The 61,901-nt window shown below is 53.2% G+C and overlaps 3 protein-coding genes across 3 annotated transcripts; 2 read left to right on the top strand and 1 right to left on the bottom strand.

The window, feature by feature from the left end:
* Nucleotides 1-7,570: 7,570 nt before the first annotated feature.
* On the top strand, nt 7,571-8,624 carry LOC306951470 (G-protein coupled receptor 12-like; the record flags this gene model as incomplete). The annotated part of the gene is given in 2 exon segments (XM_079541973.1): nt 7,571-7,693; nt 7,695-8,624. Coding segments are annotated over 2 exon segments (1,053 nt in total).
* A 10,933-nt stretch (nt 8,625-19,557) lies between these two features.
* On the bottom strand, nt 19,558-25,120 carry LOC306951257 (actin-binding protein WASF3-like; the record flags this gene model as incomplete). The annotated part of the gene is made up of 8 exons (XM_079541716.1): nt 19,558-19,715; nt 21,313-21,704; nt 21,789-22,046; nt 22,444-22,619; nt 22,727-22,844; nt 23,639-23,792; nt 23,891-24,025; nt 24,988-25,120. The coding sequence occupies 8 exons, from the start codon at nt 25,118-25,120 to the stop codon at nt 19,558-19,560; spliced, it is 1,524 nt and encodes a 507-aa protein (XP_079397842.1).
* A 9,673-nt stretch (nt 25,121-34,793) lies between these two features.
* On the top strand, nt 34,794-54,960 carry SLC16A2 (solute carrier family 16 member 2; the record flags this gene model as incomplete). The annotated part of the gene is made up of 6 exons (XM_079542052.1): nt 34,794-35,121; nt 49,682-49,826; nt 52,755-53,217; nt 53,558-53,701; nt 54,033-54,261; nt 54,740-54,960. 6 exons carry the CDS (start codon nt 34,794-34,796, stop codon nt 54,958-54,960), a joined length of 1,530 nt encoding a protein of 509 aa, XP_079398178.1.
* Nucleotides 54,961-61,901: the final 6,941 nt, after the last annotated feature.

Below are 61,901 nucleotides of genomic sequence, written 5' to 3'. Positions count from 1 at the left end.
TGTTCAACATTTCATTCAATACGTAGTAAACTGATGCAACTAGCATTTTGAATCTATGCTAATACTCTGAAATAGTGCTAATTGGGAAGGGTTAACCAAGGGAAACATTATTTACTAAACTAATCCAGTTGTTCTTAGTCTTCAAGACAATGAACGTGTAAGAAGGAGAACAAACCAACCAACCCAGACATTACCTTGCTAAGTGCTCCTCATCTGTTGGTAAGGTTTGTACCAAGCTGGGAATCATAACCCACCCCCAATCCCCCTCAAAAAAAAGCTTCTGATTGTCTTACCTCTATAGGCCTTGCTTAACAGGGGAAATTGTTAGTCTTCTGAAGACTGAAATTAAGTAATTATTCATGACATGTGTATATATACTATAATCTCAAGGATAACAAGAAAGAAAAGACTTATGAGAGTTTGTAAGAAATATCTGAAAATGAGAAGTAGTTTTATTTTTCAAAAGTCCTGTTACTGTGCCAAAGCTTATTGCAGCTGGCTCTGAACTACCAGTGGAAATGGGTGTTTCTTCATCTTGGTAGATGACACAGGAGCTGTTGTCCGTGTGGCCGTTCCCTGCACCGCCGCTCATCGTGTGTTCCACTGCTGTTGTTCCTGAGGACGTGTAACTTATGCAATTGTGTGGTTTGTACAGGATCTGAGATATGTACCAAAATCTTGTCCTCAGGAAAACAGCATCTCACAAACACTGTCTTGTGTCGGGTGCATGTTTTTGTTTCCCTTACTGTGACCAGAATCATACCATTAATTGTTAATTTCCCTTCCGAGTGCAAATTACTCGTAACCGTTGTATTCCAGCTGAGTACAGGTTCCATTCTCATGGCACATCTCCTTCTTCAGAGGATAAGTGTGGACATCTTTTAAATTATTTTTACTGTATGGAGTACATGTTCAGTAACAATGAACCTCCTTATCATCTTGTCCTGTTGTGTGAAAATTGTTCCTGGCTAAGAGTGCTCTCCCCTTCTTCTCACACGAGCTGTGAGTCCTCTCCTGGTGGCACTACCAGAAGCCTGTCATCAGTAAGTCTTGCAAAAAACAGTAAAAAAAACAAAAACAGCACTGAGTTTAAAGTAATCTAAACAGTAAATACAAAAATCAGTGTAGTACACTAGACATGTATTTTGTATATCTGGTGGTACATTTTTACAAATACTTGATCGAGAGATAATATTGAAAGATATATACTATAGATTAAAAGCTGTTAAAAGTGCACTTTTGCTACAGATTTATAAGGAAACTAAAAGGAATTAAATTGGAAGAGAACAGTGTGATGTTACTTCTGTATAATAAATGACCCCACCTGTCTCCAATAAAGGTCATGTATGATCAAACACACATGACACCAATGCTTTTCCTTGAATTGCAACCCAAGGCAGAAACAAAAGTAATTGCTTAGTCACTCTCTCCTTAGCTTCTCTCTCTGCTGGCAGGCTGGCTTATCCTGGCCGCTGTGTTTTCATGCATGAAACCTCTGTGGAAGCAATTTCAGGTAAGAGAAAGGAATAATTCAGCATTTTAGGTTACAACTGCTGTGCTGGTAAACCAAAGAGAGGTTACCCAGAGCCGCCTCCCAACAGCCATCCTGCTGCTATTTCCTACTGTGTTTTTCATCACCTGTAGTAACTCTGCCGTTGCCTTTCCCTCTGATTTCCCTTTTCTTTCTCTGTCCTCCATCCCTTGCTATTGGACTCCATAAGACTTTGTTCCAGATCAGTCAGATAGTATTTGCAGCAAAGACATTTTCAAAGCAAAAATAGTACTGCATGCTCAGAGCTGCTCCGGTTCATTGCAGGACAGGTCTTTCTGTGTCATTCACTTCTACGTGGGGAAAACTTGATTAAAGGTTGCTGCTTTGAGTGGGAATTTGTGGCACTGAGAGTTCAGTAGAGGCAGGTAAGATTTGAAAGTGACAGTGCTCAGCAAAAGCACATTTCAGGATTCTGTCTGGTCCTTGTCCTGCTGGGTCACACATTAGAAATAAATAAACAGGGCTATTTTTTTTACTCTTGTGAATGTGAGCTTGATTTCCAGTGACTTGAGAAAGCTTTGCCCAGAACTGGTTTTATTTGAGGATAGCCAGCCAAAACCTGAGAGTGATGTGAGTTTAGCTCTGAGCAGTAAAGGCAGGATTGATATTGGAGCGCTGGTTCTTGCCCATCACTGATGAATAGTTGGGTTTGTCCTCTGGCTGCAGACTTCCCCCAGAACATAGCCTTGCAGTGCAGGCAGAACCATCCCATGCCTGTTGCCACCACTGATAAGCAGCAGCAGAACAAATTGTGCCTGGCTTTGCTGTTCTGCTTCCAGGTCAGCATATCCAGCTGTGTGCTTGGGGAGAGGTTCTGCCCTAAAGACTTCAGGAGCAGAGACTGTCTGTGAATTGGTGCTTGTGCTTGGCATGTTCGAGTTACCGGCAGGAGCTTTTGAAGTCACCATGCCAGCTCTGTTTAGGATATGTTTAAAACAAATCGTATTTGATTGGTACAAGAAAGAAAATAGACTAACAAAAGCCCCGAGACAAATAAAACCTTCCCATTGTAGTCCTCAGCATTCATCAAAAGGAAATAATCCCCTGAAACGTAATTAATTTGCAATATGTAGAGTCCTGCTAGCGTTTGCTGTTGTTGCACTCATTAACCTTCCTGCATCCCTCCCCCCGGTGCCATCAGGCCTCGCTGCAGGCAGCCTGCATTGCCTGTCCTGAAAGCAGAGGCCGAATCATAGAATCGTTTGGGTTGAAAGGGACTTTTAAAGGCCATCACTCTGACTCCTCTGCAGTGAACAGGGATGTGTACAACTCGATCAGATGGCTCAGAGTCCGGCCCAAAAGGAGGTCAGATGCCTACAAGTGATAAATCAGAGTACAAAACATTAACAGTGAAGCGGTGTTGGAGGGAATAACACTTAAATCCTCTATTTTTCTTCTGAAGAAAAGAACACACTTCGCAGAGGGAGACAATTCTGTCCTTTCTGCCATCTGGCTGTTGGCTTTAACCAAGTTGTCTTTGTGTGTTTGGAGGGGATGTGCTTGAGGTCTGTCACACGTGGAACTGCTCTTGTGTCAAAGCAGATGCAAACGGCCCCAGTCTCAGGTGAGCATTGCACTGCCAGCAGCTGTGTGAGTTGGGTTTGTAGCAGCAGTAGGTTTATCTTCCAGCACCAGCCATTCAGCTCCTGCACAAACAGGCAGCAGCCTGCAAGCAGTGCCTGCTTGCCCTGGCACACAAGTGCAATTCTTTCTGCATTACAGGAAGCCATCTCTGCACCCCAGTGAGGTGATGGACCTCCTGGGTGCCCCATGCTGTGCTGGTGGTTGGTGTCACCTCAGTGCTGGTGCAGGGACAGACTGCACTGTAGGTCCCACTTGGCCGATGTCTCCTTTTGTCTGTACCAAGATTAGTCAAAGCCTTAAAATATCAGATCCCAACAGGTATTACTCCAGATACATTGGCCCAAATTAATTGAGGGCAGAGTCTGTTGATGCCACACCACTGAGAAGTGTCCTCTCCACGTGAATCCAGCTGTAGGCAGCAGGGGCATGGATTGCACCAAGATTTGTGTATGAGCTCAGTCCCTGTTGGTGTTCCTTAGGGATTCCCAAGGCTTCAGGGCCTGCAGGGGAAGGACGAGCTCCTGGACTTCAGCCTGCAGCCAGCGCAGACCTCGTGGTGCTCCTGAGCACCAGAGCGTGGCCAGGATGAGAGCAAGGTCACGGCTGGAGACATTGCTTCTCTCTGACACAAAGGCAAGTAGCAAGCAGTCTTCAGTAGGAGCTGAGTAACTTTATCAGTAATTAAGTGTCCTAATTACTACACTATTAGTGCATTTGTTTCCTTCAGCATAAAGCAGCTTGCATGTACTGCAACAAGGCGAGGAGCCAGCAGCTCTGGAAAGTAGAGAGCAGGGGCTGCGTTGTGCTGAGCATCCTGCAGCCTGGGAACATGGGATGGGATGGGATGGGATGGGATGGGATGGGATGGGATGGGATGGGATGGGATGGGATGGGATGGGATGGGATGGGATGCACAGGAAAGCCACCTCTGGAAGTTCTGCACCAGGGAACAGCTGTGTCAGAGCAGCTCAGCACAGAGCTGTGCTCTTGGAATTAAAATCCCAAGGTGAAATGTGCCATTGCTCAAATGCTGCTCTGCTACCCTGCTCCTCCAGGCCCCATTGCTTACGGCTTCGCACCAGTGAACCCTCAGCTCCTCCTCACCACCTCCTCAGCAAAGCTATGGGGGTGGCAGGGAGGTGTTATTCTTGGCAACACTCCCCACTCCCCTTCTCTTTTTGATGTTGAACTGCTCATTTCAGATTTTGAGTCACAATATTTCTCCAAGCAAAAAGAGTACAAGTTTGGAAAAAATCCAGCTTAGTCCTTCAAACTTCTTTGTGGTCTCTCCAGTTCACAGCAGAAGAAGCTCCAACTGCTACTGGCACTGGGGCACACGATGACACCGATTCACACGGTCCCACCCTGACCATGGAGTGTGTGTGGAGCAGGAGGGAGTGAAGGGCTTGCGAGAAGCGAGCAGCGGGAGCAGAGCAGAAACCCCATCCCTACACTGTGGGTGTGTGGGGTTCATAGAGCTGTTAAGGTTGGAAATGACCTCTTAGGTCATTAAGTCCAACTGCCGAGCCCTGCCCATGTGCCCACCAGCCATGTCTCTCAGTGCCACATATCCACATTTCTTGGACACCTCCGGGGATGGACGGCTTGTCATGGATGGAATGAAAGGGAATATAAATGTAATTTAGACTCTTTGAGTGTTTTGATTCCATACACAGCAGGAAGCAGAGCTCCACATCACTCTCAGCTTGGGGAATTCCCATTTGCCCCCGACTGGATGTGGCCAGGTGCTGGACCTGGGCAGTGCCTTGCTGGGTGCTGTCTCTCTGCAGCCCAAACCGTGCTCCAAGCAGCTGAACAGGGGACAGGAGAATTCCTGCAAGAGCTGTGAACTGCACTACCTTTTTTTTTTCCCCGACTAAAAATACTTCCAACAAAGCATCAAAGCTCCTTGAAATAGTCCATCTCCAGCAGCAGGATCCAACTTTGGGCTCCCGGCAGCCACGTGTTCCCCTTAAAGGGCAGCAGTTAGAGTGAGGCGGCTCTGGGAGCCAGAGGGAGGAGGGGTGGGCCTGAAGGACCCCGCTGTGCTCAAAGGAACGCTGCCCCAGGGGAGGTCCAGCAGTGCCCAGTGCCCCCAGCACCTGCTCTGAGCATCCTCATAGGCAGCGCTGTGGGTGCCTGAGCTCCTCCTGCTCTCTGAGGCTGCACAGAGCATCGTGAAAGCTTTCTTTTCTCTTCGTATTCGCTCCCCCCCCCCCCCCTTTCCCCAAGCGCGTTTAATCATTCACAGGTTAGTCATATTCCTAAGAAAAGAAAACGCAGTGTGACGGTGAGCGACAGCTCCTGGAGAACTGCTGCTAATTATAGCCTGGCCCCAAAAGAATACCACAGGGTTTGGGGGGGTCCACATTTGGTTGGGATCCCCGCATCCTGCATTGGTGAGCAGAGCCCTTCTGCTCATAGGAGACCCCTTAAAAACTCAGAAATCCTCCCTCACTGCTGTGCTGCATGCACTTGTTGGGTTGGTGCTAATCATCAGTTATCACTATTAATTTCCTTAATGGTTTGCCTCTCTCCCTGCACGGCCCCAGAGCTCCCTATCACTTGGTGCACCGTGGTGAAGTTGCAGCAGTTGCTGATGGGATGGCACAGCACAAGAGGAGGGGGAAAATCGTGCAAAAGCCTTTTTTTCCTAGGAAAACAGTTTTGCCCCTTGTGCATGGCTGTCCCTGTGCATGTACCACAGGCAGAGCGCTCTGGGGGCTGCAGGTGGCCACCAAGCACCATCCCAAAGGCAGAGGGGTTTTCCCATCTCCTGGGACTGACAGCACTATAGGGTGAGGAGCCTTCTGCAGTGCTGCCAATGGGAACTCATCTGCTGCGGGGGACAGCAAACGCCCGTGGGACACAAAGGCTGCATGGCTGGGATCCCAGCGGTGCCGCCAGATGGATCGTGCCCTCCTATGGCTGGGGTGGCTGCATCCTCCCTTGGGAGCACAGCTGGCGTCCCCAGATAGGACCATGTACGTAAGCACAGGATGTGTCCCCACATAGGACCATGTATGCGATGCATCCCCATGTAGGGCCACAAGGGCTGCAACCCCAGGTAGGGCTGCACATGTGATGCGCTCCTAAGCAGGACCACGTGTGGGATGTGACACCGTGCATGCGGGGTGTCCCCGGATAGGGCCACACACAGGCTATGTCCCCAAGTAGAACCACGCACTTGATGTGCCCCCAGGGAAGCTTCGGGCTGGCTCAGGACCCGAAGGACACCGCGGGGCTGGTGCCTGCCCAGAGACCCACCTGCACGGGGTGATCTCTGCAGGTGAGAGTGCAGGAGGAGCTGACAGAGGGACCAGGAGGCCGCGTCCGAGCGCTGCGGGGTTTGGGGTGAGATTCCTGCCCGCTGCGGGGCTGCTCGAGGCCCCCCACCCGGCCCTCACCAGACCCGCACCGCGTGCTCCCCGCGGAGTCCCCCAGCCCCGGCCTCGCCCCGCACCCCGCGGATCCGGTCCGGTCTGCAGCTGAGTTTGCGGGCCGGGGGCTTTACGAAACCGGCACGGAGTGCTTGGCTGGGGGGCAGAGGCCTCCGAGACTCCCCCGCATGCGGGAGAGCGGAGTCCGCGTTCGGGAGATCCGCATCCCTTTGTGAATGACGGAGCCGGAACAACCGCGGTGCCTTTGGGATTTCTGTCCCTACGGGAGGGCACGGACCGCACCGCGCCGGCTCAGCCCCCACCCCAAAAGCTCCGGCGGCACAAACGGCGGCGGCGGCCCCGACCTTGTGCCGGGGGAGGGGGTCGGGGAGGGGGGGGCGGATGCGGAGCCCCCGCGCCGCGTGCTCTGCGGAGCGGCCCGGCCTCGTTGTTATTCCGAGCACAGCGGCTCTGATTCACAGCGCTGGATCATGAATATAAGTGAAGACTTTGACGTCAGAGTTGAGATTTATCAGCAGATCCAATGGGGCAGGAATATTAAGTGCCGGTGGATGCCAGCGAGCCGCCACCGCCGCTATTGGCGACGTTCGCCGAGGAATGAGGCGTAGCACCGCGGGCTGCGGGCACCGGGAGGGGAAAACCTGAAAACGGGGGCGAGCGGCCGCTCCCCGGGCACGGAGAGAGGTACGGGCGGGGGGCGCGGGCGGGGGGGAGGGGGGAGCAGCGGGCATCGCCCTGCGGCAGTGCGGGGAGGAGAGGGAAAAGTTGGGGCGGCCGTACCCCGCGTTGCCACGCCGCATCCCCGCGGGGGCGACCGAAAATAACGACCCGAGGGCTGCGGGGAGCGGGGGGGGGCAGGGGCGGTTCTGTGCTCGGAACGGGCGGCAGAAGGTGGCCGTGCCGCGGGGGGGCTGCGGGGCGGCGGCGGGTGCGGGGCCGAGGGGCTGCGGCGAAGGGGGAGGGGGAAGGGTTCGGTTCTGCGCCCCGTCCCGCACCGCTCGCTCAGCGCTCCCCTCTCGCTCTCTCCCCAGCGATGCTGCACGGCCCCGCCGCCATGGGAGAGCCCTGGCAGCCGCAGTCCCAGCAGCAGCGGCTCCCGGCTCTCGGCAACGCCTCGGCCCCCAGCGCCCGGCCCTCGGCGGCGGCGGAGGAGGGGGGGGGGCCCCGCGGGCACGGCGGCCCCGGGCGGCGGAGGCCCGGCGGCAGCGGTCAGCCCTTGGGACATCGCTCTGTGCGCCACGGGGACGGCGGTGGCCGGCGAGAACGCGCTGGTGCTGGCGGTGCTGTTCTACACGCCCAGCCTGCGGGCGCCCAGCTTCGTGCTGATCGGCAGCCTGGCGCTGGCCGACCTGCTGGCCGGACTGGGGCTGGTGGGCAACTTCGCCGTGCGCTACCTGCTGCGGCCGCCCAGCGAGGCGGCGGAGCTGGGGGCGGCGGGGCTGCTGCTGGCCGCCTTCTCGGCTTCGGTGTGCAGCCTGCTGGCCATCACGGTGGACCGCTACCTGTCGCTGTACAACGCGCTGACGTACCACAGCGAGCGCACGCTGGGCTTCACGTGCGGCGCGGTGCTGCTGATGTGGCTGCTGTGCCTGGGCGTGGGGCTGCTGCCTCCTCTGGGCTGGCATTGCCTGCGGGACCAGAGCGCCTGCAGCGTGCTGCGGCCCGTCACCAAGGACAACGCGGCCGTGCTGGCCGTCACCTTCCTGCTGCTCTTCGCCCTCATGATGCAGCTCTACCTGCAGATCTGCAAGATCGCCTTCCGGCACGCGCAGCAGATCGCCGTGCAGCACCAGTTCATCGCCACGGCACAGGCCACCTCCACCCGCAAAGGGCTCTCCACGCTGTCCCTCATCCTCGGCACCTTCGCTCTCTGCTGGATCCCCTTCGCCATCTACTCGCTGGTGGCCGACTCCAGCTACCCCGCCGTGTACACGTACTCCCTGGCGCTGCCCGCCGCCTGCAACTCCCTCATCAACCCCATCATCTACGCCTTCCGCAACCCCGACATCCAGAAGTCGCTTTGGTTGGCGTGCTGCGGTTGCGGCCCCGCGCTCTCCTCCCGCCCGCGGACATCCAGCGACGTGTGAGAGCCTCCTCCTCTCTCCTCTTCCTCGTCCATCTTCCCGCGCTCCTCTCCCCTCCGCCGTCCGCGTTTCCCACCTGGAGGATCCCCCCGCCCCGGGAGAGCCAATGGGCAAAGGGGAAAATAGGGAAAAAAATAGAAAAAATAAGGGGGTGGGGGGACTTGGGGGGAGGAGAAGAGAGAGAAAGGAATGCCGATGGTTTCCTTAGAAATGTTATTTTCGTACACATTTTATTTTTTATTTAAAAACACAAAACGCCAAAAAAAAAAAAAAAGGGGGGGGGGGGAAGGGGAGTGGGAGAAGGAAAGGACGGGAGGTCGGGCACTGCGATTGTCCCATCCCGGTGTAAGGGAGGCTGACCCCGAGTACGGGGTCTCGGGGCGGGGGCCCACGGTCAGGTGATGCTCTGCTATGCAATAACGGGGGCGACTCCGGAGAAGCACAGGGAGCCGGGGGAGTGGGGCAGATTGGGCGGGGTGGGACAAAAGAACTTTAGGGAACGGCCGTTCGTTTCATAGGGGTGCTGACTGGGGAATCGTCCACTCCTTCCCCCCCCCCCCCGCCCCATAAAAAGGTGGGCTGTAGGGAGGGGCTGCCTTTTTCCCGTACACGGGGAGTATCGCACCCCGAAGGGATCCGGGCTGTCTGAGACCCCGCAGGGCGGCCCGCACCGCCTCCGCACAGCTCCGGCCGCTCCCGACGGCGCTGCGGCGCCCGCACGCAATGCCGCATCGCGCGGCGGCGGCGCGGAGCCGTGACCGGGCGTCCCTCGGCAGCTTCGGGCCGGGGGGGGCACGGCGCACCGCTCCGCCGCCGCCACGGATCCGCGCCGCTCCGCTGAGTGCGGAGCCCCGGGGCTGTGCGTGGGGCTCCGTTCTCAGGGCCGCGTGCGCGAAAGCTGCGGGGGTGCGGGGTGGGGAAAGCTGCGGACGCTTGAGCTCGTTTGCTGCCTTTTGAAAGTGGCCGATCTCCGTTCTTCATTTCCTTTTTTCAAAACCTCTGGCAACGGGCAGTCGGCACAACGTTGAATGAGCGTACACAGAGAAGTGAATATATATATTTATATAGAGATATATCGAAGTCATCTATACATGCGGACACCTTTCCCTGCTCATTGTCCCCTCCCCCAGTTGCTGTGACGGCAGCCGGGTCCCTGCAGTGTCACACCTCCCGGCACAGTCAGGTTCGGCCATTTTTGAAGCATCGTGAACACTTTTGGGATGTTTTTATACAGCCGGACCCAGAGGGCAGTGTTGGTGTCTCTGGGCGACCCATCGCTTGTTTTGTACTTTGAATGAAATGTAGCCCTGACTTACTGGCTCTGGGTACACCTCGGTGTGACAGAAATGGCATTTTCTTGGATTTCCTGCACGCATCAGTGGTGACAGGGGATGGTGAGCACAAAGCTGCAAGCAACGCAGCAGGGGACTGGCCACTGCTTTCAGCGTGCTGGCACTGAACACACAGCCAAAGCCCCTCCAGTAGTGCCACAAATCCCCAGAAATGCTGATGGTCATAGAAGCCACTGGTGTAATTCTTGTGCTTTTCAGAGGAGTTGCCACGGGCTTTGCAGAGCACAAAGGCTTCGGCTGGCAGAGGTCAGTGCGTGTCCTCCAGACCCCCGTCCCTGCCATTGCACCTCTGCAAATATTTGCAAAGAGCTTCTGCTGGAGGATGCATGGCCAGGGCCTCACTTAGACTCGCACTGTTTCTGGGCTTTGTGGGACCTAGCTGGGATTGACAGCAGCAGAAGCAAGCAGAACATTGGTCTTTTCCAATGGAAGATTGGTGAGAAGTAGCCAGCAGGTTGGGTCTCTTTTTGGCCAGGTTCTTTCAGTGGCCAGCAGAAGTTCCTAAGGTTTCGGTCCAATTTGTTCATTGTGAACTTTGCGTAATAAGAAATCATTCCTGTTCTCAGTAGGTGAAGAAGTACCTCTTTCTTGTAGAAACATCAGATATGGGGGGGCTGGAGGGGCGTTGATCTTGATAATCATTTGTATTGACGTGTATTGACCAGCATCAGGTGTTCACATAATTGTTAACAACTAATCACACTACTTAAAATTAAGAGGAATAACTGTTTGATGCACATGGGATCTCCTTGCAACTCCTCTCTTTCGTGCTCGGCTCTTTTTTGGGGTGAGGTGGTCGTGCTCACAGCTCCATCTCTACCACTTGTACCATTTCTGTTAAAAGTGCCGTTGGTTTTTGCAGCATCACCCAACAGCTGCCCTTCTCCTGTTCCTGCCACCCCCAGAATGGAGTTTTCCCACCCCTGTTGGGAGCTTTTGCAATGCTGAGCATTGCAGATAAAGCAGGTTCCAGTAGAGATGACCCACACCAGAACTCTTCTGCCCTCGCCTTTGAGGGATGCGAACAAGTAGACTCCAGCTCTGAGCCCACCAATGGATTTGCCCATTGGCCAACCTATCAGTGTAGGGCACAATGACTGCGATACAGAAAATGGTCCTGAGATGAACAGAAAAATGTTGTCATGAAACTGCATAGGACAGGATGCTGTGAAGGCTGAGGACGATGGTAGTTGCCTTTATAAGTTCTGCTTGATGTCAAGCATAACTGTCCAAACCAAGGTTGCTCCTTCCCTCTTCCTCCCTCTCTCATCATACCTGCTTCCCCAGGAAAGAGGACATTCCAGAGCAATCAGAACAGCCGATCATTCTGATGTAATTGTTCTCATTAGCCTTTTAGCTTGACCGAGAAAGGTGATCTCAAAGGAAAATGTCCAGTTACCATTCGGTCATGGTAAAACCAAGCCCCTACGATGCACTTTATGAGCGAGTGAAAACAAATCAATGCTGTTATTGCACTGTATCTCTATTGTGTATAATATTATACATTCATCTGTAAGAGTAATTTATTTTTATTACTGTAAATAAAACTGTTTAAGTGGTTTGTCAAGAGGCTATCCAAAAATGGAGGGTAAAATTAAAACGTTTGAAGACCTGGGCTCCTGCCCCAGGCATGTGCCATGCTGGTGTCTGTGTCTTCACTCAGCTGAACTGAGCCTGGTACAGGCCCACACTTTCCCCAGCAAGGGTAACTTGGAGCAAACTAGGAGGGCTTGAGGCAAACTGAGTGCCTCTGGGTCAATTATCCCTTCGGGGCTTGGGCAATGCCTCCAGGATGGCAGCTTCTCCCACAGAAAGCACTTCTCGGGCCGTCTAATTACCCAGCGGGTCAGGGATTACATCGCCGTGGGAATTAATTGATCTTTGAGAGCTGCTTTCTCTACAATAAGGGTTACAGCGCTATCAGCTTTGCGCTGCTCCTTCTGCCCCCAGCTCTAATAGAGATCTGCACATCACGGGGCTGCCAACGGCGAGGGCGAGCTGACAAAAAGCCAAAATGACATATACTCGAACCTCTTAAAATCTTTATTGGACTCTATTTTTTATTAGCACATGCATAAAGTGTCAACAGTTGGGGATTATGTCGGACGACGGTTTTCACAGATCAGTCACAAGCGGTGCTCCGGCTCTTGGCGGGCTCCATCCTTCCCCCCATCCCTCCTGGTGCCGGGCAGAGCACCCAGCACTGCGATACACGTGGTCACACGTAGCGACTGGGGACGTAGATAGGTACAAGCAGCAACATCTACTCACCTACTGACTAAGTGCACGTGGTTAAAAGACCCCGTTAGACAGCAAACACCTCTTTCTTCTTTAAAGTTAACTATATAATAATAGAAATTGGGTTATATCCTGCACTGCGTGACCCTCCTGAGGGAGAGGTGCCCATCTCCTGTCGGCTGCTTCCACCAAGTGGAAAATTGAAGGGAACGTGGGTATTAAGTCTGCTAGTAGTAAAACCCGAGCCTTTTGCAGGAGCCACTGCTCCTTCCCCCAGGGCACGCTGCCCTGAGCCTGTCCAGCAGGTTGGGAGGAAGAGGAGAAAGAGGAAAAGAAGGAGGAGGAGGAAGAAGAAGAGGAAAAGAATGACTCCACCTGTATACAACCTGAAACAAACCCACCAGCAAAAGCACGTCCTGCAGCCAAACAAGGATGGGGTTTTGCCCTTCCTGCAGCCCCACTGTGCCCTTCTGGAGACTGTTCCCTGCCAAAGGTGCAAGGTGTGCACCCGTGTGCCTGCCAGAGTGGGTTTCCCTTAGGTTGGCCAAGATCAGAGTGACAACTGATGCCAATGCTACCCTGGGGTAAAACTCCACATGCAGAGAAGGAGGAATCCTGGTGCACAGCTCGTGGCTTGGGCAGGTCCAGTTTGTCACCTGGGGAAGGCTGAGCATCAGAAACACTTAGAAATGCTTAGAAATGCCCTGCCCCTCCCCTTGGCTGGGGATGGGCGCTCTGATTACTGGATGTCCATAGCTGCTGCTCCAAGCTCTGGATGCTCCATGGAAACACATGGGAGATCCCCAGAGAAGGCACTTGTGTCAGTGATAACACTGCAGCAACTGCCTAAAGCCACACAGGAGACATTTTTCTTCACCCTTGACAAGAAACCAGAGTGAAGGAAAATGGGGCCACCAGCCCCAAAACACTCCTAACATCACATCTCAGAGCAAAGGTTTTCTCTTCAGTATGAGTTTTCCTTTCCTTGTTCTAATCTGCTCCAATCCGAGATGAAAGGCACCACAAAGAGAGAGTCTATGAATGGGAAACTGGCCACAGCTGGATGTAGACCTGAAACCCCTCAGCACAAACCAACTCTGGTGGTGGATCCACAACCAATGCTCATACTGGGCTGGGATTTGGGAACCAGCAGTAGCACCTCTCCTCCAGCCTCAGAGCAGCCCTAACGGAGCCAGCAGCTCCCCAGTGTGCATCACAGTGACATACTGGGCTCTAAATCCACCTCACTTCCATCTCAAGAGTGCTATATATTTTCCATGACAACTGACTTTTTGTCAGGTAACTGTTCCCAGCGGAGGCATCAGGCACTAGCAAGCACTGATAGTGGGTGAAATCAGTGGGATTTGAGGCACCTGAGCTGAGGTGGAGCCTTGAGGGATAAAAACACTTCCTACCATAGTGGAGACCTATCTCCTCGCTGAGCTGTGGTTTGCTGGGCTGTTTCTTTTGCTCTTATGAATGTGCTTCATATAAACCAATTTTTGGAGGTTTTTTGGTGACAGCAGATGGGCAGCTAGCTGATGGACAGCACTGGTCTCATATATATACATACATATATACATGTTTTTCTTGGCAGCCATGTAAGCTTTTTTCTTTGCTTTATTTTTCTGGGGTTTAAATTTGTTTATTTTTAGATTACTTTATTATTTTGCAGTGGGTTTTGTCTATCTAAGTGTATTCTTGTACAGAGTGGTAGGATTGTGACCAAGCTAAGATGACAGTGCTTTCTTTCTATTCTGTTTCTTCTGACTTCTTAATACTTCTTATATGTTCAGTGCTGGAATTGCCATCAAGCTGGAGGTACCTGGGACCACTCCAATCCCTTGAACTTCTCACCACAGGAGTGCGGGGGAAGGCTTGCTTCACCAACACCTGGGTTCACAACCCAAACAGAATGCCAGCAACAGTTTTAAGCATGTTCTCACTAAATGGGAAAGACTATAGAGGGACATCTGGGTGCTGGTCTGAAGGGTGGCACTTGTGAGACAATATTTGGCAGGAGAGCGGTGGGAAGGGGAAGGTGAAAGATCTGTAACCTGCTATAATGTAGTGTTATGGAGCAGTCAGTGGCCTCAGGACCCTGTATCAGCATAGACAGAGACTACTACTGATGTTACACTAACACTGCTTGCAGGGGATGCTACAGCCAACATGTCCCACCTGCAAGCAATGCTCCAGCAAGGGAAACCCTGCTTTGGGCCCATTCCATTTCATGTCCTAACCTGTCTGTGAGTGGTACCGAGGGCTTTGGGATGAGCATCCACTGAATCCCATGACACTTCTCCCCCTTCTCAGCAAAATCCATGTGTGATTCTCACCTGGAGAAAGTAAAGCCTGCATGAGTGGGTCTAGGAAAGTTGAGGTTTGTTAAAAGGTTGGATTCACACATGTACACACACACACACATACAAAGGACACAAGGTGAAAACCCTTCTGGCTCTCAAAGATTGAAATATTTTAAAGACTAAGGTTAAGTAAAAATGCCTGGAGGAGGACATCTATGAGCTTGGGGGCATCACATGAATTGCATGGGCAGCTCTAAGTGCCAACATGTAGCCATGCCAGCGCTGCTGGGTGCGTTCCCTACCATGTGCACGGTCATCCCAGAGGGGCACAGCCCCACGTGGCCTGGGATGGCTGCCCATACGAAGACAAGGTCAGCATGTCTCACTGCTCCCATGCTTTGCTCAGGCACTTCTGCGTGGGGATGGTGGAAGGACAGAGAGCCCTGCCATCAGCAGGGGGATGCGGTTGTGGTGTTGGTTACGGGATCAGTTGGGGAAAGGGACGGTGGTCCTCGAGGTGCTGCTGCCCAGTCGGGAGGGTAAATTCATGGGTATGTGAGTGAATGAGCATTTGTGGCTTCTAAAGTGCAGTGCAGGTCATATGGTCTTTACTGTAAACTGTAAGCTCCTCAGGACGGAGCCCTTGTCCTTACTTTTATTTTTTTCTGTGAAATGATGTGCCAGCCTAGAAACTCTTAATCCTAAATAACAACAACTACTACAGGACAACAGGGGGTGGTGAGAAGGACAGTCTGTGCTCCCTGTGCCAGTATGGTGGGAGCAGATGGGGAGAGCTTCCCGTGGCCCTCCATGCTCCATCCTCAGGGCTGTGGCTTCTTTGAAGAAGTACCCTCCAAACAAGGATCTCCAACCTGTCTTCCTCTGTGTGGGGCTTCCCTTGGTCATTACAAGGAAGGTGTTGACTCAGGTTCTGTTCCCAGGGGGGTCTCCCAGGCTTGTGTCTTGAAAAGGAGATACAGATGACAAAGTTGCAAGGAGGGAATTTGAAGCCTCTTATATGTAGGGAGCTCCTTGGAGAAGCTGTGCTCAGCCTTACGCTTCCCACCAGACCATAGCCTTCCTGGGATGAAATGACCGCCAGTGCAGGAGCCCTCGCAGGGTGTGATGCTCACTCCCCCTAGGTGTCTGTCTAGGGAGGAGAACCACCCAATGCCTTTTTATTCTTTCAGGACACTGATCCTCTAAAAGCTGCCAGCATCACTTACTGGGTCCAAGGCTCCTCCAAGACTGAGGAGAAGCTGGGTGCAAGTTGTGAACCCTACCTGACTTCCATAACCTTCATCAGACATCAGTCAGACCAGCCTGCACAGCCCATGGGCACAGTGCTCTCCTAATGTCAACTGGAGATACCCGAGAGGTTCCTGAAGGGCCTCAGGCACTAGAGCCTCCTGTTACATCTCTGAGCAGAGCCAAACCAGCTTATTTTCTCTTTGGATGACTCAAGCCTAGTTCATTCATATGCACACAGAATATGCTTCCCCCTGCTGGCAATATTTTGCTTATTATTTTTAATCTATGCCCATAAATTGGCAAGGAGGAGAAGGCAGATAAAATGGCAAGGGGAACCTCAGGAGACAGGTTGGGCTCATTAAATGTTTGGCACTCTGTGATTATTTGTTGGCAATGAAATGTCACTAGTATGTTTTAACATGGAACACAATACCTAAATATGCAGGGGAATCTCCCCTATCCACTTTTGGTACACTTGAGAGACAGGAGGAATTCAATCATCTGTGACCTGGATTGTATTTGTAATGGCTGCCAAGCTAGATAAAATATTTAAATATTCACTTTTATATCAGCCCACATGGGGACTTGAGCATTTCAGGTTGTATAATGCAGGGTGGCCTACTTTTGGTGTATACAGAAATAGGCACATATGTACAAAATACTGAGTGTGCAGCATATGGGTCAGCCAGCCAGCATTAATTAGCTCGGCACAACCAACTCCTGCAGCGCTAGCCTGGCCCAGACCCACCAAAGAGCTTGTGCTGGATTTCAGAGGTGACCAGGTCAAAAAATATTGGTGTACGCCTGGAATAAAGACGGTCATCCTCAGAGGTGGCTGAGACCCTCAAGCAAAGGCATTGAGGACACTGCTCTGCCAGCAGAGCTGACCTTGCAGGAGCGACTGCTGAATGATACTGGGGCTCCTGGTGCCATCAGGTGCTGCCCATCTGCCTTGTGATGCTGCCAGGAGAGAGCTGGGGAGCGTGAGGGACACTGCAAACAGACCAGAAATAGGTGCCCACAGCTTGCACTGACTATACAGGCTACTTGTTTACTGACTGCATAAGAAACCTGAGCAGAGGGCTCTAACACAGCACCTCACTGGGAGGCTACCTGTGGATCAGCCCATCTGTCCTATCAAGACAGCTCCAGCACAGCCAAGGCAGACTCAGCCCTTACAAGAGCTGGGCTGTGTTGGCTTCTAGCAACAGCGATGCTGGGAGGCTTATGGTCCTACTGCCTTGCTTTGGAGTTGGGGATGTGGAAGGGACTGGAATCCCTTGAGGTGATGTGGCAATGGTGAGGATGGCATAGGAACATGAAGGTGCAGGGAAATGGGGGCAAGCCCTGCTCCCTGCCACCACGAGGCCCTTGGGTCCTCTGCCAATGTGACCCACGTGCAGGGTAAGCAAGGTTGCGTGTGTGATTGTCAAGTGCTTTGCCATGCAATGGCATCGACCCTGATAATAGCACGGGCTGATGGCTGCCAACCTGAAGTCACTATGGGGTCACCATGAGATGATGAGAACATGAGCCTGCTGGGGTCACCCTCACCTATCATGTGCAACCACAGCAAGTCCTACCAGAGTCATCACATGCTTTCATGTAGCAAAGCACAACCAGAGCACAAAAAGAGACCCAGCCTTGCAGGGGCACTGAGCCCCACTTCCCACCGTGGAGGCAGCCACTGACCCAAAGGCTGAGCCATCCCCATGTATCTCTGAGCCCCTTCCCCATGCACTGGTAGGGTGCGCTGGCTCTACCCCAGAACAGGTCAGCACTACAGCTGACCCTACAGTCCCATGAACACCCTGACAGGAATGGCAGCCTCTCATGTGAGGCCGTGACTCTTCCTAAATTACCAAATAACCAAATTTTTTCGCATATGAACAGTATCACAAGTGCATCTATGTTAACAATGTTCCGCAGTAAGTACTGACAGGTGACTGTCTAAATGTTACTCTGATTTTTTTTTTTAATACAAGATCTACTTCTGAATTGTTAAATGTCACATCCCAACCTTCCTGACAAGGAAATCCCATTGTGGGCACGAGGGTGGCTACCCACCCAATGGGGACACCAGGATGGGTCCAAAAGCCCAAGGACCTTCTGTGCAGCTCCTTCAATGGTGTTAAAGCCAAGGAGAGCTGCCTTGAAGGAGAGGGGGGACCAAACATGGGGCTGTGGACCACAGCAGGGCAGAGAAGGGTGCAGAACTATCACCAGCACCAACAGATTTCACTTCCCACCTGAAATCCTTCCCCAGCCACTCTGGTCTTCTCCTGAATCCAGTCCAAACCCTGCTCAGCACCACAGTGATGCTCGCGGGGCAATGGTGGGAGGAAAGGGGCTGCTCCAATCCCACTGGAAGGAGTCAATGGGATGCAGAGAAATGGGGTATGTCACATCCAAGGGACAGAGGCAATTTTGTGTTACTCAGCACCAGCAAGAGCTTATGATGACACTTCTTAGCAGATAGGCTGGGGCTTGTGGTCATCATGTTCCACCATGAGGTGTTTCTCTTCAGGGGGAAATAAGCAGATGCTCAGGGAGATTTAAGCTTTGAGATAAGCAGTTCTCAGGGTGGATTTAGGCATCAGCCCTTATGAGCTTTTGGGGTCACAGCCAGCCCTCTCACCAGCTTTACAGGTCTCTTTGCTTCTAGAATCTCAGAGTACTCCCTGTGCAGCTCTGGGGAAAGTGGGCACCAGGTCTGACTTCTCCCCAGAAGAGCTGTCATGAGTGGATCTCAGTTTTTTCCCTCATTTGGGGCTTGCGGTGTATGGGAATACAAGAGAGGGCCATGTGGCCATGTCAGATGGGTCCACATTAGTTCTGGCCCATACACTGCTGGTTGGAAGCCTCTTGCAGCTCTGCAGAGCCGTACCTCTGACTGCGATGTTTTCAGTATTTCACACCCATTTGCTCTGCCCTCCCGCAAATCCTCCTTTAATAGCTGCATGAAAAGGCTGCTATGAATCATGCTCTATTTTGGTGAGCAAACTAGTATTTTTGGCACAGTGGTGGGGGCCCCGTTCCTGCACTCCCCACCCGTACCGTGCTTTGGGGACAAGGGACAGGGCAGCACCAGGACGGTGCCCTGGGATGGGGTTGATCTCAACTGTACCAGTGGGATTCATGGGGATACAAAGTGCAAATCAAGAGAGTGAGCCCAAACCTCACTCTCAGTTTCAGTGGTTTGGGTTTATCTAAGAGCAGCATTTTTTTTTCTTTTTTTTTTCTTCAAATAATACTATAATAGTTCAGCACTATGGCCAAGGATAGCGGGGCTTTGGGACACTGCTCTCCATCCCTTGCCCTCAGGACACATTGCACTACATATGCTGGTTCCCTGCCAGCTGCATGAGCCTTGTCTTCATGCTTTTCTCCCAGAAATCTGTCCCAAGGATGGGAGTGGGCTCAAGGGTCACAAACACTTCGGTTTCCTCCCAGAGCTCCCCATTACACGTTTTAACATCTAGCTGCAAAAGCTCTCCTGCCTCCTGGTTTCGTTCCTCTACCAAAGCCAGCCTCTGGTTGTGGAGCACTCCCATTCACCCAGCCAGAGAATTTTCAGCATCGTTAAGCGTGGAGGTGCTGCTAATTCCTGGCCTCGCTGCCTCAAAGTTGCCTCCTACCCGTGCACAGCCTCCAGCGCTGCCCGAATGGTTTTCAACACGGTGTGAAAGCAAAGCTCCTGAATTAGCGGGGCTGATCGCGGTTGTCGGCATCCAGGTTTGGGGGAAGTGCCGTACGCACCTGCTGCAGGGGAGCCCCCGGCACGGCCCCTCAGTCCGACCACTCGTTATCATCCAGCTCGGAGTCGTCGTCTGACTCACTGTACTCCACCGCGATCCGGCGGGACAGGATGGTCGCCACATCATTGCCCACGGGCTCTTTCTTGGCCTCTTGCTCCCACTGCTCCTGGACTTTCCGAAGTTGAATGCCTGTGTTAGGAAAGGTGGGAGAGCTGTAGGGGCACTGTCACCTACCAGCTGCCATCCCTGGTTAAATGCATGGGCTGGAATGGGGTGGCTGCACCTGATTACAAACATACAACCTTCCTCTTTGGCACACACACAGCCTGCAGAGGTTGAAGCTTCTTGGAGGCCAAATCTTGCATTTATCCTTAACATCTGCATGAAGCAGGAAAGGTAAATGAAGGAGACCCCAGCAAGCAGCATCAGTTGCAGTCTGGCGGGAGGCTGGGTGCCCAGGAGTGTTGTCATAGAGCCCAAGGCACTTCCACCCATGGACTGTCACCTCCCCAGCAGTGACACCTTAAGTCATACAATCATCATAAGCTCAGAAGAGTTGGAAAGGACCTCAAAGCCCATCCAGCTACAGCTCCCTGTCATGGGCTGTCTGTCTGTATGGGAACTGTTGATCATGGCCTGAACCTCTGATTGACCACCTGAGGCAAGCAATGAGTCAGCCACGGGAGCACGGGCGAAGGCAATTCTACTTGGAAGGAGCGTAGCCTGGCTCCACCTCTCCTAGATCCCATTTAAGGACTGACTGCCACTAAGAAAGGATCTCTCTCTGGAGATTGCTCCTTGTGGAGTTTACTGCAAGCCTACAACACTGGTGAACGTTTTATTATTATTATTACTATTATCTTTCCACCATGATAATCTTACTAAGCCTAACATCTGTATACTTATTGATGGTACAACTATACGCTCTCCCCCTCCAGCACAGGCTGCCCAGGCTCCACTCAGCCTGACCTTGAGCACCTCCAGGATGGGGAACCCACATTCTCTGGGCAGCAGTGCTAGGGCCTCACCACTCTCATCATAAGGAATTTCTTCTTTGTATTTGATCTATGCCTTTACTCTTCTAGTTTAAAGCTGTTTATCCCTTGTCCTTTCACTATTCCCTCTGACAAATAATTCCTCCCTACCCATCCTGTATCCCCTTTTAGCCATAAGAAGGTTTCTATCAGGTCTCCTTTTCCAGGCTGAACAACCCCAGCTCTCCCATCTCATAGCAGAGATGCTCCATCTCTCTGAAAACTTCCCATCCGTGTCCCCTGGGATATGGATTGTATGGGAACTGCTGAGTCACGGCCTGAACCTCTGATTGATCACCTGAGGTGAGCCATGAGCCAGCCAGAGGAGCACAGGTGAAGGCAATTCAGCTGTGCTGCCAGAAGGGGTGGAGCCTGGCTGCACCCCTCCTAGACCTATTGAAGAGCTGGCTACCAGGGGGGAAGGATCTCTTCTGGAGAATGCCTTTGCTGGTGTTTTGTGAGTGAGCCCAGGATAGGGGTAAGCCTTCTATTTATTCTTTTGTTGTCATAGTCTGCTTTGCCTAACTCTCTTGTTTATTTTGTGATTATAACATCCTAAAATTCTTTGATTATACAGGATCCTTCTCCGCAGGTCTCGTTTGGGTTCCACCACCTTTGTACATCACCTGGACACCCAGGGCTTGCCTGCATCTCCAACAAGCCAACACCACCCAACTCTGGACCACTCTGGAGCATTTTGCCTGGGCTGTCCCCTCCCTGCAGGGGAGGCAGACCCCCCTGCCACATCTCACCTCTGCGGATGGCTGCGAGCAGGTCGCTCCGGGCATCGCTCATAGGCATCAGCGGGATCGGCGGCTTCCGGGACTCGGCGGCGGGGGCCGGCGGTGAGGCTGAGTGCGCTGGCGAGGTGGTGAGAGCGGGTGGCCCCGGTGGCGGCGGCGGCGGGGCCACGGGCGGCCCCATGGGGCCGGCCTGAGGCGGGGAAGCGGAGTAGGGGCCGGGCGGTGCAGGGGGAGGCGAGGGCGCGTAGGAGGGGTGGGCGGCGGGGGCGGCCGCGCCAGGGGGCAGCGCTGCGGGAGCCGCCATGGGGCTGTCGAAGGCAGTCTGCGCGGAGGGGATGACGGGCGGCGGGGGCGGAGGGGCCGGCGGCACGAAGTACTCCGTCATCGGTACGGGCTGTGGTCTGCAAGGGGAGAAGCCCCATCAGCAACGTAGGGCGCGGCAGCAAGCCTCCCCGAGTCTCCCGAGACGTGAATGGAAGCCCTACCCGAAATCCTTGACCAAGTGCGGTCTGGGTCCGTTCAGCACGGCCTCGGGGGGCTGCGGCGCGTGGGGCTGCTGGGCGCGGTTGAGGCTGTTCTGCCGGCTGCTCGCTGGTGGTCGGTAGCCGTGTTCTGGAGGGGGGACAGTCGGCAGCACCCCCTCCTTGTGTTCTGCGGGCACGTGGGCTGTGGGGGCCAGCAGCTGTGCCGGGTGGTTGGGGCTTGCCGGGTATGAGTGCTCAGCAGCATCTGAGGTGTAGGATCTACGGCGACAGGAAAACCAAAGGGTCGCATGCCTGGGAGGGGAAGGGCTGGGCGAGGGACTGGTTTGGGGTACTTGAGGTCAGGGCAACGAAACACAAGGGAAACCACAAAATAGAGGCAGACAAGAGAGCACAGAGAGGAGAACACCAATGGAGCTGGACCAGACTCTTCCCTCAGCTCCTAAACCGCTTGGACTTTATCCCACCACCAACATCCAGGATGTGACCCTGGTGGGCATCACTGTGCTGCGCATGAAGCTACATGGGTCTATGGCTCATTGGCTCGCCTTCCCAAACACCCTTGGCCTGCTAGCCCAGGGATGGCAAAGAGAAAAACCAGAAGTGCCAAAAAGCAAAGGAAGCCCGGTGAGCTGAACACGTAATAGGTAAAACCTGCCTATTATCTGGGGACAGTGATCCTTCCGATGATGCCATGTGATATGGGGATGGTGAGAACCTGTTATCGGGTCGGAACTCTTTATCGTATGCCATCATGTTCCACTCCAGGCGCCGGTTGCGGGCTTTCCGCACTTTCTTCACCTCCCGAGTGGAGTCCTCCACCAGCCGCTGCTCCTGAGGACACACAGCTGCAGCTCCGCCTCTGTCCCATGGCCCCTATGGGTGATGCCCATGGAGCATCGCCCTGAGCTCACCCCTAGAGCCATCCCTGTGCCTGCTACCTTCTGCCTGCGTTTCTCCTTCCTTTTGTCCTCTGTTGCCTGCAGCATCTTCTCCTTCCACAAGTTGAAGAAATAGGAGGGGTCGGTGTAGAATTTGAGGCCATCTTTCTTGTCATCCCTGAAGGGAGAAAAGGGGGATGTAAGCTACAGGGAGGGAGAATCCCCAAAATATTTCAGTGCTAGCAATGGCAGTGCACAGATAGGGAACCTTCAGCCCTTCCCATGACTACCACCTTCCACCAGCATCCATCTCTTTCCCATCTTGAGCCCTGCATTGGCACATTCCGCAGAATTATGTGAGGGTAGTAATGCTGTTGCCTTGGGCACTTGTTCCCAGAAAAGAGACCGCTTCCCCTGCATATGGAGGCTCGGTAGGGTCAAAGAATAAGTTGTTGGGGCCCCATAAACATGACCAGTGTGGAGACATCATTACCTGCAGTACCACATTATGATCTTATGGACATGGCACAAAGGGATATGATTTAGTGGTGGGACTCAGTAGGTCAGGGTCACAGAATCATGGAGTGGCTGAGGTTGGACACAACCTTTGGGCCCATCTGGTCCTGCTCCAGCAGGGCCACCAGAGCATGGTGCCCAGGTCCACATCCAGAGTCCTTTGAAAATCCCCACGAGGAGGTACCAGAACCTCTCTGAGCACCGTCATCACACATTAGCACCAGTGCTATAGTATCTCCAAGGCTGATGGTTGGAGTTGCTGATCTTCTCCAACCTAGATGATTCTGTGGTGCAAGGTCACCTGTTTCAGGAGTCCCATGCAATTATGGTGGTACAGCCATGGGGAAGACAGCCCTCACCAAGAAACAATGGGGTCACACCCCCCTGGCACCTCTCCTGCCAGAGGCCCCAGACATCCCCCCAGCACTCTGAAGAGCAAGGGAACAGCTGCCCCACCTGTATGGCGTGAGGATGTTGAGTGGTGGAGGCTTGTCGCAGCGCTGGTACATCTCCATCACCGGGTTGGGGATAGAGTTGCGGGACACAACCTGTTGGTTCTGCACTGTGGAGCTCTTGAAAGCCTTCCTCATGTTGATGTCCTGCAGCGAAACTGGGGACACAGTGGGGAGAGGGGAATTATCCCTTTGCCTCACCTTGCAGTCCCCAAACAACCACAGGCACCATGCTATCCACCTGCCAGCCCCTCACCTTCCTCAACAGTGGAGTCCAGCTGCGTCACCTTGATGACCAGCAGGTCCACCCTCTCCTGCAGTGAGTTCATCCTCATGTAGAAGCTGTTGGCCTCGTTGAACAGCTCCCCAAAGATGTCCTCAGCGTGCCGGCCTGCCGGGGGAAAACATGCTCCCATCATATGCTGCTTTATTTGCAGAGTCAGAACTGTACACTGTGTTCTGGGGACCTGAGCTGGTCCCCTCCAGGCCTGGCAATGCCCATTCCATCCTTGCTAGGTACAGGTTGGGGTTTGCCCCACAAACCCCAACCAAGTGGCTTCCACATCAAGGCTGCTTTTGGCAGCTCTCTAAACAGATCTTCTCTTCCTGGGAGTATTTTGGAAAATTATCTAGTTTTGGAGGGGGGAAAAAGGCACTAGGCGGAGAGCCCTGGGGAACCTACACTGCTCTTTCTATTTTGAGGCAATATTCAGTGGTGAAATAGGTTTCCCCTATTAACTGTTCCTGCTCACATGCACTGGGCTCTTGTCCTTCCCTTTGCTGCTGGAATCAGTCCTGAAACAGGAAGGACTGAGGACCTTTATACTGAACTATCTTTCACCTAGGGCATTCACATGGCTCTCAGTGTTCTGCATTAACAAGAATCTAAATACCTTCTCATTTCCAGCCAAGTCAAGAAATGAAAGATCATTTGACCAAAAAGTCAAAAAGACTGGCAACAGGAGGACAACAAGTCTTAAAATATCCATGCGTCCCCCTTTCCAACCCAACTCTTCTGAGTTTGTGATGGTTGTATCACTTGAGATGTCACTGCTGGGAAGGTGGCAGTCCATGGAGGGAAGTGCCATGGGCTCTATGACAGCACTCCTGGGCACCCAGCCTCCCGCCAGACTGCAGCTGATGCTGCTTGCTGGGGTCTCTTTCATTTACCTTTCCTGCTTCATGCAAATGTTCCCCCCAAGAGCGTTCCTTCTTAATATCTGGATAAACCTCACCCTACTGGGAACTCTCAGAACCAAACCAGGGTCAGTGACCACAGCATCACACCGCTTCAACCATTCCTAGTGCTGGCACAGGGTCACAGCACCCCCATCCCCATCCCTTGTGACTCACTGAGGCTGCCCAGCTGCTTGATGATGGCAGCCAGCGTGCTGTTGGTGACACATTCCAGCTCACTCGTCACCCCGTCAGGCAGGGCCCCCCGGCACAGGTGCCGGGGCTCGATGTTCCTCTTCACCAGTGGCATACTGCTGGTGGGCACTCACACTCTCCTGGGAAAGGAAGAAAAAAGGAGAAACAACCCAAAACAGCCTTTTCCATTTGCATTTCCGCTCTTCTCTCTCTCTGGGGACCCACCTAGGAAATGGCGATGACAGAGTGTGGCTCAAACCAGCAGCAAACCCTGTGCGATGCAGCCCTTCAGCTGGCCCCAAAACACCTCCCCTGACCCAAACGGGAGCAAGCGAGTGCCTGTAATTCCATTATTTCCAGCTGACTGCAGAGCTCTCTGGGATGTATTTGTGCACACACACAGCTCTGATGCGGGCTGCCATGTCCTGCCCTGCTCTCCACAACATCCCCCAGGGCCAGGGTGGCTTGCTGTCTGCAGGATTGGGAAGCCACGAGGAGGGAAGAGGAGGATGGATGGGATGCTAAGAGCTGGGCATACCCATAAGGCAGCAGGAACGCCGGCTATGGCAAGGGCCAGAAATGTGCACAGCTCGCTTTTTTTGGCCCTAACAGTACTTGGCAGAACAGATTCCCATTGATAGCACCCACCATGCTCCCCAGCCCCCCACCCGCACCCCAGCTTGGTGGGAGTTTTCTAATGCAAATGCAAACCCTTGACAAAACAGCGCAAAACTTGTATCTAAATCATTAGTGCTGAGCTCCCAAAAAGGCTGATTGTGCTCCCAGCAGCACAAAGCAGATGCTATTCTGCCTTCTGAGTCCATCCCCTCCAGCACTTCCCAAACTGAGAGGAAGCACTTAATGAGCTGCTTGTGCCGTCTGTCCGTTGGGAAAGGGGAGGGGGAGGTACAGACCAGTTCTCAGCACAGGATGCTGCCCAGGGGGTGCTGGCTGCATTTCCTGACGCATGAGGTCCAGGAGCACTGACAGTAGTCACTGATGGCACCCACATAAGGCTGAACTTGGGCAGCTGCAGGCCTTAAAGCACCAGACTGCCATGTTTAGGCAGGCTCTGACAGATTATCATGACCCCCAGCAGCATCACCTAGGGCCCATCCTGGGACGGGAGCTTAGTGAAGCTTGGTATTGCTCTCTGGGCTCGGTGTGCCAAAGGGACTTGGGCTGGGGGCTCCTTGGTGTCCGCTGTGAGCCACCCCTATGGGACTGTACAGGTGGTCCAACAGGGCTGGATGAAGGCATGCTCTAGGTGATGTTCAGTGCCTTCCAGGTGGCAATGAGACAGTTTGGTGAGCACTAGATCCTGACTTCATATTGTGTGAGATGAGAGCACAGATTTAGGAAGCGATGGCGTGTGTGCCATGACCCTAGCTATGCCAAGCTCTCACAGAGCTCAGTGCTGTGCCCCTGTGCTGAGCTTGGATTGGGGTCTGTCTGTGTTTCTGTCTGTTTAGCCCCTGTTGTCAGATCTCACCCAACTGCACTGCCTAGGCACTGCCAGCAGTGGGACTGTGTAGCCCAGCAGGAGCCTTGGCCAGACACCAACAGCAGAGCAAGGAGAAAAGCAAAGGGAGCAGTGTATGGCAAATCCACAGTGCTTGTACAGAGACAAGGAGGTCTGCAAACACACATCGAGAGAGTGAGATCAGGAAGGTGATGAGATGGCTGCTTGGTTGGGATGTAGCACAAAGAACCTGCTTGCCGGAGCCAGCCCTGCAGCCACTGCCGTGCTGCACACAAAATGGAGTGCTCCTTCACCACCAAGACACATTGCTCGTGTTTAGGAAATGCATCTGTGACCGCTTGTTGCTCTGCCGATCGCTGGAGTGACTGCGATTGCTACCAGCCCGACAGGCATCACCGCTTCACATGGAGCTGATAGCACAGCTGAATTCTTCCAAAGGCTCACTGAATGCTCTGCAACTGGCTGGGTCTCCAGCATCCCCATTCCTCAAAACATACCGGAGGGCAAATCCCAGGAGGCTGCTCTCAGGTCACCAATCCATCAGCGCAGGGAGGTTGGAGGCTCACAGCACAGCGAGCTGCGGTGTCTCAGCAGTGAGGAACTGAACAGCAACCATCCCAATCTGCTGGAATGAGCTCACTCCCATGCACATGGCTGAGGTCCTGCTGGACAGCCAGGGGAAGGGTCAGCACCCGCAGCCAAGAGGAGTGCAAGCTGAGGCCGCCTGCCTGGGCTGCACTGCTGGGCTGGAGCTGGAGCTGGTGCAGCCCATGCTCAGGGCCAGCACCTCCATCCCAAGAGGAGCGCTGCCCGCACCTTCCCCACGGCCCATCTGCAGCCTCCGCCTGCGCTGCACCAACTGCAGCGGCTCTGCCTCCACCGAGCTGCAGGAGAGAGGCTCCGCCACCGCGCTGAGCTGTGAAGTGCAACACAACATGGCTAAAAATATTCCCTAAGAGTTGTGTTAGTAAATGCCACGCTAATTTTTTTTTTTTTTTTTACCTTCTGCTGCAAAACTCTCAGCTCCAGAAACAGCAGTGGGCTCAATTGCCTCTAACTTGCAAGCACCTCTCCGAGCTGGGCTTTGCAGTGGTCAAAAAGCTCTTTAGGGGGGATGCTGAATATGCAGTGCCTGCTGCCTTGGGATTAGGGGAAAGCTAGCCCTGTTGCTCAACAGCAAACAGGCTCCTACATGGCTTGACCTGAACTATACATACAGCTACATCAACTGGCAGGTGGGTTTTCATGCAGCTATTTTCCTTAGGGATTAGGTGGTGTGGATTTTCTGGATCCAATCCAAAATAATGCGTGGATACCCTTGCAGTGAAGGGAGAGGGGAGAGCCAGAGATGGGGCAGGGAGCAGCAGCAACCCCGTGCATGCTTTGGCTGAAAGAAGCCTGCTGGAAAGGAACCACGTGCTGTTCTTAATGACTCTCTATCACCAAAAGAAGCCTTCAATGCCATCCCCTCTCTATGCCAGGCTCATTACCAGCAGGCCGGCCATGTCCCGCCAGCAGTGCAGCAGGACGCAGCTGAACAAACCCCCATTCTGTGCACCACAGAAGCGCTTTGATCAGCACGGGGCAGCCTGGGAGAGCAGCAGGGCTCTTCCTGGGCACTCGCAGCTTGGGAACAGCCGGCAGAGACGCGTTTCCCTGCAACAGTGACAGGCAGCTCTGCAAAAGCATGCTGGCCTCTTTGTTTTTTGTTTTTCTTTTCTCTCTTTTCCTTTTGGCTTGAGGGCTGTTGCTCAGAACTTGTCAAGATCTTGGCGTGCACAGCTGATTTGTCATCTACCAGAAAATGGAGGACGAGCATCCTTGGTTCAGCATGGGGCTGAAGCAGACAGCAGCTCTGAGCAAGTCCGCTTCACCTCAGGGTTTCTCCGTGGGCTGCAGATCCCAAGGAAGGCAGTGGGCATTTGGGGACTTGGTTGCATCACTGCATAAGAGCCCTTGGCATGCACTGTGCTCGTAGCTGAGCAGCACAGCACATTAACCTCCTGCCTGCCATGCAGAGCTGCTTCTGCCCGCTACTGAGCTGCTCCCTGCCGCTGGGGATGCTCATGAAATGCAGGAATGCCAAATGCCATCTAAGCACCTTTTTTTTCTTTTTTTTCCTTAGCTATCCCCTCTAAAACCCAGGCAATGAAACATAGAAACGAGGGCTGTGCTTAGACACACTGAAGTTTGGAGGATGAATGATGAATTCATCCTACTGCTGACCCATCCATCCAGGTGCTGCACTCCCCTGCTTGGGTTGCCAGGCACCAGGCAGCCATAGACAAGCAATCCTGAACTGCACCGAAAGCGGCCGTGGCTCCGCACCCATTGGGATTTCAGCACGGCGGCAGCGAGACCTCGAGCATTCAGCTGCTATGAAAGCTCTGCAAGTCGCTGAATCACGAAGCACAAGGCCCAGCTCTGCACATGCATGCCTGCGTGCTGGAGGGGCTCTGAGCTGCAGAGGGACACGTGCAGGCAGCCGCCGGCCCCAGCAATCCTGCCAAGCAGTGCCCCCTCCCCCCCACGTGCAAATGGAAAGCACTGGTAGAGCCTTGCAGCAGGGATGTAAAGTGATGGCCCCTCCCTGCCATGCAAGGGTGCAAAGCGCACAGGTTCCCTCTCCATGCAGGAATGCAAAGTGACAGCACCCCCGCGGCCGTGCGGTGTGCAGAGGCTGAGACACCCCCCCCCCCCCACACACACGCATACTCCAAGTGTGGACGCAGAGAGTCCTCGACCCCCGCACACTGACTGCTCTAGGACTCCTTCCCGATGGGAGGTGCAGGCAGCCTTACACCCCCGCCCCATGCATGGGCAAAAACCTCCATGAAGAGCTGGGAAGTGAGGGTTTCCCTCCATCATGAAAATCGGCAAAGTGACGGGGGACCCCTCCCCACGCAAGGATGCACAGCGTCCAGCCCCCCTACGCATGGATACGGTTGGGGGGGAGCACAGGGATCCAAAGTGAAGGCGATACTCCCCCTCCCCAAGGATGCAAAGCTGTATCCTTCCCGACTCAAGGATGCAAAGCACTGTGTTCTCCTCTTCTCCCCCCGCCACCCACCCCCCCCCCCAAAAAAAAAAAAAAAACAAAAAACCGCAAAGCGTGGGAGACCCCAAAAACCTTATAAAGCCACAGCCCCCCCCCCCCAATCCTTCCCCCCCCGCAGCCACCCGCTCACCTCCGCCGGCTCCGAGGGGGGGCTTCGGGCGAGCTGCGCGGCGCCGGCGGCCCCGGGCCGGTGCGGGGCTGCGGCTGCCGCCGTGCCGGGAGCCCCGCTCCGCTCCGCAGTGCGCGCACAGCGCATGTCCCCCCCCGCCCCGCTCCGCCCCGCGCCGCCCCGCTCAGCTTCTCTCCGCTCCGGGCGGGCGGCCCCGGCTCCGCCGCCCCCGGTGCTGAGGGAGCTCCGCGCTCCCGCGAGGTGCGGGGCCGGCGCGTTCCCTTCTCCCCTTCCCTGTGACGGCCACTTTTCTGCTGGCCCCGCAGCGGGATGATCAGCGTAGGGATGATCTCCTCCTGCGGAAGGGCGAATGAGGAGCCGGGATGATGCTGAGCAGGTGGTGCACCATCTTCTCGGCCTGGTCACCTCCTACGGTCTTTCCTGTGGCCCTTTCCAAGGGAATAAACTCCTTCCACTCCACCCCGGGGGACATTTGATCCTTTCCATGGTCATGTGCCAGAGCTGCCCGTGCTGCGATACTGATTCACACCACCTCCTCGTGTCACCCACTGAGCTAGAGCCTCAATGCCTCTGTCCCCAGGGAGCCCCCAAGGGGCTGGGGATTGTTGTGCCATTAAGCCTCACTTCTGTGGCTGGGAACATCATGGAACAGATCCTCCTGGAAGGGGTTTTAAGGCACACAAGGGACAAGCAGGTATCTAAAACAGCCAACAGGGCTTCACCAAAGACAGATCATGCCAGACTCATCTGGTGGCCTTCTATGATGGTGTGATGGAATCGATGGACAGAGCAAGGGCAACTAATATCACCTACCTGGACTTGTGTAAGGTGTTTGGCGTGGTCCCATGCCACATCCTTATCTCTAGACTGGAGAGATGTGGATTTGAAGGCTGGACTATTGAGTGGAGGAAGAACTGGTTGAACAGTCATAGCCAGATGGTTGTAGTCATTGATTCTGTGTCCAGGTGGAGGGCGGTCACAGGTGGCATGCATCTTGGGACCAGTGTTCTTCAGCAAGTTTTCTGATGACACCAAGCTGAGTAGTGCAGTTGACACAGTAAAAGGGAGGGACACCGTCCAGAGGGACTTGGACAGGCTCGAAAAAGGGGCATACGAAAATCTAATGAGGTTCAACAAGGCTAAGAACAAGGTGCTGAGCTTGGGTAAGGGCAATCCCAGATACAGTACAGACTGGGAGACGAACTCTTTGAGAGCAGCACTGCAGATAAGGACTTGGGGATTCTGGTGGATGAAAATCACACACAAACAGAATGGCCCGGGTTGGAAGGGACCTCAAGGATCATGAATCCCCAACCCCCCTGCCACAGGCAGGGCCACCAACCTCCCCATTTAATACTAGACCAGGCTGCCCAGGGCCCCATCCAACCTGGCCTTGAACGCTTCCAGAGATGGGGCATCCACAACCTCTCTGGGCAGCTGTTCCAGTATCTCACCACTCTCATAGTAAGGAACTTCCCCCTGACATCCAACCTAAATCTTCCCTCCTTCAACTTCAAACCATTTCCCCTTGTCCTGCTGTTAGCTGCCCTTTCAAGAGTTGACTCCCCTCCTGTTTGTAGGCTCCCTTTAGGTACTGGCAGGCTGCAATGAGGTTACCCCCCAGCCTTCTTTTCTCTAGGCTGAACAAGCCCAGCTCCCTGAACCTATCTTCGTAGGGGAGGTGCTTCAGTCCCTCGATCATCTTTGTGGCTCTCCTCTGGACTCTCTCCAACAGCTGTCTTTCCTGTATTGGGGGCTCCAGACCTGGACGCAGTATTCCAGATGGGGCATCACATGAGCAGAGCAGAGAGGGACAATCACCTCCCTGTCCCTGCTGGCTACCCCTCTTCTGATGGAGCCCAGGATACCATTTGCTTTCCGAGCTGCAAGAGCACACTGCTGGCTCATGGTAAGCTTTTCATCCACCCAGGTTCTTCTCTGCAGGGCTGCTCTCAAGGACTGCTCCTTCCAGTCTGTATGGATGTCTGGAATTCCTCCGGCCCAAGTGCAAAACCTTGCACTTTGCTATGCTGAACCTCATTTGATTCACCCGGGCCCACCTTTCAAGTCTGTTGAGATCCCTCTGAATGGCATCCCTCCCTCTTACCACTTAGCTTGGTGTCATCAGCAAAGCTGCTGAAGGTGCATGCGATTCCGTCATAAATGTCATTGATAAAGATGTTAAAGAGCACCAGTCCCAAGACAGATCCCTGGGGGAGAAAAGCTGGACATGAACCATCTGTGTGCACTCACAGCCCAGAAGGCCAACAGTACCCTGGGCTGCAACAACAGAGGGGTGGCAGCAGGAAGAAGGATGGGATTGTCCCCTTCTGCTCTGCCTTTGTGAGGCCCCATCTGCAGTACTGCCTCCTGGTCTCAGACCCCCAGCACGGAAAAGATATGAAGCTGTAGGAGCATGTCCAGAGAAGGGCATTGAGGATGCTCAGAGGGCTGGAGCACCTTTCCAATGAAGAAAGTCTGAGGGAGCTGGGGGTGTTCTGTTTGGAAAGGGCTCCAGGGAGACCTCATTGTAGCCTTTTAGTACTTCAGGTGAGCTTATAAATAGGAGGGTTCTGTGATTCTGTGTGGCAGGAACATGGCTGTAGGGCTGCTGGTGGCTCCGGGCTTTGTCACCACTAAAGTCCAGCTGGAGTTTTTAGGCTTTGCTTTTTGCCTTGCAAACGGGCATGTGGGGGAGAGAGAGAACTTTGGCAGAAGGATGATCTGTGGCACGGGGTGAGGTTTTCAGTGACTCACTCCTTGGTTATCTCCATGAGTGCCCCAGGGCTTCATCAAGGCAGGTTTGGAAGGGAGGCCCTGCATACAGCCCCACGGAGGCAGCGCAGTTGAGCTCCCCACTCTCCATAGCTGGAGCTACGAGCACCTTGCTGCCCCCAGGCGCATGGAATGACCACCAACCCCTGCCACCAATGAACCACAGATGCAGCCTTGGAGCACTCAGGCAGTGCCCACTCTCCGGCCCTCTGATAGCCCCAAAGGGCAGCAAAGCACCGTGCACCAGAGTTGCACACCAGGAGCTTTGGGGCCAGAGGCAGTGCGGTGCTGCACGCTCCCCTCCTGCACAGGCTGTGAGGGTGAGGTAATCCTGGGTAATTTCTGACTTCCATGGAAATGCCTGGAGGCCGTGATGATTATCACTGTAATTAGCCTCTCTGATTTTTCTTGGTGTTCTATAAAACATTAATTTCCAGCTGGATCCTCGCCTCCTTTGTGCACAGCCCCACATCTCCCCGCCAGCAGCGCAACTCTGGCAGCTCTGCTCAGGGTGCAGGGCCCTGCCCAGGGGCTCTTGCAGCTCCTGCTGAAGGCAGAGGTGCAATAGAAGCACTCTCAGAACCCGCCCTTTCTATCTCTTCACGTGGTTGGTGATGGGGAGTGAATGCAATGCTGCAGTGCTCACCAACAAAATGAAGGCACGCATCAGGCTTGGCAGCATGAGGTGCCCAGAAGACCTCTGGGGCTCAGCCCCGGCTGGTGCCCTATTGTTTCGGCCAACCCAAATGGGGTCAGCTTCCATGTTTCTAATGGTGTATAAAATGCCTTTCCTAATGTTTTGATCCCAAATGTGATTATAGGCCATAGGAAAGGACAGGAGGAAAGGGATACTGTGGCATGTGGTTTGTCACTGCTGGGTACTGGAAACAGCCTGGCTCCATGGCCACTCGCTGCCTCCTTCCTTGGTCTGGGTCCCCGTGTTGCAGCTCCCTGCCCTGAGAAGGTTCTTTCTGCCGGGTAATGCACTGTGCCTTGTGCAGCCACGTGTAATAGCTGTCATGGCCGTGGATGGAAGTGAAGAAGAAAAGCATTGCTAATGGTGGGCAAGTGGGGCAGTGGCCATTCCAGGTGTGGGGATGGCACTGCAGGGGCTGCCTTCCCAGCGCCGCTGTTGTCCCGTGGCTCAGGGCAGACCTGCACTGGGCTGGGTCCCACTGGCACTGCAGCCACGATGCTGCAAACCGTTTCTACAGCTGCGCTTCCCAGGGTGCTCGCACGAGATATTTCCATCCAGCAAACAAACATTTATTCGGAGCTGCCTTTCACCCGTGTTTTGCTCGGCCTCCCGCTGCGGTTTCCCTCCCCTCCCATCAGAACCGGAGGATGCTCCGCGCCCGGCATCCCGCAGATGACGCTGCCGGCCGCCTTCCTTCCGTCTGCCCCTTTTTAAACCCCACTTCGCTGTGTGGTCATCCCTCGCTTTGCAGCTCCGCAGCGGGTATGAAGGAAAAAAGGAGCACGGAGCGCGCTGCTCCGAGCCCCGGGTGTCGGCAGAGGGCAGTGGAAGATGCTCCGAGCGCAGCGAAGCCGAGAGCCGGGAGCGGGGATCCGGGGAGGAGACTGCAGCGGAGGAAGGGCCGAGCGGAGCCGCGCTCCTCGGGCGGGCTGATAGCGATCTGACATCGCTCGGCCGTTAGGGCACGGGAAGACGGCAGCCCGCGCCTGGTATGCGGGCGGTGTAAATAGCCCCGGCGTGGGGAAAGAGCCTTTAATATATGGATTTGGAGTTAGTTTTTTTTTTTAATTGAAGGAGAGCCGAGGGCGTTCCAGACGCAGTCCCCGCAGCTCCGCATCTCCTCCCCCCCCCCCCCCCCCCCCGCTTTTTGCAGCCGAGGGCCACAAACGGGCGTGGAAATAAAAGCTCCCGGCGCTGCAGCCCCCACCCACCGAGCTCCGAGTCCAGTCGGGCCACGCTCCCAGCTCCGCCCTCACCTGGGTACCCCCCGGCCCCCTGCAGTCCTCCCTTCCCGGGCCGGAGCTCCGCGGGGCTCGGGGTAGGGCCCTGCGGAGGCGGTGCCGGTGGGGGCCCGCCCCGGGGCTGCTCCCGCCGCAGGATGCGGCGGCGGAGGGCGATGCGGGGCGGCGGGGGCCGGCGCTGAGCCCCGGCGGATCGAGGAGGGGGGCGGCCGGGAAAGCACCGCCCGCTCCGAAGGGGAAGGGGGTGGTCCGGGAAGAGAGGGGCCCGGGGAGGGTGGGGGGAGGTCCGGGCGGCAGGTAGGGGCCGGGGCCGCGCGATGGAGGAGGAGGAGGATGGAGGCGGCGGAGGGGAGGCGGGGAGTGAGGCTGCGGCAGGAGGGGGCGGGCGGGGGGGGGTGGCGGGCATGTGGGACCGGCTGCGGGGCAGTCGGGCGGCTGGCGGCGGCCGGAGCGCGGCCGCGATGGCGCAGCGCGGGGCGGAGGGCGGCGAGCGGGGGCCGGCGGAGGAGGGCGGGGAGGGAGAGCCCCGGGCCGGGGCCGAGCGGGGGCCGAGCGGGGCCGCCGCGCCCTTCCAGCCTCCCGAGGGCGGCTTCGGCTGGGTCGTGGTCTTCGCCGCCGCCTGGTGCAATGGCTCCATCTTCGGCATCCACAACTCCTTCGGGATCATCTACACCATGCTGCAGAGCGACCTGGGCGAGGGCAAGAAGGACCCCACGCTGGAGTTTAAAACAGGTACGGGTCCCTTTCGGCCCTCCCCGACCCCTCCCGGCCCCGCGTGGAGCCGGACCGCTCCCTGCCCCCTCGGCCCCGCGCTCGTCCCTATATTTATCCGCCGCAGTATCATGTGTTGTTCCTAAGCTGCGATGTACTCAATTAAAAGTAATTCATCCGAAAAGCATGCCCGGAGCTTGTCCTGCCCGCTGCCTCGTGGTGGAGGGGGAGCGATGCTGGATCAGCCCGTGGAGTTCATGTCGTTCTTATGTGATTCTTGCTTCCCGACGTGGGTGTCTGACTGACTGTCCATCTGTCCTGGCTCTGGGATCCACAGGCAGGGTGAACATCTGCCCTGCAGCCACGTTGCCTTGAAGCAGCTTTCCTGGGCAGGCATAGGGCCACAGACAGTGTCCACCTGCACATATGAGCAGGAACCGGGGAGCCAGCATCGGGGCTGTGTTGCATTGACAGGAGAAGGGACATTTCACTGTCCCCAGTGAAATGGGGACCCCAGCCCTGGGGTGGCAGTCAGGGGTCCCTGATGTGCCAGAGGCCCAACCTCCATGAGGTCATTTCCATCCTATGATGGACACCTATGGCCCAGCTCACTTGTAACTGTAGGGTCAAGCTGTTGGCGTAGGGCAAAACCCAGTGATTTTGTTGTCCCTCTGCATGGGACACAGGACTGGGGCTGGTAGGGAGCTCAAAGCCCAGTGTGGGGACCGCTGGTGGCCGAGCTGTCCCCAGTCCTTATGAGAAGATGGGGGTGATCCCAGCCCAAAGGCACCACCTGAGAATGGGGAATTACCCCTGCGATGCTGTCACCGGAGAAACAGAGGTGACGGTGTCACGGCGGTGTGCAGGGCGCGTGTGGCTGGGGTAATTACAGTGATTGATGGGCTGTGCATGTGTGAGATCCCGGGCAGCTCTTCGCTGAGCTGGCTGCTTCCTGCTTGCTATGATCCTATCTGCAGAGCCTAAGGCAGAGCTGGGAACGTAGAAGCAGTAACAAAAGAAATTGAATAACACAAGCCCTGGTGGTTTCAAGTCTACATGCCCAAGACAGAGTTTGGAGGAGACAGCATCTGTCTCTCACTCCCAAGATGTATTTATCTGTGGCTGTGACCGCACAGAGGCCTCGAAAAAGAAAGGTGTGTGGGCGTGTGAGGTGAGCCGGGCTGGAGAATTACACTGCCTGAGTGACGGATCTGCGTTCCAGCCTGGGCACCCAGCAGAGGGGCTATTGAGAACCACAACGTGGGGATGGGTCCGGTATCAGCAGGCTGTGGGTTTTGGGGTGAATGCTGGGGGCTGTGGGATGTGGTGTGGGGCCCTCAACCCTTTCTCCCCTGGTTTCCCCACTGCTCCTGCTCGGGGTTGCATAATTTCCCTGCGGCGGTCGTTTGTGTGCAAACGTAATCGGGAAAATATCGGAGTTCCTTTGTGAGTGTGAATTGATACTGCCTTCCTGGATCCATCCGTCCATGCCCCAGTGTCCTTCTGCTTTTCATGGCTGGCGGCGGCAGCCAAATGCTGGGATCCCCTTGTCTTGTGCAGATGTGATGGGAACAGGCAGTCCATCCTGCACAGCCCTAGGGCTCCGCACCCTGGCTCCCATCCCCATGCCCAGGGAGGTGGACTCATGTTAGAGGGGCTCTCAGCCCAGTGCTGAGCACGGCCACGGCCATTCAGGCATCCCTTTAAAAATAGGGTTCTGTTTATGCTGAAGCGGGTACTGGTCTGAGCCAAACAATAGCCGTCCCAGCGCACAGCTATAATTATCAAGGTTTATTTCTTGTTTGCACTGGTCACATTTTCTCGCGTTTGATCTTGAGAAACGCAGGATCCACGGAGTTCAAATTTCGGGTCAGGCTTTGAAAACAAACCCTCTCCCAACAATGCATTGAATGCATACGCTGCTTTGTTTGGAGAAGTATACTGCGAGGCGGCCGTCAACAAGCAGCGCTGCGCTCGCTGCCGGGACCACCGCCGTCCCCTCGCAGCGTGGGGCCCCGCCGGGACTTCAGCACGGCACACTCTGTGCTTTTGGGTTTGTTTGCTTTTGGGGGGGAGGCAGAGATTGGCGGGGGGTCACTGACACTGGGATAAATATATTAAAAAAGGCATGTGAGCACTCAGCCAGAAGCAACTTGTCCTGCTCTGCCAAGGTGCTGAGTGACAGCCGAGCGCGGCTGCTGGACTGCATTGATTTTTCCCCCCGATATTTTTATTTATCTTCTTCCCCCCTCTTCTGCTCTTTGTCAATACACTAGGTACAGATTAACTCTCTTTGCTTAATATTTAATGTTTCCATTGCTTAAAATGGGAGCTGAGTGCACCCAGAAGAATGACCCCAGGAGCTGCTCTGCTTGGCCACAGCCCTTCAGGCATGTCCATGTGTCTGTCCTCCTCCTCCCTTCCGTCCTCCTCCCCCCTGTCTGTCCATCAGCCTCATCAGCCTCCTCCTCCCATCCGTGCGTGGGAGCGGGAGGAGCAGCCTTCCCTTCTTGCCCAGCCCCAATGAGTTAGCTGCGCAGCCCTCCGTACATGGGTCTCACTGTGCCAGGGTGATGGCATCTCCATAACTGGCTTTCTGTTTAATCTGAGGGGAGAAATTTCTCCTGGAACACCCATTAGGATGGGTGAGCTTAGCTGGAAAGGGCTGTTTGTAACTCAACACCATAACGGGGCGGGGAGGATTGCTGAAGGAGTGACTGATTCTTGACAAAATAAAGCATTTCGGTACAACCAACACGAGGAGAGCCTGAGGGGAGCAGCCAGCACGGCTCCCCCTGGGGCTGGTGCGTGGGCCCCCTCGTGAGGGAAACCCCAGGGAGAGCAAATCACAGGAGGTAATTCTTGGAAACGATCCCAATCCATTTCAACAGCGCCCAGAGGTTGGAAGGGAGCGGCAGCCACAGAGCTGCACTGTGCTCAGCCTCCAGCATCCTCCCGTGGTACCCGCTTTGAGCTCCCACCTTCCTACCCAAACCTGCAGGATTCGGCACTTTCATTCACTGCTGACTCCACTACTCACTCTGCACAGCCAACATGTCGTGAGCTTCTGTGTTGCTGCCTATGTTTCCAAATCAAACTGGGTCTCCAGACCTTACCTGCATCCTCCAGCAGCCAGCCAAGGGGATGCTTTGGATGCTTTCAAGAATAGAGGCTGCACAGCTTCTCTGGACAACCTTGTTCCCAAAGCGGCACCTCTTTGAACCCACTGTTGTGGGCTCACTGCCCTCGGGTGCTCCCCACCTGCTCCACAGCACCTGCACTCAAACTGTGCAACATTTCTGCTCCCTGCTCTTTTCTCCTTCTCTTCCTAGAAGGATTGTTCCCATTCCCTGTCCCCAGGGAAGGCAATGCTCCTTTGGCAGCGTGTGCCGCACTGCTCACTGCCGGCACCGTGGGAGCTCGGTTCACTCCAGGCTACTTCCTTGCATCCACCCCAAGATAGTTGGGGCGGTTGCAAAAGCCCCATGACGCGCACTCAGCATTGCTGCAACACGCTTTGCATCTGTGAGCGATGAAAATCTCTCCCCCAGCACCTCGCACAACAGGTCCTGCCGGCTGCTGGGCATGGGCTGCGGGCAGAGGGCTGCCCCACTCCAGCCTCCCCATTCGTTTTGGGATTTGGGGTTTATTTATCACCTGATGCATGATTTAGGGTGAGAAGCTGGGTGAAGCCCTTCTGTCCTTCATCCCTTTGCAGGGTGTGCCCGGACACCCACAGGTCATGTCCATATGCTGGGTGTTTACCCCAGTGCAGCTCATTTAGGGCAGCAGTCTCCTGGGCACACATGGGACCAGCAGATTGCTGCAGACTGCACTGCCTGTGACTGATCCTGGTGCTTGGGACTTGCTGGGGTTTACCTGGTGCAGTGCTGTGTGGGGACTCTGGCATGAGCCCCCACCAGTTCCCGGATCCAGGGGAGACAAGGCACGTGGAGTCCAGCAAGTGGCATCCCTCAAATGCCCCTTCTTTGGCCACCTTGCATCAGGCACCGAAACAAAGCTTTTGTTTCAGGCTCTTGGCCTTAATCTCCACTCCTGCAGCTCCTGCGCACAGATGGGAGGTGAAATCCTGCCTCTCGGGGGATGTTGCGTGAGTGTGTGTGTGTTTGTACTTGCCAGCCGTCTCGGGGTGCAGTGGTGCTGGAACATGGCGAGGAGCAACCTGTACACAACAGCAGCTCCAGTGCACCCTCAGCACCAAGTCCAGAGGAAATTGCCCATGATTAAGGATCGGTACTAATTATATAATGGGCACACACGTGCCGACACCCAAACACACTCCCCTCAGGATTTCCCGGCTGGGGAGCGCTGCACCCAGCAGGCCATTGGCCCTGCAGTGGTGACAGTGGCATTTGGTGTCTGATGGTTCCGTGGCACCACAGACACTGGGCAGAGCACTCTCTTCCCAACCTGATCTACCGATCAGCAACCCTGCTTATGGCAGGGTTTGGAACTAGATGAATTTTGAGGCCCCTTCCAATCCAAGCCATTCTATGATTCCCTACTTAGAAAACTCCAAACCCAAAAGCTGCTTTCTGGTCTCCTGCTTGAGGCAGCAGGGAGTACCAGGGCAGTGCTCCGTGGCAAAGAGGCAATGTCAAGGCGTTCTTGGTCATGAGCCAGCTATTAATCTGCGTATTTTAGCAAAAACACATTTATTTCTTGAGGTTTGTGCACACAATGGAAGCAGGGAGTGCTGGGGCGGGGGCTGCAGGGGATTAGCTCGCTGTAAGCCGGGCACGCCAAGCTCCCGGCCCAGGGAGAGCTTAATTAAAGTTGAAGGAGAAGTGTTTCCAAGAAAATAATACAGGGTATTTAAATGGGATATTTTTGTTCTGGGCCCAGAATGTCTCCTTTCCCTCTCAGTGTTAGCTTTAATAAAACAAAATGAGATCTCCAAGAAAAACAAATTGGAGCTCTTTTAAAAGGCGCTGCGGAGATAAAAATCAGTAACACTGTTGCTGGTAACACCTTGGGTTATTAAAACGGAAAGAATGCTAACGATGCGATTTGCATCAGCCTTTTTTGTGGCTGCGCCCCGGCGGCACCCGGCTGCCCGGCCAGGAGGTCTGCGACCTGCCAGGCAGGGGCACTCGGCCCAGCCGGGGCAAATGAAAACAGAAAAAGAGAAAAAACAGTGAGACTTAGGATACGAGTTGCTCCAAACCTAAAGTCTGAATTGGAATCAATCGTTGAATTGTTAAGTTGAAAAAGACCACTCAGATTGTAAAGTCCAGTTGTTGAGATCATCAAGTCCAGCTGGTGAGATCATCAAGTCCAACTTTTGTCCAATGGTCCAACCAGTTCACTGGCATTTGACCTTTTTGGAAGGTCAAAAAAGGCTCTTTGGGAGGTGATGAATGTGAGGATGAAAATCCCCAGCTTTGCTTTTCCTGGTATGCCAAGATGCCGGGGCTTGGCTCCTCTGCAATAAACACCACGATTGTGCTGATGCAGCTGGATGTGCTGAGTCCCTCACTAAGCCTGCAGCCCTGGCACCATGCCTTGCCCGCTCACGGGCCCTCCTGGCCTTATTATCATAGAATCATAGACTCACAGAATGGTTAGGGTTGGAAGGGACCTTTAAGATCATCCAGTTCCAACCCCCTGCTATAGACAGAGACACCTCCCTCTAGACCAGGTTGCTGAAAGCTCCATCCAGCCTGGCCTTCAGGGTGAGAGCACCCACAGCCTCACTGGACAACCTGTTTCAGTGTCACCCCCCTCTCAGTAAAGAATTTCTTCCTAATATCTCATCTAAATCTATCCTCTTTCAGTTTAAAGCCTTTTCCCCTCATCCTGTCACTGCCTGCCCTTATGAAAAGTCCCTCCCCAGCTTTCCTGAAGGCCCCCTTCAGTACTGGCAGGTTGCTAAAAGGTCTTCTCCCAGCTGCAGAGCCCCAGCTCTCTCAGCCTGTCCTCACAGGGGAGGTGCTCCAGCCCTCTGATAATCTTCATGGCCCTCCTCTGGTCCCGCTCCAACAGTTCAATGCCTTTCTTGTATTGGGGACCCCAGAACCCTTCATTTGGCTTTGAAATGCCCAATGTGGTAAAGCAACAACCAAGTTGGCCACTCAGCAGTACTGGCCAGCACTGCCATCAGATAAGGTAATTACAACTCTATCGCTTAATTGTGGCATGTAATAATAGCAGTGTTACTGAGATATGGCGCTGCCAAAGGATAAATATCAGACACACTGGGTGGGTTGATTGTTATTTCTGCAAAATAAACTCAGCAGAGCCCAATGCTTCTGGAGGTGTTAAGGTTTTCTGGGGTCCCTGCTTCATTCTTGTTGCCCTTGGGCCAAGATGGGCATCACCTGCCATGTTCCCCAGCCCACAGATTTTCCATTTTCAGACAAATCTGCCAGAGTACAAGGCACATTTTTGCCACATTTTTGCATCCCCAGTGATGTGGTGACACAAGTTCAGCAGTCACAGCCCATCCCTGTGAACCTCCCTGATGCCTCTCTCTACTTGCATCTGGGCTAAATAATGTTTTTGGGAGAGGGACTTAATTAAGGGAGAATCACATGAAATTAGTGTATTGCCAAAGGCTAACAAATCACGGTGGATTTTTTAAAGGTTATTAAACTCTGCCCTGCTCCAGTTCATCAAGCAAACCATAGAGCAAACAGTCTGGAGTGTGGGTACTTCAGGGCCTGATCTGAACCCTGTGGTTGGCCATTAACCCTCTGGGGCTGAGCCTCAGGCTGGATTTCAGAGGTCTCCCTCCTAGTGGCCATACCACTGTGACCATGCCATGGTGGCCATGACATGGCATCTCCCAGGGCCACATCCATCAGTAATGCATTTCTCCCTCTCCTGCTTTGTCAGAGCATTTGAGTTCAGGAATGTGATGGAGGCTTGAAAAGCAGCCTCCTGCTCCCGTGTGTGAGCTGTGGGTTGCTGGCATTTTCCCCATTACTCGGGGCTGGTGACGAGTCAATCTCTCCATGTGCTTTCTTATGAATGAGTAAGTTTTGGCTCAGCCCCAATGGTCGAACAGGTTGAGCAAGAAGCAGCTGGTATGGGTCTATCATTGTCAATGTAGGCAGAAGGGAGGCTCTCCAGGCTCTGCAAAGCGCCCAGCCGCTCCGACCGGTCCGATTCCATGTCCTGGTGGGACCAGCAGTGGCTTGGGGGGATCCCGAGCATCGATTGGGGCTTGCTTGGGCTTTTCCATTGCCTATCCTGTGACACCTCCTGACCATCCCACCTCCTTGAAATGCTACAACATTGTGGTCAGCTCAGAGCAAGTGCTGGATGCCTTGCGGATGGGGAGCCGCATCTTGTGCTGTGCCCACGCACTCATTCATGTCCCATGGCTTCCCTCCTAGTCCCCAGGTCCTAAGGGCATCAGCTTCGTGCACACAGATGCACTTCCTTTTCCAAGGAGCAGGGCATGAGTGGTCTTCATGTCAGAAACTGAAAACAAGTAGCAGGAAAATGAGCCAACTGGCTGCTCAGTGACTGGTTACCGCTATCATTCCCATGTCTGACTCCTACTAGAAAAGGGGAATTTGCCCTTTGATCCTTGCACCGACCCCAGAATACAACATTTCCCTGGGGAGGAGGTTCTCTGAGCACAGAAGTAGGATGTGCAGCTTTTAAACCTGAGCTGGAGGAGGATCAAGCCCCCAGTGCCCACAGAACCCTTCCTGAAACTGCTCTGTTATTTATTCTGATCAAAAAGCCCTTGATGCAGCAAAATTCTGGCGTTCCGCGCGGCTGGAGGCACACTGCTGCCCAGGCACTTGGACTTATCCAGTGTCCCTGTGTCCCCCGGGCCCCACTCTGCACTGCAGCACTCCTTCATACCTGTGTATACGTGCGTGTACACGCGGATGCACACAGCCCTATGCACACACGTGTTCCCACTGGAGAACTCTCAGATGAGAGCAGGTCAGCCAAAAGTAACACCCCATTGGCAAAGGGGTCTAGCCCATTCCTCTCTGAAATAAAAATAAATACATTTCTATATTACTGTTCTTCAGTTTCCTTCAGCTATCAGATTTGCTTAGTTATGGCATGCTCTATTTTTCTTGAGATATCCAGGTGTTCTCAAACGTGTGCTTTAATGTAAGGGAACTCCAATGAAGAGATTAAGATCGCAGGGAAGTTTTACCCCTCTCCTGGCCTCTGGGTGTGTGGTTTAACAACAACATACAGACTTGGGGATTTTTCTCTATCAATGGGCTAAGAGAGCACTACACAGAGGCACTTGTTGGGGACCAGGCAGGAACTCCTGACACAGGAGGAGGAAACAGTGTCCCGGTGGCCACCAGCAGAGCCACATCTGACCCAGCAGCTCTGGCTCAGCTCCCAGACAGTTCATCCTGAGATTCCTCTATTTTTTTATCTATTGCTTTTAATTAGCCCTGTGGGATCCCCAGACAGCCAGCATCACCTCGTGCCACCCCACACTGGAGCTGGGGACCGGTGTGGCGATGCAGAGAGGTGCAACAGTGCCATCCAAGGCTTTGGCCATCCATGCCTTATCTCATTGGGAACAAAGCCTGTTTGCGAAACAAGCTAAAAGCCAACATGCAAGGGGCCTCCCCTTGGAAAGCCCCCACAGCAGCTACTCACACTGCATAGACTTTTGTATTTACAGCCATGGCTATAGCTTTTGTTGAGTGGACTTTGTTGATGATAGGATGCAACTTGGCAAGAGCCATGTGTTGCACTGAAGGAGAGGGGCAAGGGACGTTTAATTATTGATCAGCCAAAGGACATCTAATTATCAATTGGGGGAACGTGAGGTTGATGCTATGCAGGAGCTGCTCCTTTCCCATCTGTACCCTATCCCTGGCCCTTCCCCACCCTCAGATCTCCCAGGGCTTGAAGGCTGTCAAATGCCTGACCAGGGGGTAAAAAGACCTCTGTAAGCCTGTTCCAAGCCCAGTGTTTTGCCTCCATTTATTCTCCTCGGCCTCTTTGTATTCCCTTTGAAAACAGAGTGTTTTTCTGAGTATGGCTGGTTTGAGTTTGCCCCTTTGCTTGGATGTTGACAGGCGCCCCTGGGAGCTGTGCTGGGAGGGGCGCGGAGTCGAGGCTGATGGTTTCTTCTCAACATTAATGGGAAACAGAAGATCGCTCGAGAGAAATCTGGCAGAGAGGGGAGCTTTGCTGTCTCTTCCAGTCTGGAAAAAAGCACCCGGCCTCAGCCCGGCCTCCCGGCAGAAAGCAAAGGATTGCCAAGCGCGGCACAAGCAGGGCTTGTGGGAGGGACAGGGAGGGCATACAGATTTCCAGGGGATGAAGCAGGCAGAGACCACCCTGCCTGCAATTTGTGAGAGGTCCCGCTGGCGACCATCCTCTCCCCAAGGGCACTGCGGGCTCATAATGCCTTGAGTATACCCATGCTGCTCGTGTCCTTGCCAATCCCTGCCTTGGTTTATCACCCCTGCCTTGGTTTGCCATCCCATGCCTCCTGGCAGTGCTGGGCTGCAGGAAGAGGTGAAGCCATGCAGCACATTCCGGGAGCTCTACCACCTGTCCTTCTGCAAGAGGTAGGCACTAGTCACAGGCTCCTAGTGGCCAAGGTGGGTTCTGGAATGAGGACACATCTTTGGGTCAGAGGATGATGGAAGGCTGCAGTCTCCCAGCTGTCGGGGACAGACATGGGTGGGAGGAGGTTAATCACAGCCAAAGCCCCATGAAGTTTGGTCAGGTCATGGTTTTTCCAAAGACTCACTATTTCGAACGTGCAGCAGCCAGTGTCTGGGGCCACGGCTGACCTGTGCCATCCAGCCAAAGTTAATCATTGCCCTTGGCTCTGGGATCTGCCTGAACTCAGAAACATGGACCTTTTCCCCAAAAACACATGGTGAGGTGGCATGGGCCTGGAGGGAGCCTCAAGCTGCCAGAGAGTGCAGTCAGCTGGGGAGAGCTGAGAATCCTGACCTGAACTTGAACCCTGTCCCTTATCCTAACCCTAATCCCAACCCTGACTCTGACCTGAATTCTGACCCTAACCCAGACTGTAACCCTAAACCCGACCCTGACCCTGACCCTAACCCTAAGCCTGATCCTAACTTTAAATCTAATTCTGCCTCTAGACCATGCTTTCCCTACTTGCTAGATGCAAAATAAACCCAAGGACTCAGTTTGCTGCAGTGTGTTGATTTGGGGGACATCTGAGTGGTGTCAGAGCCAGGAAAAAAATTATGTAAGAAAACAAAGACGAGAAAAGCTGGAGGAAGGGGTCCTGGCACTGGGCACCTAGTGGGGTTGTATTGGCCCTGGCACAGTGCATGTGTGTGAGTACAGCTGCACTTGCTGCTGGTGTTTCTGGTGCTGGAAAGCTTTTTTCAGCAATAAAAAGGAACCTTCTCCCTTCGGGTGTGTTTTGAAAAGGGGCTTAGGAACAATGAGGATTAATGAGCAGATAGAGAACGAAAGGCAGGGTTTGAGTCTCAAAATGCGTGCGCATTTCAGAGCGGGTGTTTGCGCCAAGATAAACGCTGCCAGGAATCAACATCGCACACATGAAAGGCGAATCACAGATTGGCTCCGCAAACGGGAGGAGGGCATGTGTGTGTTAAAATGGAACCGCTCTGGGTTCCACAGCAGCACCAGGCAGAAGGGGCCGGGGCTGGGGAGGCGTGGGGTGATGTCTGATGGCAGCAGTGGGTGAATCATCTCACAGAAATTGTAAGCCAGGAGGAAATGCAGAGGAGAAAATCCTTCCCGGCCTGCCTGGGCAAACGGTGCTGCCCACCTGCACTGCATGTGCTGCCTACAGCTTCCAAACATCTTCACAGGGACAGGCGCGTGTTGCTGCTGTGGGGGTGAGAGTCTCTCCAGCATCATGTCTCGGGGTGAGAACGGTGCAGAGTGAGTGTCAGGCTGCATCTTGTGCACATCCAAGGCACAGACCTCATGCAAATCCTCTGCATCGCTTCTTGTTGAGCCAAACCACGCTCTGCCTCCATCCCCACTTAGCACGGCCGTGAGACAGTGACCACAGATTGCTGTCTGTCACTTAGTGGTCACAAGACATCGAAGGACCACCATGACAAGGACACAGCATTCATGAGGCATTGCCTTGGGGCTGAGCAATCCCCTTTATTCCCAGCTTTGGACTGTTTGTGAGCTGTGCATGGAAGGAGGGAGTGAGGACAAGCTGATGAAGGAGGACTTTGTTCAGAAGCTTTGGGTACGGTACCAAGCAGGGCTTGCTAGACCCTGAGTGAGCTGATCTGGCTTTGGGCTGCACGTGATGCACAGGGCTGGCTGTGTCCCCTTGTAGCCAGAGGAGCCTTGCTTTGCTGCTCTCCAGCTTCGCCACTCTCCAACTTTGCTATGCTGCTCCTCGTCCTGTCGTCCCTTCCTCCCACACCCTGTGCTGGCCTCCTCAGCCCTCACGGTGTGCCTGCCTTATTCTAGTCCTCTCAGCACGGGGTGTTAGTACGGGGCTGTGTCTCAGGCTCATCTTTGAGCAAGCAGGGGGATGACGCAGAAGCTCTGCGGGGTAGAACAGCTGCTGTGTGTTGGCTGCAGATGCTTGGGGCTGCACTTAGCTGCCTGTGTCAGCAGGGCCACCAGCTTGTTTGGGCTCCCAAAAAGGAGCCAGGGAGGCTGGGAAGGTCTTTGATGATCCTCCAAGAAATTTCAAGCATCTGGGAAAGGACACCCTCTGCAGCACATCCTCATCCCCATTCATGTGCCCATCCCCATTCCCTGTTCCTATCCCCATCCCCTGTCCCCGTCCCTCCAGCGGCCGCCCCGTCTGAGTGGGAGAAGCCGCGGGAAGCGAGGGAAGACACTTCCTCCAGCGCCGGATCTGAGCTCACCTCCTGGCCCTTGATCCCTCCCGCCTGCGGTATGTGGGTCAGCGGGGAAGCACGACCGCCAGCGACGTCCCTTCCTCTTGTCTCCCTGGAGAGGCGTTTTTAAAGGAACAAATAGGCTTGGCCCAAAGTACTGTGCAGAGCAGAGTTTTAGTGGTGTTTTTGTGAAAGCTGGAACAATGCACTCAGCACCAGGGGGAATTGGGACCTACATCTCGAAGCATTATGTTTTGCCATTTGTTTCTCCCCTTGCTGTGCCTACCTTGCCCTGCTATAAAATTTCCAAAATAAGGACAGGGAAGGAGGCTGGGGTGGTCTTACTTGGAAGAAAACCATGCAAGCATGGACTAACCCAGTGTCCCTGATTCTATGAACACACAGACCTGGCACTCAAAGCCCCTTGGCAGGTCCCAACCTCCTGTTGGCCCTCCTCTGCCATAAGGTTTCCAGCAGTGTTCCCAAGGCATTGCAGTCATGGCCTGATGATGTGGGGCTGATGAGCAAATGGGGATGCTCTCTGGTTTCTGCTCCATCTAGAGCCCTGAGCGAGCAGTGCTGGGAGCAGGGATTGTCTCAGTCACATTGCTGACCACTGCATCGTCATTCCTCTTGAGTACCTTCAACCATTGCCTTCTCCACCACGAAGGCCTTTGGACCCGCCTCAAGTCAGCAAGTTGACTTTATTAAGTCAAAGTGGGAAGGAGCCATGTGGGGAGCTGTAGCTGAGCTCTACTGTTTGTATGACCACTCTGCTTGATGGGATGCTCTCCTTGGTCAGCCTCTGCTACAGCAGAGGCAGGGGAGAGGGCTGCTCATGGCACCAGCCCCATGGTTGGCTCTTCCTGCACCCCAAGCATCCACAGAGCTCCTTCAGCTCAAAACAAGGCACAGGTTGCACATCCCTAAGGAGTGGGAGCCCTGCTGTCCACAGAGGAGTGCTCCAGACTCAGAGCCTCCTCCAGTCCCAACATCCTCTGCAAAACAGGTTGTTGTTCCCAGTAATTTTAATTCACTGTTGTTACCAAAACCTCTTTTTATTCATTGCTTGTGGTAAGCCTTTTCTCTGAGGTAGAGCAATTTGCCATGGGAGTCTGTTTTGTTTAGCAGCTTTAATTGGGAGCTATCTCCTCTCCCAAACCCAGAGCTGGGGATGCTGAGCACTCAGTGCTGAGTGCTGGCTGGGGCTCACTTTGATCTCAGCAGGTGAGTGTACATTTTGGGTGAGAGATTGATCCTGCTTATTTGCGTGTAAATCTTGGAGCAGTTAAGATCCGAATCTGGCCCTTTAAATTTAATACACACTTTATGCTTTTATTTCCGTGTTTCTTAAAGCAATTTCCAAAAATAACAAACTTCAAACATGACGGGGCCATCTCACATTTTACTGCCTTGGCTGCAGTAGAAGGAACAGTTCTGGAAGCACATTATCCACTTTACCGAGCCCTGCCCATCTTGGCCGCCCTCCCGCCCCTCTCCTCTGCTGCAGTCTGGCCTTGGCTTTTCTTTTCTTGTGTTTGCTCCTCTCTGAATTTATTAAGGAATACTTCTGATTAAATTGGCTCCTTGAGAGCCTGCAATTAATTCTGAAGGGCCGGCTCTTCCAGAGCTTCCCTGTGTGGTCCCTGAGAGGCCAAGCTGGGGAGGTTGTTGTGCAGCAGGAATTTTCTCTTAATGGGGACCTGGCTATTTTCTGATGGTCTCATGCTGCTGGAGGACCGGCTGCTGTTGGGTGCTGAGAGGCCTTGCAGAGCTCCTGCTGTAGGTACAAGGGAGATAGAAGTCAGAAAGCAGCAGGGAACATGGCACAGGGCTGCAGAATGTACCAGGCTGGGTGCTCCAGCCCCTTCTGCCCCCTTTGTCTGACTGTTTGTCTGATTTGTGCAGCCTGCCCACCTTGCTCCTCCTCACTGTGGGTAGACACAGATTTTTTCCTTTCCACATTGCTTTTTCTTGAAAGCCTGCCTTTCCTCCCAAAAGCACACACCAAAACCATTAAAAAGGGAGAAGGTTGAGGGTGGAGCTGAAATAATCTGCAAATAATAAAAGCTTCCTAAAGCAGACAGACAGACAGACAGTGGTTTTTCCAGAGGTGAGCTGAGAGGAGATAAGAGCTCCTTGTCCTGACCAGGGGCTGTGATGTCAGCTGGCACAGCCAACAGCTCTCGGAAGGCAGAGATGTATCCCCATGCACTCCTCCTTTCAGCTGCCTCCTCCCAGCCTCTGCCGCATCTCTGGTTTTCATTTTGTGTTGACATCCAGTTCCCATCATACCAACATCATGAGTTGCCTGTTTGTGCTGTTTACTTAATTGCTGTTCAATTCATGTTCCTTGTTTGCTGTGTTTGGATCTGTCTTCTTGCTAGTGGGGCTAGGAGGGATGGTAAAACCATGCTGACGAAGACTGGAGCCTCCTGGAGGTTGGGAAACCCTGGCTTTGTGGGGAGTGAAGAAATGCTGTGTTCATGACACTGGATCTGGATATCCCATACCTCGAGTTGAGATATGGGACCTTTTGGCCCTAATGATGGTAGCAGAATCATAGAATCGTTAAGGTTGGAGAAGACTACTAAGATCATCTAGTCCATCCATCAACCCATCAACCCATCTTGTGGTACACTGACTGCACATGTGGGGTTAACAAGTCGTGTGATGGGACTGCTTCTGCCCAGACTGCCTTCAGCACTGGGGTTGGTTCTTGTTTAGTTCAGCGTCCTAACCCCATTCAATCATAGCCCTGACCTTTCTTCATTCTCTCTCCTTAGCGTGGGTTGGCTCCTTGGCCATGGGCATGATTTTCTTCTGCTCTCCCATTGTGAGCATCTTCACTGACCGCATCGGCTGCAGGACCACAGCAGCCTTGGGAGCTGCCATCGCCTTCATCGGGCTCCTCTCCAGCTCCTTCACCAAGTAAGGATAAAAGTCTGGGGCAGATGGGGGTGTTCAGCCTGGATGAGTGCTCTCCTGGCATCACTACAGCCCATATTCCTCTCCAAGCTGCAGTTTTGTCCTTAACAAGCATGAGCTTTACTCAAGCATGGGGCTTGCTGCACGTTTCCCCAGGCAGGTGCTCTTTAATGTGCGTTTTGATGGCAGCTCTACCCAATGTGATGTGATAGGCTTTCCAACCCAATGCATTTCCGTCTCAGTGAGAGCAAAAAGAGGTCGCCCCCAGTGTCCTTTACTCACAGCTCTTTGCATGTTGTCTCAAAGGCGCTGCAGAGACATCCTCCAGAGTGTCATTTGCCTCAGTTTGTCTGAATGAAAATTTTGCTGTGGGTTGGGTTTCAATTCCAATCAATATTGTTTTAATTAGAATGCTGCAAGAAGTGGTTTTTCAAGCAAAAACTTGCTGGTTTCATAGAGGGCGTGCCTGGCTCTGTGCTCCCACCCTGGGGTGCCTTGTTGGAAACTGTGACCCCCTGCATCTGTGGTTGCCTGGAGTCCCTGTCACCATGCAGAGGGGTAGGGCAACAGGGACATCTCCCTAGAAATTGGGGACTCTCAGGGTCATGGGGCTGGGGATGCCTCTGTCATTGGATTTGGCACAAAGTTCATATCAACCACCATACCTAGGAAGAGAGAAATCTTGCTGTGTGAGGTATTTTGTGATTGTATTGGAATTGCTAAGTCACATCTTGAAACAATGGTGGAGAACTTGGTGGGAAAGCAGGGCCAACCCAGGCGAGCTCAGAGGCATGCAATGTACCTGAATGACCAAAAGGGGAGGAGTCAGGATCCACCACTTCCCAAACCTCATTTAAGGGTTGGCAGTGGAGGCAAAGGTATCTTGTTGGAGCTTCCTGCATACTTGAGGCCCTCTGAAGGCAAGTATCTTTCATTTCTTTCTGTGCCCTTGGCTGTTGTATTTGAGCAAACCTCCACTTGCTACACCTAGGACCTTGCTATTACTGCTGCATTTTCTGTTGTGTTATAGAGCTGAGCTTTGAATTCCATCCCTTCTGCTTCTCCCTCCCCTCTGCATTTTCTACCTCTGAAGCTCTGTCAGCAGGGCTGAGCCAGGGCTCTTCCCCTGGGGAGCATCAGTGAAGGGCAGCCACTGGAGAGGCACTTCCTCCTCCCAGTAGAGCTTGTTACCTATGGGCACCTTGTTACCCACTGGGACCGTGTTATTCTTTGGAGGCTTCCTTGTCCTGACCCACAGGAGATCTTACCCACAGGGACTTTGTTATCTGTGGGAGAGCTCCATGTTCCAGGAGGATGTGGACTTCTGGAATACCTCCTCTTCCAAGGAGACTCATTATTTGTGGGAGGTCCTCATTCTTCATGGGACAACCCCTTGTACCAGGGAGATTATACTGCTGTTCCTATAGGGGAGCAGCCGGTTGCTTCCCAGCCAGCAGGGTGGCAAATCCTGGCTAAGCAGTGAGGCTGGAAGGAGCCCTAGCTTTGGTGCTGTCCCACAAGGATGTCTTAGCATTGATGGTGAGCAGATGGGAACAGAGACATTTGTCTCCCTTTATCTCCACATATCAGCTTAGCTGTGGCACCAAGGCTGGTATAACCCAGCTGAGGTGGCCAGGGCTGGTGAGTGTGTGGTCAGAACTATCCTGCTGCCTACTGACTCCAGGATGTGTTTCTCATGTGGAGTTGCCCTGAGGTAGCTGAAAATTGCCTTTCAAGACAGCAGTTTGTCTTGTAGCCCCTGGGCACAGCTTTCATGTTCCCTGTCCCACTTGGCTTGCTAAAGAGAAGAGCTTGTCATGGAAGAAATGATGTGCTTGTAAACATTTGCTCAGTTTTGAACTGCTCTGTTAGATCTGGTCTGCTTTTTGTTTGCTCTGTGAGCAGTACTCAGTATTTCACACGAGCAGTTCTGAGTGTTGGAGAGAAGACCCCGTTGGTGCAGCATTGCTTGCCCAGACCTTTCTATTGCAGTCTCTTCCAATGCAGCATTTTGTGGCAGACTTTTGCAAGTGAATGTGTTACACAGGGATGAAATAATACTCCATCTGGAGTGAACAGAAGGGTGTTATGCACTCTTTTACTTCAGCTAAGGAAGGAGCTGGGTTTCACTGGGAAAACCGGGCTGACCTTGGGAAGAAGCTCCTTCCAAAGGCTCTTGGACTTCCTGCTGTTCTGTAGGGCAGCCACATCGCTCCCTGCTTGAGCACAGACACCTCTGTAAGGTACAAATGAGATCTATTAACCATCTAATTTAAGCTCCCAGAGGAGCTTAAAGAAGGAGAACATAATTAAGGAGCCTGGAGCCTGGGCAGAAATGTGATGTTCTCTCCCTAAGTGCCTAATAACTGGGGTTGGTGCCTTCTGCTTTGAAACACTGGGTGCAGAGTGTTTTCAATTAGTTGTTTCAGTGGAAAGAAAGAAGGGAAAAAAAAAAAAAGACTTGTAACTAAAAATAACACCCTTTGCCTACCTTAGAAAACTGCTCGCAGTATTTGAAAACCACTCACTCAAGCCTGCTTCCCAAGGCACGCAGGTTGGTGCCGCCTCCTCCTCCTTGCAGAAAGCACTCTCCAGACAGTCTTCATTTTCCTGGAGGTTTAACATGCCAGCTGTGGATTGAGGATAATCCCTGCCTTGGCTGGGGAATAAGCTCCTCGAGGCCAGGCTTACTATGCAGGGTATGCTTGCCCTTAGGCTCAACACAAGGGTTTGCAGGGCAGCAGGTGAGACAGCTTCCTTGCCTCCACATCACAGAATCACAGAATCACAGAATCACAGAATGGCCAGGGTTGGAAGGGACCTCAAGGATCATGAATCTCCAACCCCCCTGCCACATGCAGGGCCCCCAACCTCCCCATTTAATGCTAGACCAGACATATTGTGACCATCTCAATGTCTTCTTCTCACCAGGTCTCTGGAAGTTCGCTATTTCACATATGGCATCCTCTTTGGCTGTGGCAGCTCCTTTGCCTTTCAGCCCTCGCTGGTCATCCTTGGTCACTACTTCAAGCGTCGCCTTGGCCTGGCCAATGGTATCGTGGCCGGCAGCAGCTGCCTCATCTCTGTGCCGCTGCCCTTCTTCCTGAAGATGGTGGGAAAGGCCATCGGGCTGGCGCACACATTCCAAGTGCTCAGTGCCTTAATGCTCATCCAGATCTTCTTGTCGCTGACTTATCGGCCCCTCCTGCCACCCTCCTGTGACTCTCAGCACGATGGGCAGGACAAACTGGGCAGCCGGAGTGTGCGGCAGCAGTGCTGGGCCCAGATGCGCAAGTATTTCAACTTGAGGGTTTTCCGGAGAAAGACCTATCGAATTTGGGCCTTTGGGATTGCTACAGCTGTCCTGGGGTATTTTGTACCATACATGCACCTGGTAAGAGCCTTGACTAGGGGTGGAGATGAAAAGGCAAAAGTGGGCAGGAGGAGGGAAACGGCAGGGACTGAGCCATCAAAAGCTTCAAAACTAAGAAACTGCCCTGTGAATGGCACCAGAGGTGGGGAAAAGCAGTCAGTAATGCTCCCACATGTTCTCTGCTTTGGGGATGAGCATCAGTGGTGGGCAAGGAGGGGGCTGCAGGGTGTGGGGTGGGTGAAGGTGGTGTGACAACGTAGTGTAAACATGGGTATCGCACAACCACCCCCAAATCTGGGAGCTCGCTGCTGAAGTGAATTAATTGTGGATTCATGTCCTTATGTGCTTCCCTCCATCCTAGGTGAAATATGTGGAGAAGGAATTTAAAGAAACCAAAAAAGACTGGATTCTCCCAGTCTGTCTTGGAGGCATGTCTGGGCTGGGGCGCTTGATTTCGGGTCGCATTGGGGACTGCATACCTGGGCTGAAGAAGATTTACCTGCAGGTAATCATGGTGCCTGCTCTACTTGGCTGCTCTTGGTTGGCCCATATTCCTTGACAACAGCTTGTCGCTCCTTCCAGTGGGACACTTGGATATTCTGTCCCTGGGCCTTGTAGCTTTGCTTGCGTGATCAGATGACTCTGGCTTTGCTGGTCCTCATCATGTCTGCAAAGCTAAGAAAACATGGAGCCCGTGACTTGCTTCTCTTGGTGCTCCATGCTTGGGGACCTCCCCATTCCTGCCCAGCAGAGATACCCTCAAGTGACCAGAGGGATGGAGCAGAATGGCTTCCTGCTGCCTCTCCCCAACGACATGCCTGCTTTTGTCTCCCCAGGTTGCGTCCTTTGTTCTGTTTGGCATCATGTGCATGATGATCCCACAGTGCCGAGGGTTTGAGGGCGTCATCGTCATCTGCCTCTTCCTTGGCCTTTGCGATGGCTGCTTCACCACCATTATGGCCCCCATTGCCTTTGAGCTGGTGGGGCCCATGCAAGCGTCCCAGGCCATAGGGTACCTGATGGGGCTGATGGCTGTGCCCATGACTGCAGGCACGCCAATTGCAGGTTGGTGACACTGTGGTGCTGCACCTGGATCCTGCTCTTGGGAAGGAGCAGATGCTTATGGCTGCTGTCACTGAGGGTGGCGTTTTGGCATAGGAGCTTTTGGACTTTCTGGCTCATTGTGTTTTGTGGGGTTTGCGTGCAGTAACTCTGTGCTTTTCTCCATGCCAAGGAAAGCAGGGGACAGAGAAAGGGACACAAGAACAAAGTGACCACATGAACTGATTGCAGTTGGAATCTGAGCTAAAAATTGCCTGGGAATGATTCATTGCCAGAAGGGAATTCCTAGAATTAGGGAAGTCTAATGTGGGCTGTACAGAGCATCCTGCATCAGAAGGATTTTCCAGAGCCGATAAATGGCAATGTGTTATTTTTGGAGGGTGCTTACTCAACTTGCACTGGAGACTGTTTGGCATGTGTCTGATTTTTCTCCCGTCCTGGTTAAATAAGCAGGATAACCACCATTGCTCTTCTCTTCCAGGATACTTCAACGATTATTTTCAGAATTACCATGCGGGTTTTTACTTCGCCGGAGTGCCTCCCATCATCGGTAGCTTGGTGCTCTCCGTCGTCCCGCTGGTGCACCAGAGGATGCTGCAGAAGCAGCGCCTGGATTCTGGCAAGGACAAGATGCTGACCCCTGAGGCAGTGGTGAATGGAGAGCTGCTGCCGGGCTGCCCTGCCTCCGAAGCACATATGTGATGTGCCAAGTGCACAGTTGCCACCAGCATCCTCCACAGCCCAAGCACAGGCCCTTTTCTAGCCAGACTGTAATTCTCAATGATTTCAGATGCACTACATTTGTAAAGGACAAGAAATAGTTCTTCTAGTTGAAGGCTTTTTAACTAGCAGAAACACTTCTTCTTGGGACAGTTTCAATTTTCAAACCGCCTTTTTTTTCCTCTAACCATTTTTCTAAGGAGAATTCTCATCAGGATTCAAACTTGATTATCTCCCCAGTTTTCTGTATGTCACAACAGAGGTTTACAGATAATAAATGTGCTTTTAAAGGAGGTCATAGGCGGAGCTTGTTGTCCCTTCCAGATGCCCTGTCCCCTCCGGTGTGCCGTGTCCGGGCAGCACAGTCCCTTCCACAGGGGAAGCAGCTTTGGAGGAGGAATGGGCAGCGGGACCTGCTTTGAGCTGTTTCTCTCCTTTTCCACTGCATTTACTCATGGGGTTGATGAAAGTATCCTGCAAAATCTACCTTAAAAACATAGGGGGAGACAGGCAAATTTCTGGGCACCTCTCACCTCCATGTTTGGTGCCTGAAGACTGTGAAGCCCTGAGCAGTGAAACCCACAGGTAGGATGGATACAGGAGGCATGGGAATTAGGAATAGCTCAGGAGAGGGCAAGGACTGAAGGTGGCTTCCATCCTGCCTGTGGAACTGTCATCCATTGGATTTTCCTCCCTGCTGTTAGAAACAGGAGCCTTGTAAATAGCTCCGCATCCTGCATGTCCCTCTGGCCCTTTTGTTTTTTAATTCACATTGGCTAGTGCATTGTAAGGTCTCGTGGTCTGTGCTTCTGTTCCTTTTGTCCCTGTACAAGCTGAAGAATATACTGGTGTGTTATGATGTGTCTGTTCCTGTAAGCAAGGTGTCTGTTCTACTTCCCTTCCTTTGGCTTTTCTAAGTCTGCTTCTGCCTTTCTGCAGGGTGTCATCTGCCACAAAATCCTCATTCTGACCATAGTGCCCCATGAGGCAGGCACATGATGGATTTAAATGGTAGAAGTGTCTCCTTTTGCCCAGCAATAGGAGAAGGGGTGCTGCCTCAAACTCTGAAATCTTTGCAGATTTCCACATGCCTTAAGTGCTTTGCCTGCTCATAAAGGCCTTTCCATGGGAGCTCAATGCTGCACTGGCATGGGAGCAGCGCTTGATCAGATGGAAGTCCTGCCTGACTCAGCATCCCTGAAAGGTTGGTCTTTTTATCTGCTTATTATCGGAGCCTCTTAATATTGAAGGTGCTTAGCCCCGTGTCTCCTCACTCTGCCCAACTTCAGTGGAAGCGGTACATCTCATACCATCCTAGCTCAAAAACTGTCAACAGCCTCCCCAACCTGCTGTGAGCATCTTTGTCCACTTAGGGTCATGACTTTGATGAACATGAAGTCAAAACAAGCCATCGGTCAAGGCAGGAAGGGCAATGAAAGGTACAGTCTGCATGCACAATTGGAAGAGCAAAATCTGCCATGATGGTAGGAAGATGTGCACAATGGGGACAGTTTTGATGTTGGCTGCCAGCTGTTGTGCATCTAGCTTTTCTCTTGAGTGTCCTGGCTCAGTACACCCCAGCCTCCTCTGGGCAGGTGAGGCAGGACGAGGGAGAAAAACCTGCCTTGTGCTCCTCTGTAATGAAAAGCCCCAGCTTCCCCCAGTGAGGTGCACTCATTGCTTCAGGCAGCCACATGGCCTTATGCAAGCGTGCATCTAGTGCAGGACGTGCCCCGGCAGCACTGGCTGGGACTGCCTTCCTAAATCTTTAGCTTCAGGGTGTTCCAAAGTGAGTTGTCTTTTTTTTTTTTTTTCTTTTTTTTTTTTTCCTTATTTTCATGGCTGGGTGAAATGCCAGATTTAACCCCTCTTGCTCTGGCAGAGAATGATGCTCCTGTGGCATCTCATGAGACTTCAGGCAACCCCTGTCTGGGCTCTGATTGGTCACAGTGGAGCCAGGATCTCTCCAGCCTTTGCTTCTCACTACTTCCATGGCTTTCTTGTGCATCTGTACCCAGCAGAGGTTTGTTTGGGGGTTACCTTGGATATTTCAGCTTCCAGAGCTTTCACGCTGACAGAGTTCGCTTCTTCTTGTCCAGCTGGCTGGAGAAAATGGGGCTGCACTGGAAAGCCCCAAAACACTTGCCAACTCTTTTGGATGCTTTCTTCCCAAAGCCAGCTGCCCTTTAGCACCATGTACGCAGCAAGGGCTGCTAGAGCCTGGCGTGCTCCCTCATGCAGAGGCATCGCCTTGTGTGTTTGCAGGGATGCACAATGGACTTTGCTCTAGGGTTATCGCCGTGCTTTTGCTGGCTCCCCCTACACAACTTTTTTTTTGTTTTGTTTTGTTTAATTTTGTTTTGTTTGCAAACATTGCAATGCCCTTAGCACTACATCGAGGACTTGCCTTGCTCTGGGTGCCCCCATTCTCACCCGCCCCACAAGAGCAAAGCCCAACCCCAGTGCTGTGTCCACTTGCCCCGGTGGACATTTTGGTGACCTGCAGGATGTGGGCTTGATGTCTGGACTAAAAGCAATGTGGCTCCTGACTTTGTTTACAGCATCCAAATCAGGGCCTGCAAAACAAATCACCTCTGAGCGTGGGCAGCAGGCGGCTCCCATTAGGCCTCTCTGAGCGGAGACAGTGAGCTGCTCTGTCCCACCTTCATCACCCCTGCAGGGCACAGGCCACCTCAAGAGAGTCAGTGCAACTCCTGAGTGCCTCTTCCGTCCCAAAATCTCCTTCCGTGACATCTGTCCTCAAACCTCTTCCTCGCTGACCTTCCAGCTCTGGCTGCCAAGAGCAGCGTGGTTGCAAGGCACACTGTGAGAAGTTAGTGTCTGTTTTGCTAAGGAATTAAGCTTTTGTTGTTGTTGTTTGTGTATGTAGTGAGGCATGGCATGTAAGATGGTCTGTTTCCCAGAGGAAGTTTTCAGGTAGCCAAACATTTGTGTTCAAAGGGGAAGATGTCTGAGCTGAAGCCACATACGAGCACCAAGGTGGAGGCTTGAATTTTGGGGTAATTAACAAGACATTAGGGGCTGTGGCTGAGAGCAGGTGCTTAATTCATTGCAGAAGTCAGGCCCATAGCAATGCTTTGGGTCATGCTTTGGCTTTAAATGAGTATTTAAGGCACAGCTGGGAAGGGTGGAAGAGCTGCACCTTGCAGAACTGGCCTCATAGGAGCTTGTAAGATGTAGGTGAAGAAATTGGTAAAACTGAACTCTTACAATTTTCCTTTTTATTTTTTCTTTTTTTTTTTTTTGACATCTGTTCTTTGTAAGTGATTTATATTCCCTTAAAATTTTGTATCTTAAAGTATTTGAATGTGTGTCTGAAAAGTATGACCCGTCCTTTCAAAATGTGAATTTCTGATTGTTGATATATAAAAAAAAGTAAAAAAAAAAAAAAACAAAACACAAAACCATCCCATATTAGCACTTCTTTTGTAATGAATGTTTTATGAATGTGGGTTTTTTTTTTTGTTTTTTTTTTTTTTCTTTTTTTTTAAAGCATAGAATAAAACCAGTTTAAAAAGGAAGGGGAGGGGGGGTCGTGGTTTCCTAAAGAAATCCCAGCTAGGTACCCAAAGCTGTGTCAGAGCACCAGGCCAGAAAAGGGTGACTGTGCATCAGCGAGGTCGCCATAGCTTGTGGAACTGGAAACAGGGCTTTTAGCAAGGGTATTTTATCGTAATGATTTGTTTATACTAGCTGCTTTAATTGACATTAGATGAAAGCTGACATAGGCATTAATTTGGTATGGCACAGGCTTTTTTTCCTCTCTTTTAATGTGCATCTCAACTCTTTTTCAAGTCAGGGATATTTACTGCAAATAATATTCAAAAAATCCCCAGCAGGAGATAAGAGGCAGTAAAAAGGGATTCAAAGGCTGCGAGGCAGCGGCAACGAGCTCCTCTATGAGCCAGCATGCCATGCAAGGAGCCTCGGTGCAAAAACACCCTCCTCTATCCTGGAGTGATCTTCTGGGGATGGCTGGAAGCTGAGAGGTGCTGGGCTACGTGATAAAAGTCACCTGCGCACAGGCTGCTTGCTGAGCACCCCAGGAGCACAAGCCTGTCATTGCCCACCTCCACAAGCCCCATACAAATACACAAATAGATAATATGTATATACATACATATATATATATATATATATACACACATATCCTAGGTGTGTCTGTGCGCCTGCCTGCTGGGAACCACTTATTCTTATGAAACGGAATATTTGTATGTGTATTTTATATATTAAATACTAAGCACTTTGTCTTGTGTTAGTTTGCTAGTAGCTATGAATTGCACATGTGCTTTAGCTGCCTCTGTGAACGGCGCGTTATCTCTCTCTGGTCACGTTTAGAGGTACGCACACAGTGTGGACTGTGCTGTTCGGGGTTGCTGAGTGCCTGCCACTGGTCAATGGGGCATCGCCCTGTGGTGGGACAGCAGGAGCAGCAGTGCCTGCTTGGGTTTTAGGGGCTTTAATGCAGAGCAGCAGAAGGCAGTGTTAGAAATCATTTTGTGCTGGCAGCAAGGCAGAACAAGGGATGAAAAAAGTAGGTATGCATACATATATGAGCGGTATATGGGGCTGTTTTGGTGTGCTGGTGTGTGCTGGGTGAGCAGGGCTCCAGCTATTGTGACTGTCACCTCTTCCTCCGAGGCGCTGTGCTGTTGGGCTGTAAATCCGTTATCGGCCCATCTGCAGCATTGTTCAGCCCCGGCGTACGTGGCCGGCACCTCGTCCCCCCAGCATGCTTGGCCCCGCTGCCTTCTCCCGCCCACATTGATGCTTTCACCAGCCGTGCTCAGTGCAGCTTGGAAGCCTTTTCCCAGCCCTCCTGCTGAAGCCCACTGGAAATAAATCACTCGGTTATTCCTGTCCCCGCACCGCACACCGCCTCAGATGGCACTGTCCCATTACCTTCTGGGCTGCCAGCCTTCATGCCAGCCCTCCTCCTGCCTGTTCGCATCCTGCTATTCCCTTCCTTAGCCTCCCTGCTTTGTGCTCATCCTTCTTTCCCATCTCTTCCTCTGTCCTCCATCCCCGCTAGCTCTCATCATTACAAACTGAAGCAACCTCATCCCCAAGGCACCACCAGCATTGTTTCCAAGTGAATCTGGTTTATATAGAAGTCAGCAATGCCTACAGAGATTAACTTATATAAGTTTTCCACTGCACATCTGCTTTCATTTCACCCACTCAGACAATAGCATATGTTGGTTAACCTACGACTGGCTGACGCTGGAAGGGACCTCTGGGTCCATCCGGTGCCATACAGAGCAGGGTACCCAGAACTATGTCCAGAAGCTTTGAAGGAAACACCACAACCTTTCTGGGCATCCTGTGTCAGGGCTCCATCACCTACACAGCACAGAAGTGCTTATCAAATTTTAGATGCAATCTTCTGCACTCCAGTTTGTACCCATTGCCTCTTGTACTGGTAATGGGCACCACTGACAGGAGCCTGGCTCCACCTCTTTGCACCTCCCTTCAGCTATCATGGCCATGAATGGGATATCCAAGCATCCTCCAGGCTGAGCAGCCCAATCTTCCTCAGCCTCTTCTCACCAGAGAGGTACTCTAGGCCCTTCATCACGTTGGTGGCCCTCTGTTGGACTCTTTCCAGTACGTCCAGGTCTCTCTTGCACTGAGCAGCCCAGAACTGGACCCAGCACTCCAGGTGTTGGCCTCACCAGTGCTGAGCAGACGGGCAGGACCACCTCCCTTGACCTCCTGGCAGTACTAACGCATCCCAGGACACCATTAGCCCGTCAGCAGCCTTTCAATGTCCACCTGGATGGCAGTGTGGCCCCATCACAGCAGGGACACTCACTGCAGTCACAGCTCCACTCACTGCTGTCACACTGCAGCACGCCAAGCAACACCTCGATGCTACCACACGGACCGTGCACTGCACAAGCTGTTTTTCTTGGGAGCTCCGGACCTGACAGCAGCGCATGACAATGTGTGAAAACACAGAAACCCTACGCAAACAGTGCAGCCTGACTCTGTTCCATGAAGCGGTCATTGTCACGGAGGCTCGATGCCTGCTTTTTCACATGCTTGGCTCAGCAGGGGATTTATTCAGGAGAACAGTTGGAGCATGCAGCATCAGCATCTCATTAGTGTCAAAGACAATATCATCTCATTTAAGACTAAAAAGAGGGCTTAGTTTTCCCCATATAATTTTATTGTTAGGGCTTAGGAAGCCACAACGCAGCTGAGTTTAGATTCATTATGTTAAAAGCCCCCAAACAGGTCCTGACACACAGCAGTTGGGAAGGACGAGCTTGCAGCAAAGAGCTCCGCTTTCCTCCCCGCCTCTGCACTGCCAAACAGAATTCCTGTCAGGGAACAGGCTGCAGGGCCCTCTCCAATTTCAGTTTGAATCAGTCAGAGCGGACAGACCACAGAGCTCCAGATGCAGCCCCTGGCAGCTGGGAACAGCTCATACTGAAGAATCCTGAGCAGAATCTCTGCTCTGCACATCTCTTGGGAAGCCCACCAACCTTCCTCCTCTCCACAGCCAGACCATCCCACACAGCGCTGCCAAGCATCGTGAAACTGCTGCCAGCTTGGATGGCACCCAACAGACAGGGCACCGCGTGTCTGCATCCAAACACTGCCATCTTTCCCCGCCTTCTGCTGCGATGCCATCAGGCCTCAGCCCAGAAACGGCTCTGGCTTCCTTCTCAAGGACCAGACTGAGGTGAGGGAAGCACCGGCAATAAAGCAAGCTTCCAAGCTTCCCACACCCTACAAAATTTCCTTCCCACTCAAGTAAGCATTTGCACATACATCAGCTACTAAATTTAGGGCGAAGCTTTTAGCCATATGTGAGAGCTTATGAAAGCCACAAACACCGTGAGGTGTTGGCTGTATTTCCAGTGGGACTCAGCACTAAGCGCTGGTCCCTGATG

The sequence above is a fragment of the Tetrao urogallus genome (assembly GCF_951394365.1).
Source record: "Tetrao urogallus genome assembly, chromosome: 13".
Taxonomy (NCBI): Eukaryota; Metazoa; Chordata; class Aves; order Galliformes; family Phasianidae; genus Tetrao; species Tetrao urogallus.
This window is presented reverse-complemented; position numbering and strand designations above follow the sequence as displayed.